Source organism: Triticum urartu, chromosome 3A (genome assembly GCF_056163025.1).
Source record: "Triticum urartu cultivar PI428250 chromosome 3A, HENAU_Tu73, whole genome shotgun sequence".
Lineage (NCBI taxonomy): Eukaryota > Viridiplantae > Streptophyta > Magnoliopsida > Poales > Poaceae > Triticum > Triticum urartu.
This window is the reverse complement of record NC_141875.1, coordinates 28,310,303-28,364,957: the sequence shown is the minus strand read 5'-3', so window position 1 is coordinate 28,364,957 and position 54,655 is coordinate 28,310,303. Positions and strand designations below refer to the sequence as shown.

The window sequence follows — 54,655 nt, the reverse complement described above, 5'->3', positions numbered from 1 at the left end:
CACAGTTATCAACGTCCTGGAGCGCATCTTCTCTAAAGTCTGCACAATTAGACTCGCACTGGTAGTCCACCCACTTCAGACAGCCTTCTTGAAAGGGAGACGAATTCATGACGAGGTTCTGTCCCTGCATGAGATTGTGCACGAGGTACGATCGCGTCGACAAAAGGGTGTCTTCCTCAAGCTGGACTTCCAGAAAGCCTATGATCGGCTAGACTGGGATTTCCTGCGGCTCGTTATGCAGCGCAGAGGCTTTGAGGACAAATGGTGCAACTGGATTATGTAGTTGGTACGGTCTGCCAAGACTGCGATTAACATTAACGGCGATGTGGGGCCGTTCTTCTCATCCTCTGCGGGAGTGAAGCAAGGGGATCCAATACCCCCCTGCTCTTCAATCTCGCCGTGGACGCTCTGGCAGGCATCCTGGACAAAGCTAGGAGGGCCGGCCACCTCTCGGGAGTTGCTAGTGTTGGGAATCGAATCACCAAGATCAATCTATGGAGTCATCTAGCAACGAGGGAGAGAGGAGTGCATCTACATACCCTTGTAGATCACGAGCGGAAGCGTTCAAGAGAACGGGGTTGATGGAGTCGTACTCGTCGTGATCCAAATCACCGAAGATCCTAGCGCCGAACGGACGGCACCTCCGCGTTCAACACACGTACAGAGCGAGGACGTCTCCCGCGCCTTGATCCACCAAGGAGGAGGGAGAGGTTGAGGAAGGGGGCTCCAACAGCAGCACGACGGCGTAGTGGTGGTGAAGCTGCAGTACTCCGGCAGGGCTTCGCCAAGCTCTTACGGAGGAGGAGAGGTGTTGGGGAGGGGAGGGGCTGCGCCTTGGATGTTCTATGCAGCCCTCCCCTTGCCCCTCTATTTATAGGGGAAGGAGGAAGGGGGCCAGCCCCCTCTAGATGAGATCTAGAGGGGGGGGCAAGGGGAGGGGGCTTGCCCCCCAAGCAAGGGGGCGCCCCCTTTAGGGTTTCCCCCCCAACCCTAGGCGCATGGGCCCAAGGGGGGGGGCTGTGGCCTGCCCATGTAGGGCTAGTCCCCTTTCCTCTACAGCCCATTAGGCCCTCCGAGAGAGGTGGCCCCTCCCGGTGGACCCCCGGAACCCCTCCGGTGGCCCCGGTACAATACCGATATGCCCCCGAACCTTTCCGGTGACCGTATGACAACTTCCTACATATAAATCTTCACCTCCGGACCATTCGGGAACTCCTCGTGACGTCCGGGATCTCATCCGGGACTCCGAACAACATTCGGTAATCACATATAAGTCTTCCTAACAACCCAAGCGTCACCGAACCTTCAGTGTGTAGACCCTACGGGTTCGGGAGACATGCAGACATGACCGAGACGACTCTCCGGTCAATAATCAACAACGGGATCTGGATACCCATGTTGGCTCCCACATGCTCCACGATGATCTCATCGGATGAACCACGATGTCGAGGATTCAATCAATCCGTATACAATTCCCTTTGTCTAGCGGTACGATACTTGCCCGAGATTCGATCGTCGGTATCCCGATACCTTGTTCAATCTCGTTACCGGCAAGTCTCTTTACTCGTTCCGTAACACATCATCCCGTGATCAACTCCTTGGTCACATTGTGCACATTATGATGATGTCCTACCGAGTGGGCCCACAGATACCTCTCCGTTTACACGGAGTGACAAATCTCAGTCTCGATTCGTGCCAACCCAACAGATACTTTCGGAGATACCTGTAGTGTACATTTATAGCCACCCAGTTACGTTGTGACGTTTGGCACACCCAAAGCACTCCTACGGTATCCGGGATTTGCACAATCTCATGGTCTAAGGAAATGATACTTGACATTAGAAAAGCTTTAGCAAACGAACTACACGATCTTGTGCTAGGCTTAGGATTGGGTCTTGTCCATCACATCATTCTCCTAATGATGTGATCCCGTTATCAATGACATACAATGTCCATGGTCAGGAAACCGTAACCATCTATTGATCAACGAGCTAGTCAACTAGAGGCTTACTAAGGACATGGTGTTGTCTATGTATCCACACATGTATCTGAGTTTGCTATCAATACAATTCTAGCATGGATAATAAACGATTATCATGAACAATGAAATATAATAATAATAACTAATTTATTATTGCCTCTAGGGCATATTTCCAACAGTCTCCCACTTGCACTAGAGTCAATAATCTAGTTCACATCGCCATGTGATTAACACTCACAGGTCACATCGCCATGTGACCAACATCCTAGAGTCTACTAGACTCAATGATCTAGTTCACATCACTATGTGATAAACCCTCAAAGAGTTATGGGTTTGATCATGTTATGCTTGTGAGAGAGGTTGTAGTCAAAGGGTCTTACCATATTCAGATCCCTATGTATTTCGCAAAACTTTATATCGTAGATGCTGCTACCACGTTCCATTTGGAGCTATTCCAAATTATTGCTCCATTATACGTATCCGGTATCTCTACTCAGAGCTATCCGGACAGGTGTTAAGCTTGCATTGACGTAACTCTTTATGTCGAACTCTTTATCACCTCCATAACCGAGAAACATTTCCTTATTCCTCTAAGGATAATTTTGACTGCTATCTGGCGATCCAGTCCTAGATCACCTTTGTACCCTCTTGCCAGACATGTGGCAAGGCGCACATTAGGTGCTGTACTCAGCATGGCATACCGTATAGGGCCTATGACAAGAGCATAGGGGACGACCTTCGTCCTTCCTCTTTCTTCTGTCGTGGTCAATCTTTGAGTCTTACTCAACTTCACACCTTACAACTCAGGTAAGAACACCTTCTTTGACTGATCTATTTTGAACTCCTTCAAAAAACATGTCAAGGTGTGCGTTCTTTGAAAGTATCATCAGGCTTTTTGATCTATCTCTATAGATCTTGATGCCCAATATGTAAGCAGCTTTATCCAGGTCTTCCTTTGAAAAACACTCTTCAAACAACCGTTTATGCTTTCCAGAAATTCTACATTATTTCGGATCAACAATATGTCATCCACATATACTTATCAGAAATGTTGTAGTGCTCCCACTCACTTTCTTGTAAATACAAGTTTCTAGCAAACATTGTATAAACCTAAAAGCTTTGATCACTCCATCAAAACATATATTCTGATTCCAAGATGCTTGCTCTAGTCCATCGAAGGATTGCTGGAGCCAGCATACCTTTTAGCATCCTTAGGATCGACAAAACCTTTTATTGTATCACATACAACTTTTCTTACGAAAACTGGTAAGAAAACTTGTTTTGACATCCATCTGTCAGATTTCATAATCGAAAAATACTGCTAATGCTAACATGATTCCGACAGACTTAAGCATCGCTACGGGTGAGAAAATCTCATCGTAGTCAACTCCTTGAACTTGTGAAAAACCCTTTTTGCCACAAGTCGAGCTTCATAGACGGTAACATTACCGCCCACGTCCGTCTTCTTCTTAAAGATCCATTTATCTCAATGTTGTGCTAGAGATGACAATGAATCGGGGTGCTTCAGGGGAGCTTCTCGCGTGGGGCTGCGTTGATGTGGCAGCCAATTTTGCGTTGACTGGATCCAACGTCTACGCTCAGAAGGATCCGACGAGTCATGGGGTGGGGTCGTGGGGTTGCTTGTTTGGCAAGTCACGGTAGGTTCTGTTCGATTTTGAGTCCAAACAAGCGCATAGTCGTCTCTTCTTCTTTGCATACTAGTAGGTGGGGCGCGCCCAGGGCGCGCCTCCTGTGCGTTCTTGTGCGCACTTGCCTTGGCTGTGCAGCTGTGCACATGCATATGCAGGCCAGGGTACAAATCACAAAAACTTAGAGAAAAGTGTTCATTCAAGAGACATAGCAAGGTAATAGGTGCATATTATAAGATAGTAGGTCACAATCTTACAAGGTGGATGATAGAGCACAACATTGAATTGAAATCAAAGACTAACATGCTCCAAAAGAAAAACGATCTTCAAAGAAAAGTAGAGTTCATATATATAGATAGCAGGTGCTGCTGATGGCGATGTTCTAGAGATTAGCTAAAGATGATAGATAGTTCATATATATAGATAGCAGGTGCTGCTGACGACGTCGTGTCTTGAGACAATGGACGGTGAGGGAGAGGCGGCGCCCTTCCTTGCATATCTTCTTTGAACATTAAGTTTGCAATGAACTTAATACATTCTTCAAGACCAGCAAAACTTGTGGATTCTTGGGGAAAAATCTGACCATAGTATTCAAACCTGTAGAAGTAGAAGGAACCAAATCAGCATCATATTTATTTGAACCGATTCAAGAACAAGCAGATCTATGCAGATAAGGGATGTACTGTGTTGCATGCATTAGGAACAAAATATTCAAGCAGCACCATCGAATTGCTAGTAAAAGGGGGTAGAGCAAAAGCATGTATTTAAAGAGAGCACCTCCTAATAAAAGTTTCAAGAGTATAGGATACCTCTTGAGTTCTGAAACTTGAACTAAGATTTTGAGACTTGTCGTTAGTTTAGTACAACTTTAGTCCGAAGGAGTAGTAGCTAACATCTTTGGAATCACAGAAAAACAATGGTATATTATGCCTAACGCTATACGGTCCATCATAATTTTATCTTCCTCGAGTGTGTCACTAAGATTGGTCAAGGTAATGATCCCCGATGTGAATTTGAACCACTAAAACATAAGGATCAAAGACTGGGGGATGGGAGATATAAGCAGATCAATGATTGAGCTCTACTAAGGATACAAGGCACAAATATAAGAGATACTACATAAGATGGTAATGAGTTGGACTGCTCTACAAAGAAAAGTGAGCAAACCAGTATGTAAAGCTCGTTAATTTTTGTCTGGAGGCATCAGGATGGAAGTAACAAACATAAATAATAGTTACCAAATAAAATTGTTAACAAAGACATATTTAGATACATCAAACATGCCGCTCCTCTGGTCGGACCTCCTCCACATCCAAAGACGCCCCGTCACTACCAGAATAAGCTACGTTGCCGACGGCCCAGGGCCGTCGGCATAGGCCTATGCCGACCGCCACCGTCGGCATAGCCCAGTCAGCAACTCGTACGTCGTCATATCCCAGGGCGGCCGTCAGCATAGCAAAGCCGTCGGTATAGGCCGCTATGCCGACGGCATCCAAACCACCGTCGGCACACATGCACCGTCGGCAAAATTTTCCGCCTAACGGCTCCGCCGTCAAAACCGAGCCAACCATGTGCTGACACATTGCACAGGTATCCCGACGGTAAAGCCGTCGGCATAGCTCTAGAACTTATGCCGACGGTCTAACCGTCGGCCTAGCAGTGCCACATGTCAGCTGCTGGGCAGGCCTGGCGCATAGCTACGCCGACGCTTAGACCGTCGGCATACTTGCTGACCATAACAAAAAAAAACAATTAAGGCTAGAAATTTACGAATGCAATTAGAGACATGATTCTAGAAATGAAATCCCAACAAACAAATATGTGTAAGAGAACTGCACTGACAACAAGTGAGCTGTGCAAACACAAGCAGAACAGCAAAGATGGCTTCGAAAACTGAATCAGTTAGTCTTCCAGCTCACACTGAATACAACTACTAGTGCTAGTAATCAAAATTAAATGGTACAGCCATCCACTCTGAAATTCAGTGCACAGATAAATGTCACAATCCACATTATTAACTTGGAAGAAAAAATACTTGTTGGTTGGGAGCGACCTTGTGTTCGTTGGATGCCGTCGCCGTCGAGATCCAAGTCAAAGTTTTAAGATATTTGCTTCTCAAGATGCAGAGCATTTTTGTCAACCTACACAACAGCACCACCACCAGCAATACTATGAGCGACAATCCAGACGGCCGCCACAATTAGCTAGTAAGACATTAACACCATAATATGAAGCAAACAGAGCAATCCCAATGTGCAAAGAAATTGTACTGATTCCATTGAAACAATACCGTGGCATAAGTAACAGGTGCCACAAAACAGAGCTAGCTGCTGAGTGTAGAGCAATACTAGTATAATTTCAAATTCAGAGGACAGTTACTAAGCCATAAACACTAGATAAGCATCTCAGGGGACAGCAAAACTATAAATTCCATTGCATCAATATCAATAGGATGGCATAATGATCCGGTGGCACAAAACAAAACAAAGCTGTGGGGTGAGTCTAGCATAGAAAAACAACGGTTTGGCCATCAGTCATAGCTCTCAAGATAAAACAAAAGAGGTCTCAGGTTTAAATTGAAAAGAAACAACTAGTTATGCGAGCTTTTTCAATAGTAACTTGGAGATGCATAAAGAACAACTAGGTACGACTCACCCTGGATGCATGCATGCATGCATGAGCATCCATACTTGCAGTGCAGGCAGTAAATAACAAACTACTATATTTCCCAAAGTATATAATAGCTTTGTAAAAAAGAGGATTGTATCAGCCAGACACTTCTCCCAGGATCAATGTATGCATGCAATTCATCCAGGCCCAGCATGATGCTAAATCCTACTCATGTTGCTAGCACATATACATATATACACAACAAGAACGAATTCACAGGCACAAAAATGAATATCCCCTGGATAGCATGGTAATGAACTACTCACATGCAATTTGATAGGACTAGTACTAGTGATAACAATCCAACAATGTCCTAACAGCTGCAGCAACACGCACACATCAACTGCCTGAATACTGGTGAATAGCAAAGTCTATCCATACTTGACAAAGGAGCAAATCAATGTCAAGTTCATCTCAGATGTGTGGTTCATGACAACGGTAGCAGTTAACAAGATTACTGAATTTTAATTTGTGGAAGCAAGGAAACAAGCAATAGAATGCCTATCTCGTTCAACACTAGAGTAACAGCAGTAGCAAATTCAGTCCAGCATGTGAGTAAGTAAAAAATATAGATCAACAGGGAATCAAGCTAGTTCAAAGAAATCTGTAACAAAATTTACAGTAACAATCATCTAGTATTAATCAATGGTTCTGTTTTGATCCAAACTAGATGAATTCAAGGCTAATCTATTAGTCTAGTAGCAATCATCTAGTATGTGACAGTAGAGGAGTAAGTGTTATTGTACAGTTAGAAAAATACACGTCATGTGCATGGCAGCAACCGGAGGGAACAGAGGATGGAGAGGGGCTCACCATGGTGGTGCTTTAGCCGATACAGTGCACCGCCGTCATGCCGTGGAGGGAGCCGCCGGAGGGAGCCACCGCCTCGCCGGAGTTTACCCGCTGCGCGCGTCCGCCCCGCAGCCACCGGGTGCAGGAGTACCATCAACGAGGCGGAGCCGCCCATGGGACTTGCGGTGGGCTTCGGAGAGGGCGGAGCAAAGTCGCCGTCGCCGCGCCGGAGTTGGAGGGGACGCCACCCTCGGAACCCTAGCCATCGGAAGGGGTCGTGGCTGAGCTCTCGGGGCCACAAGAGGCGGATCTGGCCGGAGGGAAGGGAAGAGCGGAGGCAGGGGGCTCGGATCTATGCTGCGCGTTGGCGAGGCTCGCCGGAACATGCCGGAATCGTGTGGCGTAGGCAGCGGCGACGGGGGTAGGGAGAGACGAGAGAGAGAGGAAGGAGAGAGGTGGCAGGGAGGGAGAGGTGGGGTTGGTGTCGTGGTGGGGTAGGCTGCCCTGCCACGTCACCGATCCGTGGGAGGTTGCTTCCAACCAATAGGAAGCCAGCACAGATTTTGTGTTTCTTTGCACAGTTTTTTGAACAGGAAATACTCATGTTAAAATTTAGTAAAAAAATAAAAAAAATCCAAATCTTGTAGGAATAATAAACCAATACCATGGAAAATTTCATATTTATTTACACCTTGTTTGCATTTTAAAAAATAAAAACATCCGCAAAATGACGAATGTTATGGCCTAATTCATGGCATAGTTATAGTGATATCATATTGTGTATAAACGTGCATCTTAGAATGGAAAACAATTTTGATGAAGGGAGTTTTCATTTTATTTTCAAGCAAAATTTAGTTTTCAATTTCTGATTGCCGAAAAAGATTATTTTTTGTGTGAAAGCCCTACTGAATACTTGTTGCTGGATCTAACCATTAAAATCCACGGAAAATCATACGGCGCTGGAAATCCTCGGGACCGGGCATGGTGTCACCATATAGCCCTTGTAGGGTGTGGTAAAAATCTGAGCGCGTTTCGCAAAAGGCTGACCGGAGGCCCTTTGTAAATTGCACCATCTTCGAGGTAGTATCTAGCTATCGGGAGGGAAAGTGTGTGGTTTGTGAAGGAAGGGTGTTGCCCGTTGCTCTGTTGAACTCGAAACTTCTCGTGCTCTTAAAGGGGGGGGGGTATTACATGACATGTGCCAGGACATGGCATTTTCGGGCCCGCTTGGAATATTTGAGACATTTATTGCATCCGTAGGGTTTCAATGCGGGAAATTATAGATATGCATGGCGGCCACCTAAAATGATGTCCAAAAGTGGTTTGTACAATCATATATGATGTCTTTTCGGAATGTGTATACCTAGTGCAACAAAAGGAGGGGAAGGACCCACCACCGGGGGGCGAATGTACCTCGGCGGCATGCCGGATCTAGCTATTAAAATCCACAGAAAACATACGATGTCGGAAATCGTCAGGACCTGGGACGATGTTCATCTGTTCCTTGTAGGGTCTAGTAAAAGTTTGAGTGTTTTTCGTAGAAGCCTGACCGAAAGCCACTTGTAGATTGCACCATCTCCTAGGTAGTATCTGGCTATCAAGAGGGAATGTGTCCGGTTTGTGAAGGAAGTGTGCTACCCGTTGCTCCATTGACCTCGAAACTTGTCTTTCTCTCAAAGGGGGGCATTACATGACATGTGCCAAGACATGGCATTTTTCGGGCCCGCCCGGAATATTTGAGACATTTATTGCATCCGGTTCTATACCCAACACGCACGATCCCCCCTCCAAGCGACGGTGGCATTGCCGTCCGTGGAGGGGGATAACACCCCGGACACCCAAGACGGGCGTCTACACATGCCACATCACTTTCAGACATGCATTGGGACACGGTACGGTGTTTCGATGGCATTGCTACACCTTGAAGCCCCACCGACAGGACTAACCCTATTCCCGTTGACCAGGAGATCTAGGCCTTTGACTTTCGTCGGACGGGCTTTGACCAGTGGACTCTTCCACCTGGTTACGATAGGTCAGCCCATAGGAACATCCACGAACACGGCCTAGACCCAACCAACCAGTAGATTCCCTCTGGTTCTACCTGATGCACACGTTCCCCCCCCCCTCCAAATGACGTCGGCACTGGCATCCGTGGAGGGGGCAACACCCCGGAGACCCAAGACGGGCGTCTATGCATGCCACGTCACTTTCACACATCCATCAAGACCGCGTGCGCTATTTCGGTGGCATTGCCACAACCGGAAGGCCACCACGAAGCCCCTTGGCCAGGAGATCTAGGCCTTTGACTTTCGCCGGATGGGCTTTGACCAGTGGACTCTTCCAACTGGTTGTGAATAGTCATCAGGGCCGTCGATGGAGGGGGCCGAGGTGGGCGACCACCCAGGGCCCCCAAATATTTGGGGCCCCTAATCACTAAGTATTAGTCTATTAGCTGTAGGTTTAAAATCAGGAAAAATAAAGCTCATGAGCCCATTCGCCCAAAACAGCATGTATAACAGGCCCATGAGGTCTAGAGAATCGATCAATCGATCGTTTTTCTGCCATAGTGCACTGATTGCAAACAGGCCCCAACAACGCCCGTTGGTTTTGCTTCCTCCGATCGCCCACCAGAGACTACGGTGCCAGATCTACCTGAATGCCTGCCTGCTTCGGCATCCGTCGATTGCCCACGGCCTGTCAATTACGAGCGCCATCACCTCTGGTCTTCCACTATCAGGTAATAAGTTCATTTGTTTTGATTAGGTTAGGTGGGAAGTGCCGAACGAGGCTAGATTTAGGACACAATTAAGTTTGAACTCAATAGTTCTTGATTTTTTTGGTTGTTGGAAAATCATCATATATGTATTGTGTGATTATTTAGTTCGACCCTGATGTAAATTTAGGGTCCTATTTTGATTTTTGCCCCGGGGCCCCAAATTTTTGGAGACGGCCCTGATAGTCATCCCATAGGAACATCCCCGAACACGGCCTGGACCCAACCAACCAATAGATTCCCTCCGGTTCTACCCGACACGCATGATTCCCCCTCCAAGTGACGGCGGGACAGCCGTCCATGGAGGGGGGCAACACCTCGAAGACCCAAGACGGGCCACTACTAGGAAAAGGGCTATAGATAGGATTGATACTAATGGCGCACCATGGAAGCAGTGCGCCACTACTATAAACTAATGGCGCACCAGTTGGTGATGCGCCATTAGTGTGGAAGACACTAATGGCGCAACAGAAATAGGGTGCACCACTAGTATTAAAATATTTTTTTTCCATTTTCCATACATACTAATGGCGCATCAGGTCGAAGTGCGCCATTACTAGTTCTAAGTAGTAATGGCGCACCAAGCAGACAGTGCGCCATTACTGTCAAATTTTTTTATTCTTTTTTTTGCAAAAGTACTAATGGCGCATCGTTTCACAATGCGCCATTACTAGTTTAAACTAGTAATGGCGCACTATTACCCGGTGCGCCATTAGTGTATATATATATATATTTTTTACTTTTTTGCAAAACTACTAATGGAGCACCACCTGCAGGTGCGCCATTAGTAACCAGGGTTACTAATGGCGCATTTGCTGGTGGTGCGCCATTAGTAACCTGGGACCCCAACAAGATATTTTGGACAGCCCCACACCTACCCACTCACTTTCCCCACTTCATTCCCTCCACCTCCTTCTCCAAGCTTTCGGCCATCTCCTCCTCCTCACCTCATTTCCACCATAGATTCATCAAAATTAAGTGGTGAAATTACGCTTTTTTTTGATAGGTAAGTAAGGGGAAAGCTATCTTCATGATGTAGATCTACTTTTTTCTCCCTAGCTCGCTCCAACAACGTGCACATGCACTTTTTGTGGCCTAGCTAGATCTATGTATGTTTGTGGTGTTGCATGTGTTTGTGGTGTTGCATATATGTTTGTGTTTGAAGGTACCGGTATTTGAAATGCGATAGTTGCCAATATTTTGCCGGAATGTTTTGATTCATTTCCGTTTCGGCGAGAATTTTGGCACTATGCATTCTTTTTGGTCCTACTTTTAGGGAAGGTCATGCCAAACATTTTCTTGGTTCTAAAATATCGTTTTGCTCTACCCCGCAGGCGACCATGGTCCGCACGATGACTGAAGGCATCGTGAATAGGTTTTTGAGCTCCGCGAAGGCCGAGATGCTTCAAAAGAACGAGACGGAGATAAGATGTCCGTGTCGAAGATGCAAGCTGAAGAGCCTTATTGCGGACCCGGATTCCGGGCAGGTGCGGGACCACCTGCTCTTGCGTGGTTTCATGGATGGCTATCGGTGGCAGGGTGATGAAGATGACTATGAAGTCATCCATGGGGGCCGGGCATGAATTGAGGAAGGGTAACAAGACAAGTACCACCGCGGCGAGGGCGGGCAAGAAGACGAAGAATCTCCAGGACATGATCACGACGGTGAAGTTGTACATAGTCATCATGTAGAAGATGTCGTACATGATGATGAGGAAGATCAAGACGAAGGGCATGATCATGAAGATGAAGATGCCGGAGCAGACGACGATGGAGGCTGGGTGCAGGACCCTCATATTCAAGAGCTGCTTCTCAAGCAGACGGATAACGCAAGAGCTGCCGCCCGAGAGAAAGCCAAGTTCGATCAACTGGAGATAGACGCGGTTACTCCATTGTATGAAGGATGCAGGCCCGAGGATACCCGCCTGAAAGTAATGCTCATGGCTCTGGAGATGAAGGTAAAACACAAAATGACCGACGCATGCTTCGACGAGAACATGTCATTCTGGCACGAACGTCTTCCCAAGGGGAACAAGTGCCCGACCAGTTTCAAGGAGGCGAAGAAAATCGTGTGTCCTCTGGATTTACCGCACGTGAAATACCATGTGTGCATGAACAATTGTATCATTTATCGGGACAAGCACGCGGAGTCTACCATATGTCCGGTGTGCGGCGTCACTCGATACAAGAAGAGGAAGAAAGCTCCTCGAAAATCGGTGTGGTACTTTCCGATCAGTCCTCGTCTGCAGCGGTATTTCGCGGACCCTAAGGTAGCAAAGCTCCTGCGTTGGCACGCGGATAGGGAGGAGAAGAAGTGGGAAGATGACGTAAATGATCCGGAGATAAATAAATAAAACAAGATGCTGAGTCACCCTAAGGATGCGAGCCAGTGGCACGCGTTGAACTTCGAATACCCAGAATTTGGGAAGGATCCAAGGAACATCGTGCTGGGCACGAGCACCGATGGAGTCAATCCGTTTGGCAGCCAGAGAAGCACACATAACACCTGGCCTGTGTTTGTGTGGATGTACAACCTTCCCCCCTGGTTTTGCATGAAGAGGAAGTACATTCACATGAGTATGCTAATTGAAGGGCCAAAACAACCAGGGAACGACATCAATCTGTATCTGGGGCTGCTGAAGGAGGAGCTAGACACGCTGTGGAAAACGCCAGCCAGTACATGGGATGCCGCAGAGAAAGAATATTTCCCTATGAGAGCCGCACTGCTCACGACGGTGCACGACTATCTCGGTTACGGATATCTCGCGGGGCAGGTAGTCCACGGACTTTCTGGATGCATAAGGTGCATGGATGACACAACGTATCGCCAGCTAGATAGAGATCTCGGGTCTTCGAAAACCGTGTTCATGGGACATCGAAGGTGGCTTCGCGACGATGACCCGTGGAGGAAATGCAAGGATCTGTTCGATGGTGAAACCGAACCCCGAAAACACCCGTGTACGAGGAGCGGCGAGGAAATAGACGAGCTGTTGAAAATTTGGAAAGACTGCCCACTGCCGGGAAAGAAGCAAAAGGCGCCAGAGCCGGGAAAGAAGCGAAAGGCGCCAGAGCCGCTGCTGAAGGTATGGAAAACGAGGTCTGTTTTCTGGGACTTGCCGTACTGGAAGATCCACCGTGTGCCTCACAGCCTTGATGTCATGCATATCACGAAGAATGTGTGCGAGAGTCTGCTTGGTACCCTGCTCAACATGCCAGAGAGGACCAAAGATGGGCCGAAAGCAAGGGCAGACTTGAAATCAATGGGCATCGGGCAGGAGCTTCACGCTAATGATGATGATGATGATGATGATGATGATGATGATGATGATGATGATGATGATGATGATGATGAGGCGAAGCAGGACACAGAAAGTCGTCGCAAAGGCAAAAAGGCCAAGAAGACCGGAAATGACTACCCTCCCGCGTGCTTCACTCTAAGTCAGGAGGAGATCGAGCAGTTTTTCACCTGCCTCCTAGGAGTAAAACTTCCTTACGGTTACGCGGGGAAGATAAGCAGATACCTAGACCTAGCGAAGCAGAAGTTCAGCGGGATGAAGTCTCACGACTGTCACGTGCTGATGACGCAGATACTTCCAGTTGCAATCCGTGGGATCATGGACGCGCACGTCCGTGAAATGCTATTTGGCCTATGCAACTTTTTCGACGTCATCTCTCGGAAGTTGATTGGCGTGAACAACTCAGAAGGCTACAGGAAGAGATCGTGGTGATACTATGTGAGCTTGAGATGTAATTCCCGCCCGCATTCTTTGATGTTATGGTGCATCTGCTGGTCCATATCGTGGAGGATATCATCCAACTCGGGCTGACGTTCCTGCACAGCATGATGCCGTTCGAAAGGATGAATGGTGTCATCAAAGGATACGTTCGCAACATATCACGTCCAGAGGGAAGTATAGCCTGGGGCTTTCTGACCGAAGAGTGCATCTCCTACTGCACGAATTATCTAGGCATCGAGAACTCCGTTGGTCTGCCCGTCAACAGGCACCTCGGCAGGCTCGCTGGATGGGGTCACCGTGAGGGTCGCCGCGAAATGCATGTCGACTTCGAGGGTCGACTCGCCGACTTTGAAAGAGCAAACCTAGTCGCGCTACAACACATAGACGTGGTCGATCCTTGGGTGGTAGAGCACAAAACCTTTATTGAGAAGACGTACAATGACCGAGGCCAACTGAGGACGGACGGAGATATACTCAAAGAGCACAACTCATGTTTCACGTGTTGGTTCAAGCAGAAGCTTCTGTCGTACCCTTTACATGAAGATTCTTCCGCAGAAGAACAACTCATATTTGCCTTGTTACAGGGCGCCGAGCACAACCTGATGACCTATGAGGCGTACGATATGAACGGCTACACATTTTACACCGAGGACAAGGACATGAAGAGCGATGGTTATCAGAACTCCGGGGTAACGATGGAATCCTACACCGGTAACGACAAGGACAGATACTACGGAAGGATCGAGGAGATCTGGGAGCTGATCTACGCTGGAGAGAAGGTCCCGATGTTCCGTGTCAGATGGGCCAAGAGCGTCCTAAAAGAAGACCGGTATTTCACCACCATGGTTATACCCGAAGCCAAATCCAAGACCGCGGGTGCAAACGTCACCGCGAAAAATGAGCCATGGGTACTGGCTTCCCAAGTGGACCAATGCTTCTTCATTACCGACCCGTCAAAGCCCAGTCGTGTTGTCGTGAGGAGAGGCAAAAGGAAGATCATCGGAATGGATGGAGTAGCCAATGAGCAAGACTTCGACAAGTACGGCGACCCGAAGATCGAACATGACAATGACGATGAAGTAGCAGCACACACCACAAGAAGAAGCAGGACCACCCTACCTAAAGGACGTCCGTTCCACAGAAGAACTCCATTTGCGAAAAAGAACGGCAAGAAGATTGTGAATAGATAGCTAGCTAAGATCGATTGTATTTAAATCGTAGTCTTCATTTCTCGATTGTATTTCATGGGAACTTTTTGATATCATGAATATTTTTAAATTTCATGGGCACTTTTTGAATTCATGAGGACACTTGATCTCGATCCGCCTCCATCTCGATCTCGATTCCCCCTCCATCTCGATCTCGATCCCCCTCCATCTCGATCCCACCCGCACCCTCCCCCGCTACCTCCACCGCCGCCGATGACCCACGCAACCCTCCCCCGCTCCACCGCCGCCGACGAGCACCCGGCCCCCTGCACCCTCCCCTGCTCCACCGCCACCAACGGGCACCCCCCGCACCCTGCCCCGCTCCACCGCCGCCGCTGATGATATTTTCAAGTAACAAATTTGAACATATTTTTTAAAAAATTATTACTGTTTTTTAAAGAAATATTACTGTTATGATTTAAACAAGTTTGAACATATTTAAACCCAAATAAATATCAAAAACAGCACTTAAAATGCATAAAAAAATATTGGGGAGCCTGGGAATCAAACCCAGGACCTCCTGGTGTGTGTGCTGCATGCTGACCAGTCGGGCTAGTGGATGGGTTCTGTTGTGGATAGGGTTAGGCTGTAGATATGGTTAGTGGGCTAGATTAAAACAAAATTCTAATGGCGCACCGAGGGGAGGTGCGCCATTAGAATAGTCATACTTATGGCGCACGGCTGGGTGGTGCGCCATTAGAACCCTCCCCCTAGCTATCCTCCCTCTCCCTCGCCAGATCCCCTTCGACCCTCTCTCCCTCGCCACCAGATCCACCCGCGCGCTGCCCCGACCCACGACGCCGCCGCCCCGACCCTCACCGGACTACCCCCCCGGCCGCCCCCGCGCCCCCACCCCCGCCGCCCCGACCCTCGCCGGACTCCTCCTCGCCGTCTGCGCCTTCTTCCACCTCCGGCCACCGCGGCCTCACCGTCTGTGGAGGTATCTGCTCGACGGACGCGCTCCTCGACGGCGGCGCGAGCCTCCCCGCGCGGCTGCTGCTCATCGACGACGGTTAGTCTCTGTCCCTCCCTCCCTCTCTCCCCCGCTCATCCCCATGCCCCCACGGGGTGGCGACCTAGGGTTAGGAGCAGGAGCTCGTCGCCGCCGCCTTGTCGTGCCGCTGCTGCTGCTTCTTGTGGCCGCCTTTCCCGCGTGCTCATCCGCGGACGCCGGGCCCCACGTGCTCGTGCGTTGCCGCCGCCGCCGTCACGCAGCTGCTGCTTCTTGTTGTCAGTTTGCTGCCATAACTTCAATTCCTGCCATGCTTATCTTCAATTAACCATAGGGTTCCTAAGGTTTCTCAGATAGAGATATAAGTAATAGCCATTTATAGATAGATGCATGCAAATCACATGTTGTTAAGATTTCCATACATGTAGCTACCATTTGGTCATACAAATTGGTGCTCCTGCATATTGTTTTTGGTCCTTATAAATTGTTCAGTAGTGTTCCTGGAGGATGACTAAGGAATTAGTGCTCTGTTATGATTTCTTGATAGAATTGTCGAACTACTGTCCTATGTATTAGTACTGATTATTTGGGTCCTTATCCTTGCTTCAAAGGATGCTGGTAGGTAAATCGGTGGCCTTATTAACCATGCTATGCCATTGTTAGCTGTATTAGTACTGATTATTTGGTTAGCTGTAGTAGGAGAGTGCCTGCTGATTAGTGTTTATTTGCTTTTTTTGGCGCTTAATTCGTTATTTGTCTGAAGTAGTGTTAGTTCTGATCATGATTGTTGTGCTTATGGCTTTAGAAAATGATAAACTGTTTGAATCTGATAGGCAGGTGTCCTTTTAGATTTTGTTGGTAAATCTGTTTTATTCAATGGTTATTGACAGTAGATTATCATTCCTATTTTAGGAAGGTCTATTCCTGCAATATCATTGTTACCTTTTATTTGGACTACTACTTCTAGGACTTGCTCCAGATTTTAGGATTTCTTTTCTTTTAGGATTTATTTTCTTCTAGGACTAGGTTTTTATTATTTTTCTGTTGTGATTGTTTTTTGAGCTCTTTCTTTTTCATTTCCTACTATCCTTATCCTAATTATCTTAAATTGTTATGATGTGTGTAACAGGATTAGATCTTGGATTTGCTAGTGGACTTTGGGAGTTTCTTAGCCAGCTTGGTGACTCCATATTTTTCACTATTTCAGCAAGACTTTTGTAAGCATTAAACTTTCAGCACTACATTTCTATCTTATGTGTACATCTGTTTGCTTCCAATTGCTATATATGTATTGTTATTACTAAAAATGATGAAGCTCCTGTCAATTGCTATACATATATATGTGTATGATGATCCTCCTTTCCTGCAGAAGTATAACTAGGATATAAAGCACATTGAACTAACAATCTTGTATGGTGCCTAAACTACAATGATTCAGGAACATTAGATGACTCGAGGGTTGCAGTACATGGAATGCATTTGCAAATGCAGCCAAAACCTGATATATATATATATATACCAAAAAAGATTGTTATATTCCTCCCTGGTACCATAGATAATAAACTAAAATAGTTCCTGGTACAACAAGAATAAACTATACATAGTTAATTTCTTCTCTTAAGCATCTTTCTGAATGACCCTAATTGTCACTGACAATATCTGGACAGATTGAAAACAATTTAACTTCAGTACTTCAAGTAATTTGCATGAAAGATTTTTGAAGTCCAACTTCTGAATCCAGAATTTGATTAGTTCCATAAATTTGTATGACCACAGATTTAGAAAATTTTCAGAGATTTGTATGACCAAAGATACAGTTAAGATTTGATTAGTTCCATAAATTTGTATGACCAAATATATATTTCAGATTTGTATAGTTTCAGAGATTTGTATGACCAAAGATACAATTCAGATTTGAATTGTTTCAGAAATTGGTATGACCAAAGATGCTATTGTATATAAATGGGCTACTGTAGAACTATTCTTCATCTTTACAGTGCTGTTGTATAGAAATATGCTGAATTTTGTGCTCTGATTGTTGCTCAAAGAAATTTAGCAAAAAAATGGGGTCCTGGGAGACGCCGCTGTTGCTTGAGGCCCTTGAGAGGCCCTTCGTGTCGTGATGATTTTGCAGGTGCCCCGAGAGGCCCTTGAGTTTGCCGGAATGTCGATTAACTTCCGTTCCGGCAAATTCGAGTACTCCATATGTCCTATTTTCAGCAAAGGTCATGCTGAAATTTTCTGTGAATTTTAGCATGACTTTGCTAAAAATCGGACATATGAGGTACTTTCTACTAATGCATGGGCCGGGGTATCTTAGTACTTAATTAAGTAGGATCAACTGCCCCTTTATTCTTGCTGTATTAAACCATAGGTGGCAATAGAGCCAAGTGATTAGTGCCAAGTGATTAGGCCTAACCTAGGGTGCCTCGGCATCGATAAACCCTAAATGATGAAAACTTAACTTGGCTGCCCCGGATGCCTCGGTGTCGATGCTATTTATTAGTAGGACCATGAATCGTGCTATTAATGTCTTGCTTTTCTCTTCCGATCCTTTTCTTGCATACTTACATATTGCTTATGTATTGTCTGTTGTTTGGCTTGTGCATAGAGATGCCGTCGTATGTCGTGTACAAGGGTAATGTTCCCGGAGTCTACGACGACTGGGAGGAGTGTCGGAGACAGGTTCACCGTTTCAGCGGTAACAGTTACAAAGGGTACACCACTAGGGCGGAGGCCGAATGTAGATACGCCCACTATCTAGAGGGAGAGAGGAGGGAGCGTTGGAGGAACCGGATGAAGACCAGTTTGATCGCGATGATGCTCATCGTGATGACCATAGCTCTCTTCTATGTGATGGTAGTTTAGATGATCGATATCGACTTGTAATGTGAAGGCAAACTCGATACTTGCGGTCTTGAGACTTGTAATGTTTTATCTTTGTTCGGTCTTTTGAATTCGGAGACTAATATGATGAATTGTATTCGGAGACTAATCTTCTATTGTATTCGATGAATCTGATGTTGCTGTGTGCTGCTGTCTATATTCTGTCCAATAATATATTTTGTAACCTGTGCAAAAATCAGAAAAGCAAAAATAAATAAAACCTAATATTCATACTAATGGCGCACCACAAAAGACACTAATGGCGCACCACACAAGACACTAATGGCGCACTGTGATCATCACACTAATGGCGCATTAACTGCTGGTGCGCCATTAGAATGCCAAAGCACATGGGTACACATGGCCCCCTGGGAGGCATTCTAATGGCGCACTGCAGGCTATACTAATGGCGCACTACGTGGTGCGCCATTAGAACACCAGATACTAATGGCGCACCGGTGGTGCGCCATTAGAATTTAATTCTAATGGTGTGATGCCAGTGGCGCACCGGTAGTGCGCCATTAGAAGGCAAATTCGGTGCGCCACTAGCATGCCTTTTCCTAGTAGTGGGCGTCTATGCATGCCACATCACTTCCACACACGCATCGGGACCCGGTACGGTGTTTCAGAGGCATAGCTACACCTCGAAGCCCCACTGACCGGACTAACCCTAGCCTCGTTGACCAGGAGATCTAGGCCTTTGACTTTCTCCTGGCGGGCTTTGACCAGTGGACTCTTCCACTGGTTGCGATAGGTCAACCCATCGAAACATCCCCGAACATGGCCTGGACCCAACCCACCACTAGATTCCCTTTGGTTCTACCCGACGTGCACGATTCCCCCTCAAAGTGATGGCGGCACTGCCGTCCGTGAAGGGGGGGGCACACCTCGAAGCCCAAGAAGGGCGTCTACGCATGTCACAACACATTCACACACGCATCATGTCCTGGTGCGAGATTATGATAAGAAAATCATTTAAAAGTTATCCAAATCTAGTGAAGTATCAATTACTTGTGATTTTTACTAAGTATAAGGACCTATATGCAAAATTACATGAAGTTACATTTTAAAATAATCAAAAGTAAAAACAAACAGGATATTCATAATCTATGGAAGATTCTGCCCCAATTTCATATATAATTTGTGTATGTTTAAGTCTATATAAATTAGATTTAAATTAATCAAATCTAAAGTTTAATAAAAAAATGCAAAATGAGAAATAAAAAACATATAATATATATGTCGACGGTATCCCGGTCGGCATAGAAAGCCCACGTGATTTTTTGCCGAATAAAAAAATGTACAAGCTATGTCGACGGCCTCCGTCAAGGCCGTCGGCATAGAGGTGACGGCGTCGACCCTCCGTTTGGACCTGGGTCGGCGGACCCACCTGTGTGCCAACGGCGGCTCTATGCCGACAGCCCCCATCGGCATAGTGGAATATACGCCGATGGCCTTCCTACGCCGACGGCCCCCGTCGCATAGATGGAGGTTTGCCGACGGCTTTAGTACGCCTACGGTCTTTCCGCGACCGTCGGCATACCACCATCTATGCCGATGGGAGCCGTCGGCGTAGAGAAGGCCGTCGGCAGCGGCCGTTATTCTGGTAGTGCGTCGTCCAGCTCGGGGTGGCCTCCTCTGCGACCTTCCGGAGGTAGCAGCGTCGGTGGGCACCATCTGCAAATTGAACAGCAAGGTCATGCCTCCATATGAGGCCTCAAAAATCACCTTGCCGTCCAGAACGCCCGCTGCAGAATACGTTGGATTTCACAATTTTAAAGTTCTTTGTGTTCCGGTTATGCTAAACCCTAATCAATAAAGCTTGGCCGGTGATAATTTTTGTAAAACGTGTTCATTGGTGAAATGCTTGTCACAGCGTGGAGTTGTGTTGCAGAATCAAACGTTGTCTAAGAAAAGATTGTGAAGGCTAATACTAAACAATAGTGCAGCTCCATTTTTGAAATTGTTCATTGATTTGTAGCTGCAATAGACGAATTCAAATCATCTCCTCTTATATCTGAACACTAATCATTTATCTCAGAAATGAAGTGGATCAGTGTATTTATTTTTATTACTGCACAGGCTATGTTTCTTTTCACCAAATAACATTTTTTTCTACTATATAAGAGCGCCACAACTGCCAAGCTGCCTTTGTACGACGTACATTCAGTTTTCAGGTTGTAAGATATGAGTCCTTCACATGCATGGAAGAAACAGGAAAACTGGAAGATCATAAACACAATCCATGTCACACCATTAGAACTAACTGTGAATCTAATCTTGTTAAATCAATACATGTATAAACCTTATGACTGAAAGAAGGGACATATAGCAGAACGAACAGTGTTTGGGCAATGAGAAAAAAAGACATGAGACATGATCCAACGCGCATTATGCTTTCCAACTCTAGTATTACTATTTCTTTAAACACTGTTATTGTAATAGAGAACATGAAATATTGATTATATGTAACTTTAGGCCATCGGTTGGTCCTCTGACTTTTTTTAGAACACTTACACTGTTGACTACTGAAATTTATTCGGAATGGGCCTAGAAGTTTGATATTTATCAAGCACCAAACATTTAGAACATTCCGAGAACAATTATAGTACAATGTCGTAGGTCCACTGTACGATCCATTGGATTCACAGGCAGGACAATTCACTAATAGTTGATAAATACAAAGTTTGCCCCCCCCCCCCCCCAATACACACACACAAAAAAAAGGTCCAATTGGGCATTAATGATGCTACTCCATTACAAAACATTGGCCGTTCCACGTCTGACCATAAAAAATGTGCATCGATTTATTATTCTTTTTGCATCCAAACAACCACATTATCAAATCATACCTACACCACATGCGGATACATGATTTATAATTTGCAGAAGCATGTAAATATATATATTGATTGCAAAAACATACCTACACCACATGCTTCTTCAAACTTTCCAATATCCAAGGATTCAGGGCCGACAGTGCAGCATGTAGCTGTGCAGGGTTCTTAGTTAGCAAGAAACACTTCAGATTCACAGCATAAGGAAACATAACAAATTCTTTGCTTCAACTCCCACAAAAAAACAGATAATGCAAACTGTCTATTGAAAGTGAATTGAAAAATGAACAGGCGGCAGATATACTTTCATTGAAACGACTACCTAATAAGAGCAAGACGATCGACAAGTGCATTGGTTGGGTATTTCATGGCAACCTCTATCCTCCGCTCTCACATGCCACGTCGGATAGAAAGAGTAATGAGACCTAGCACTACTAGGAAAAGGGCTATAGATAGGATTGATACTAATGGCGCACCATGGAAGCAGTGCGCCACTACTATATACTAATGGCGCACCGGTTGGTGATGCGCCAGTAGTGTGGAAGACACTAATGGCGCACCAGAAACAGGGTGCGCCACTAGTATTAAATTATTATTTTTTCCATTTTTCCATACATAGTAATGGCGCATCAGGTCGAAGTGCGCCATTACTAGTTCTAAGTAGTAATGGCGTACCAAGCAGACAGTGCGCCATTACTGTAAAAAAAAAATTATTCTTTTTTTTTGCAAAACTACTAATGGCGCATCGTTTCACAGTGCGCCATTACTAGTTTAAACTAGTAATGGCGCACTATTACCCAGTGCGCCATTAGTATATATATTTATTTATTTTTTCTTTTTTGCAAAACTACTAATGGCACACCATCTGCAGGTGCGTCATTAGTAACCAGTGTTACTAATGGCGCATTTGCTGGTGGTGTGCCATTAGTAACCTGGGACCCCAACAAGATATTTTGGACAGCCCAGACCTACCCACTCACTTTCCCCACTTCATTCCCTCCACCTCCTTCTCCAAGCTTTCGACCATCTCCTCCTCCTCACCTCATTTCCACCATAGATTCATCAAAATTAAGTGGTGAAATTACCTTTTTTTGATAGGTAAGTAAGGGGAAAGCTATCTTCATGATGTAGATCTACTTTTTTCTCCCTAACTCGCTCCAACAACGTGCACATGCACCTTTTGTGGCCTAGCTAGATCTATGTATGTTTGTGGTGTTGCATGTGTTTGTGGTGTTGCATATATGTTTATGTTTGAAGGTACCGGTATTTGAAATGCGATAGTTGCCAATATTTTGCCGGAATGTTTTGATTCATTTCCGTTTCGGCGAGAATTTTGGCACTATGCATTCTTTTTGGTCCTATTTTTAGGGAAGGTCATGCCAAATTTTTTCTTGGTTCTAAAATATCGTTTTGCTCTACCCCGCAGGCGACCATGGTCCGCACGATGACTGAAGGCATCGTGAATAGGTTTTTGAGCTCCGCGAAGGCCGAGATGCTTCAAAAGAACGAGACGGAGATAAGATGTCCGTGTCGAAGATGCAAGCTGAAGAGCCTTATTGCGGACCCGGATTCCGGGCAGGTGCGGGACCACCTGCTCTTGCGTGGTTTCATGGATGGCTATCGGTGGCAAGGTGATGAAGATGACTATGAAGTCGTCCATGGGGGCCGGGCAAGAAATGAGGAAGGGTAACAAGACAAGTACCACCGCGGCGAGGGCGGGCGAGAAGACGAAGAATCTCCAGGACATGATCACGACGGTGATGCTGTACACAGTCATCATGTAGAAGATGTCGTACATGATGATGTGGAAGATCAAGACGAAGGGCATGATCATGAAGATGAAGATGCCGGAGCAGACGACGATGGAGGCTGGGTGCAGGACCCTTATATTCAAGAGCTGCTTCTCAAGCAGACGGATAACGCAAGAGCTGCCGCCCGAGAGAAAGCCAAGCTGGATCAACTGGAGATAGACGCGGTTACTCCATTGTATGAAGGATGCAGGCCCGAGGGTACCCGCCTGAAAGTAACGCTCATGGCTCTGGAGATGAAGGTAAAACACAAAATGACCGACGCATGCTTCGACGAGAACATGTCATTCTGGCACGAACGTCTTCCCAAGGGGAACAAGTGCCCGACCAGTTTCGAGGAGGTGAAGAAAATCGTGTGTCCTCTGGATTTACGGCACGTGAAATACCATGTGTGCATGAACAATTGTATCATTTGTCGGGACGAGCACGCGGAGTCTACCATATGTCCGGTGTGCGGCGTCACTCGATACAAGAAGTGGAAGAAAGCTCCTCGAAAATCCGTGTGGTACTTTCCGATCACTCCTCGTCAGCAGCGGTATTTCATGGACCCTAAGGTAGCAAAGCTCCTGCGTTGGCACGCGGATATGGAGGAGAAGAAGCGGGAAGATGACGGAAATGATCCGGAGATAAATAAAAAAGACAAGATGTTGAGTCACCCTAACGATGCGAGCCAGTTGCAAGCGTTGAACTTTGAATACCCAGAATTTGGGAAGGATCCAAGGAACATCGTGCTGGGTGCGAGCACCGATGGAGTCAATCCGTTTGGCAGCCAGAGAAGCACACATAGCACCTGGCCTGTGTTTGTGTGGATGTACAACCTTCCCCCCTGGTTGTGCATGAAGAGGAAGTACATTCACATGAATATGCTAATTGAAGGGCCGAAACAACCTGGGAACGACATCAATATGTATCTGGGGCTGCTGAAGGAGGAGCTAGACACGCTATGGAAAACGCCAGCCAATACGTGGGACGCCGCAGAGAAAGAATATTTCCCTATGAGAGCCGCACTGCTCACGACGGTGCACGACTATCTCGGTTACGGATATCTCGTGGGGCAGGTAGTCCACGGATTTTCTGGATGCGTAAGGTGCATGGATGACACAACGTATCGCCAGCTAGATAGAGATCCCGGGTCTTCGAAAACCGTGTTCATGGGACATCGAAGGTGGCTTCGCGACGATGACCCATGGAGGAAACACAAGGATCTGTTCGATGGTGAAACCGAACCCCGAAAACGCCCGTGTATGAGGAGCAGCGAGGAAATAGACGAGCTGTTGAAAAATTGGAAAGACTGCCCACTGCCGGGAAAGAAGCAAAAGGCGCCAGAGCCGGGAAAGAAGCGAAAGGCGCCAGAGCCGCTGCTGAAGGTATGGAAAACGAGGTCTATTTTCTGGGACTTGCCGTACTGGAAGATCCACCGTGTGCCTCACAGCCTTGATGTCCCGCATATCACGAAGAACGTGTGCGAGAGTCTGCTTGGTACCCTACTCAACATACTAGAGAGGACCAAAGATGGGCCGAAAGCGAGGGCAGACTTGAAATCAATGGGCATCAGGCAGGAGCTTCACGCTAATGATGATGATGATGATGATGATGATGATGATGATGATGATGATGAGGCGAAGCAGGACACAGAAAGTCGTGGCAAAGGCAAAAAGGCCAAGAAGACCGGAAATGACTACCCTCCCGCGTGCTTCACTCTTAGTCAGGAGGAGATCGAGCAGTTTTTCACCTGCCTCCTAGGAGTAAAACTTCCTTACGGTTACGCGGGGAAGATAAGCAGATACCTAGACCCAGCGAAGCAGAAGTTCAGCGGGATGAAGTCTCACGACTGTCACGTGCTGATGACGCAGATAGTTCCAATTGCAATCCGTGGGATCATGGATGCGCACGTCCGTGAAACGCTATTTGGCCTATGCAACATTTTCGACGTCATCTCTCGGAAGTCGATTGGCATGAGGCAACTCAGAAGGCTACAGGAAGAGATCGTGGTGATACTATGCGAGCTTGAGATGTACTTCCCGCCCGCATTCTTCGACGTTATGGTGCATCTGCTGGTCCATATCGTGGAGCATATCATCCAACTCGGGCCGACGTTCCTGCACAGCATGATGCCGTTCGAAAGGATGAATGGTGTCATCAAAGGATACATTCGCAACATGTCACGTCCAGAGGGAAGTATAGCCAGGGGCTTTCTGACCGAAGAGTGCATCTCCTACTGCACGAATTATCTAGGAATCGAGAACCCCATTGGTCTGCCCGTCAACAGGCACCTCGGCAGGCTCGCTGGATGGGGTCACCGTGAGGGTCGCCGCAAAATGCATGTCGACTTCGAGGGTCGACTCGCCTACTTTGAAAGAGAAAACCTAGTCGCGCTACAACACATAGACGTGGTTGATCCTTGGGTGGTAGAGCACAAAACCTTTATTGAGAAGACGTACAATGACCGAGGCCAACAGAGGACGGACGGAGATATACTCAAAGAGCACAACTCATGTTTCACGCGTTGGTTCAAGCAGAAGCTTCTGTCGTACCCTTTACATGAAGATTCTTCCACGGAAGAACAACTCATATTCGCCTTGTCACTGGGCGCCGAGCACAACTTGATGACCTATGAGGCGTACGATATGAACGGCTACACATTCTACACCGAGGACAAGGACATGAAGAGCGATGGTTATCAGAACTCCGGGGTAACGATGGAATCCTACACCGGTAACGACAAGGACAGATACTACGGAAGGATCGAGGAGATCTGGGAGCTGAGCTACGCTGGAGAGAAGGTCCCGATGTTCCGTGTCAGATGGGCCAAGAGCGTCCTAAAAGAATACCGGTATTTCACCACCATGGTTATACCCGAAGCCAAATCCAAGACCGCGGGCGCAAACGTCACCGCGAAAAATGAGCCATGGGTACTGGCTTCCCAAGTGAACCAATGCTTCTTCATTACCGACCCGTCAAAGCCCAGTCGTGTTGTCGTGAGGAGAGGCAAAAGGAAGATCATCGGAATGGATGGAGTAGCCAATGAGCAAGACTTCGACAAGTACGGTGACCCGAAGATCGAACATGACGACGACGACGAAGTAGCAGCACACACCACAAGAAGAAGCAGGACCACCCTACCTAAAGGACGTCCGTTCCACAGAAGAACTCCATTTGCGAAAAAGAAGGGCAAGAAGATTGTGAACAGATAGCTAGCTAAGATCGATTATATTTAAATCGTAGTCTTCATTTCTTGATTGTATTTCATGGGCACTTTTTGATACCATGAATATTTTTAAATTTCATGGGCACTTTTTGAATTCATGAGAACACTTGATCTCGATCCCCCTCCATCTCGATCTCGATTCCCCCTCCATCTCGATCCCACCCGCACCCTCCCCCGCTAGCACCACCGCCGCTGATGACCCACCGCAACCCTCCCCCGCTCCACCGCCGCCGATGAGCACCCGGCCCCCCGCACCCTCCCCCGCTCCACCGCCGCCAACGGGCACCCCCCGCACCCTCCCCCGCTCCACCGCCGCCGCCAATGATATTTTCAAGTAACAAATTTGAACATATTTTTTAAAAAATTATTACTGTTTTTATAAAAAAATATTACTTTTATGATTTAAACAAGTTTCAACATATTTAAACACAAATAAATATCAAAAACAGCATTTAAAATGCATAAAAAAATATTGGGGAGCCTGGGAATCAAAACCCAGGACCTCCTGGTGTGTGCTGCGTGCTGACCAGTCGGGCTAGTGGATGGGTTCTGTTGTAGATAGGGTTAGGCTGTAGATATGGTTAGTGGGCTAGATTAAAACAAAATTCTAATGGCGCACCGAGGGGAGGTGCGCCATTAGAATAGCCATACTTATGGCGCACGGCTGGGTGGTGTGCCATTAGAACCCTCCCCCTAGCTATCCTCCCTCTCCCTCGCCAGATCCCCTTCGACCCTCTCTCCCTCGCCACCAGATCCAACCGCGCGCTACCCCGACCCACGACGCCGCCGCCCTGACCCTCACCGGACTCCACCCCCGTCGCCCCCGTGCCCCCGCGCCCCCACCCCCTGCCCCGACCCTCGCCGGACTCCTCCTCACCGTTTGCGCCTTCTTCCACCTCCGGCCACCGCGGCCTCACCGTCTGTGGAGGTATCTGCTCGACGGATGCGCTCCTCGACGGCGGCGCGAGCCTCCCCGCGCGGCTGCTGCTCATCGACGACGGTTAGTCTCTGTCCCTCCCTCCCTCTCTCCCCCGCTCATCCCCATGCCCCCACGGGGCGGCGACCTAGGGTTAGGAGCAGGAGCTCGCCGCCGCCGCCCCGTCGTGCCGCTGCTGCTGCTTCTTGCGGCCGCCTTTCTCGCGTGCTCGTCCGCGGACGCCGGGCCCCACGTGCTCGTGCGTTGCCGCCGCCGCCGTCACGCGGCTGCTGCTTCTTGTTGTCAGTTTGCTGCCATAACTTCAATTCCTGCCATGCTTATCTTCAATTAACCATAGGGTTCCTAAGGTTTCTCAGATAGAGATATAAGTAATGGCCATTTATAGATAGATGCATGCAAATCACATGTTGTTAAGATTTCCATACATGTAGCTACCATTTGGTCATACAAATTTGTGCTCCTGCATATTGTTTTTGGTCCTTATAAATTGTTCAGTAGTGTTCCTGGAGGATGACTAAGGAATTAGTGCTCTGTTATGATTTCTTGATAGAATTGTCGAACTACTATCCTATGTATTAGTACTGATTATTTGGGTCCTTATCCTTGCTTCAAAGGATGCTGGTAGGTAAATCGGTGGCCTTATTAACCATGCTATGCCATTGTTAGCTGTATTAGTACTGATTATTTGGTTAGCTGTAGTAGGAGAGTGCCTGCTGATTAGTGTTTATTTGCTTTTTTTGGCGCTTAATTGGTTATTTGTCTGAAGTAGTGTTAGTTCTGATCATGATTGTTGTGCTTATGGCTTTAGAAAATGATAAACTGTTTGAATCTGATAGGCAGGTGTCCTTTTAGATTTTGTTGGTAAATCTGTTTTATTCAATGGTTATTGATAGTAGATTATCATTCCTATTTTAGGAAGGTCTATTCCTGCAATACCATTGTTACCTTTTATTTGGACTACTACTTCTAGGACTTGCTCCAGATTTTAGGATTTCTTTTCTTTTAGGATTTATTTTCTTCTAGGACTAGGTTTTTATTATTTTTCTGTTGTGATTGTTTTTTGAGCTCTTTCTTTTTCATTTCCTACTATCCTTATCCTAATTATCTTAAATTGTTATGATGTGTGTAACAGGATTAGATCTTGGATTTGCTAGTGGACTTTGGGAGTTTCTTAGCCAGCTTGGTGACTCCATATTTTTCACTATTTCAGCAAGACTTTTGTAAGCATTAAACTTTCAGCACTACATTTCTATCTTATGTGTACATCTGTTTGCTTCCAATTGCTATATATGTATTGTTATTACTAAAAATGATGAAGCTCCTGTCAATTGCTATACATATATATGTGTATGATGATCCTCCTTTCCTGCAGTAGTATAACTAGGATATAAAGCACATTGAACTAACAATCTTGTATGGTGCCTAAACTACAATGATTCAGGAACATCAGATGACTCAAGGGTTGCAGTACATGAAATGCATTTGCAAATGCAGCCAAAACCTGACATATACCAAAAAAGATTGTTATATTCCTCCCTGGTACAATAAATAATAAACTAAAATAATTCCTGGTACAAAAATAATAAACTATACATAGTTAATTTCTTCTCTTCAGCAACTTTCTGAATGACCCTAATAGTCACTGACAATATTTGGACAGATTGAAAACAATTTAACTTCAGTACTTCAAGTAATTTGCATGAAAGATTTTTGAAGTCCAACTTCTGAATCCAGAATTTGATTAGTTCCATAAATTTGTATGACCACAGATTTAGAAAATTTTCAGAGATTTGTATGACCAAAGATACAGTTCAGATTTGATTAGTTCCATAAATTTGTATGACCAAATATATATTTCAGATTTGTATAGTTTCAGAGATTTGTATGACCAAAGATACAGTTCAGATTTGAATTGTTTCAGAAATTGGCATGACCAAAGATGCTATTGTATATAAATGGGCTGCTGTAGAACTGTTCTTCATCTTTATAGTGCTGTTGTATAGAAATATGCTGAATTTTCTGCTCTGATTGTTGCTCAAAGAAATTAAGCAAAAAATGGGGTCCTGGGAGACGCCGCTGCTGCTTGAGGCCCTTGAGAGGCCCTTCGTGTCGTGATGATTTTGCAGGTACCCTGAGAGGCCCTTGAGTTTGCCGGAATGTCGATTAACTTCCGTTTCGGCAAATTCGGGTACTCCATATGTCCTATTTTCGGCAAAGGTCATGCTGAAATTTTCCGTGAATTTTAGCATGACTTTGCTAAAAATCGGACATACGAGGTACTTGCTACTAATGCATGGGCCGGGGTATCTTAGTACTTAATTAAGTAGGATCAAGTGCCCATTTATTCTTGCTGTATTAAACCATAGGTGGCAATAGAGCCAAGTGATTAGTGCCAAGTGATTAGGCCCAACCTAGGGTGCCTCGGCATCGATAAACCCTAAATGATGAAAACTTAACTTGGCTGCCCCGGATGAGAACCTAAATGATGTACGCTTAGGCTTTTAGGGTGCCTCGGCATCGACAAACCCTAAATGATGAAAGCTTAGGCTTTTAGGGTGCCTCGGTGTCGACAAACCCTAAATGATGAGACCATGATCTTGTTCCTTGACAATAACCAACTTTTTGACCAAATTTTTTCCTATTTAGAGCGAAACATGGCCCACAACGATGAGGCCGGTGGTTTGGGCGGCAAGCAATTCTGGGAGCTGTCCCAGGAGATGGAGGAACAACCTCACCGCTATGAGGACGCCGCGGAAGACACCGATCCTAATTACACAACCCCTAGTGCCGCCGAGGATGCCACCACGGATGATGGCGGCGCACACACAGATGGCAGCCAACCGAAGAAGCAAAGGAAGGACCGGCGCCCGAATGCGCTCCGCACCGTCAAGGAGGAATTCACTCAAGTGGACTCCGACGGGAATCCAACGGAGCCCAAACATATAGTCAAGGGGTACTCGGTTCAGCTCGGGTGCATTCTCCGAAGCACCGTATCGATCAACACCGAGAACCTTAGGCATAAGGACCGAGGGAATTTGCGCAACCTCCTCTTCACGAAGCTGCACGAACGATACAAGTTCCCCGCCGAATTTGAAAACACACGCCTCTCAGGGAATAAAGTGAACAGTGCCTCCCTCACAAAGATGAGCACGGCCCTGTCTACTTGGAAAAGCGCGGTGAAGAGAATGATTGATAAAGGTGATAGTTATGAGAAGATCAAGGCAAAATATCCTTTGATGAGCGAAGATGAGTACAAGGAGTTCAAGATCAAGTGCGAGAGCAGTGCAACCTCCGAATCAAGTCAGTGGGGGAAAGAAATGCGGGAGTTGAACTTAGGGGAACACAAACTCGGTCCCGGCGGTTACAGAGTGGCGGAGCCTTTATGGGACAAGGAGGACGCGGAGCGTGCCGAGCAAGGCCTACCGCCCCGCTTCGAGAAATACAGCGGTGACAAGCAAACCAGGAACTATGTCAGGGCCCGGTACAAGGAGGACTCGATAACAAAGGAGCTTACCACGGATCCGAAGACCAGGGCGCTTGAGCTTCTTCTGGTAAGGAATACACCCCCGCGTAATTAGCTCCATATCGTTGCACTCTAATTAATCCCCAATATTTCTAAATGGTTCACGTTCCTTTCGCAGGACACTGAAAGCAGTAGCGCGGGGTCGTCTAAGAGCTCCCCTTTCGACACCCCTTTAAATAGGGCGCTGAACGTAATGAAAAACAAGGATAAGCTCACTAAGCCGACGTCAGCTGGTCGTGTGGCCAGCAATGGCTTGTCCACAAAATGGGGGTCATACTATACCGCTGGTGTGCGGAAGGAGAAAAAGACCAGCTCGGAAAGCTAGACGCGCGAGGTTGAATAACTCAAGGCACAAGTGGCGCGGATTCCGGAGCTTGTCCAAGAGCAAGTGCAACAACAACTTGGAACGACGCTCAACGCCATGGTGCCTACGTTGATTCATGGGCTGACGGCGTGGATTGCGGGCGGCCAACAGGGGCCTCCCCCGGTTCCCAGCTTCACGGCCAGCAACTCGCACAGCGCGCAGGCGGCTCCATTGGTGTCTCCGGCGGCGCCATTGGTGTCTCCGGCGGCGGCGCCATTGGTGTCTCCGGCGGAGGCGGTATTCGTGTCTCCGGCGCCGGCACGGGCATTGGAGCTTAATGCACCCGGGTATACGCCGGCCGGCACCTCGCCAGCAAGTGCCCCCTCCGTCAGTTGCACGCCCGCCGTTGGCGGTGCCTCGACATTAGCCGAGCTCGACGGCATCACGGTAACTAAGCGTCTCGGCCGATGACTTCATCTCCTTGCCTTTGACTGGGCATCCCTGATGCCCTGTACATGTTTTCGCAGGGCACCACCAACGTTCCTTGCACTCTTCTGCACTTCGTGGGCACCAAGTTGGTCGATGTCGCCAAGGGAAGAATCGTTCAACCGGGCAACCCCACGTTCCACGGTAATCCGATGCAACCCACAATCTATAGGGTTGAAGTGGTTTGGGTGCTGCCAGGCTGCGACGAGCTGTTACCTCCGATTCGACCCGCTGGGGCCGACGAAGAAGATGAGATGACCCTCAGCACCTGCGTAAACTGGCCCCTACTTTGGCCGAAGAGCCAGATTCGTTTGGGGGGGGGGGGACACCAACCCACAGACAAGACCGCCGGTCGTGCCGGCGCCAAGCCATGGCAAGAACGCCGCAAACGCTACCGGACCTGCCGGACATCCCTATGGCACAGGATCCGGACAGCCCTATGGCACAGGATCCGGACGGCGACGACAACGACGACGGTACATTTACCAAAGTTGATAAGTACTTTGCCGAACATGGGTACGCTGGCGAGTTCTGCGGGCCTCTTTCTCAAGAACTCAACCAAGACGACCGCGATCTAGCTAGTACGGCGGAGAAATCCAATTGCAACAGGCGTCGTCTGGCGTTCAGTTCTCAGGACACGCCTCCAGCTCCCGCCTTCACCGAGCCTCAGATAGCTGAGGTGCGAAATATTATCAGCCCCAACATGCTCAAGAAGGCAGTCTGTTAGCAGAACTCGGTCCCATTACAGGAGATCAAGAAGAAGGGACGGAAACGGAAGACTAACAAGGGCGCCGGTGCGAGCCAGCCGGCACCGAGTTTGATCCGTGCTCAGGACGGGCCACCTTCACCTAAGGATATCTCGAGGAGGGTGCATGTGGCGGGTAGGGCGATGCTACCACCAAATATGCTGAATGCTGCAACCGGTGCTATGCGGAGTCTGCACGACAGTGTTCTTTCTTTGGAGAAGCAGCGTCTCAGAGAGAAGGATGTGGCATACCCGGTTTTCGTGGACAAGGTGCCAGAGGGCAAGGGCTTTGTGGATGGCGACATCGGGGGTCCTGTGGTTTGATGACATCTTTGCTATGTTTAACCTTCATCCGCTGCACTACACCTTCGTTCGGCTATTTTCGCTGAGTATGGAGATGCGGATCATTAGAGACAAGACCCCGGACATCGTGATAGTCGACCCCTTCTACATGCGTGCCAAGCACTTGAGCAGTGCTGGGGACCGCCAAGTTGCGAGTTCACACCTCGAAGGCGTCATTCTGGCAAACCCAGATAAGGATAACTTCCTTGTAGCTTACTTTCCCAAGTAAGTCATCCCTTAACCGCCCCGTAACATATGATTTCTTAGATTTCGATCGTTCTTTTTTTTCTAACATTCCGTGTTCTGTGCAGTGACACACATTGCACACTCATTCTCTTAAGCCCGAAATATTCCATGGCCACGTATTTAGACCCGAACCGTAACTCCAAGATAGACTACACAAATGTCAAGAAAGTTCTTGATGATGTTCTCCCCGCCTACGCCAAATCTGGAGGCACCTTCACCAGGGAAGTTCGTAAGTACGGCAAGCACATGTTCTCACACAATACGAAGTTCTGCTGCGTCAAGCAGCCGCCTGGCGGTCAGAAGGATGCCTACTACGCCCTCCATCACATGCGGGCGATCGTAAGGGACCATCATCAACTTCTGCTACCAGATAATCTCAAAGATTGGGCCGCGAGCTTGTCGGCAGTCCAGAATGCGGACCTCAGACAAGAATTCTTTCGCATCCAGTCGGAGTTTGCGGACATCATCCATCAAGATGTCCTTCATACCTCGGGGCAGTTCTTCCTCAGATATCAACCGTCCAACAGTGAGATAGATGAAATGCTACAAATGCAGGGTGACAACGACCGCGATTTCATGACCATCACGACAGACGGCAGCTTCATCCACGTTCCTGTCCGATGAGTCGAGTCGAAAGTAGTGATGTGTAGTTCTGAAACATTGATTGGCTCATGTTGTAATTATACTTTAATGAATTCGTATGTCTCTTTGGTTTGGACAGTCGTTCAACTTAGATGTAATCAATGCTATTTATTAGTAGGACCATGAATCGTGCTATTAATGTCTTCCTTTTCTCTTCCGATCCTTTTGTTACATATTGCTTATGTATTGTCTGTTGTTTGGCTTGTGCATAGAGATGCCGTCGTATGTCGTGTACAAGGGTAAGGTTCCCGGAGTCTACGACGACTGGGAGGAGTGTCGGAGACAGGTTCACCATTTCAGCGGTAACAGTTACAAAGGGTACACCACTAGGGCGGAGGCCGAATGTAGATACGCCCGCTATCTAGAGGGAGAGAGGAGGGAGCGTTGGAGGAACCGGATGAAGACCAGTTTGATCGCGATGATGCTCATCGTGATGACCACAGCTCTCTTCTATGTGATGGTAGTTTAGATGATCGATATCGACTTGTAATGTGAAGGCAAACTCGATACTCGCGGTCTTGAGACTTGTAATGTTTTATCTTTGTTCGGTCTTTTGAATTCGGAGACTAAGATGATATATTGTATTCGGAGACTAATCTTCTATTGTATTTGATGAATCTGATGTTGCTGTGTGCTGCTGTCTATATTCTGTCCAATAATATATTTTGTAACATGTGCAAAAATCAGAAAAGCAAAAATAAATAAAACCTAATATTCATACTAATGGCGCACCACACAAGACACTAATGGCGCACTGTGATCGTCACACTAATGGCGCATTAACTGCTGGTGCGCCATTAGAATGCCAAAGCACATGGGTACATATGGCCCCCTGGAAGGCATTCTAATGGCGCACTGCAGGCTATACTAATGGCACTACGTGGTGCGCCATTAGAACACCAGATACTAATGGCGCACCGGTGGTGCGCCATTAGAATTTAATTCTAATGGCGTGATGCCAGTGGCGCACCGGTAGTGCGCCATTAGAAGGCAAATTCGGTGCGCCACTAGCATGCCTTTTCCTAGTAGTGTAGTGATTAGTGGGGCTTAATGGACAGAAAGAGAATAGTATGATTCCCAGTTTGATCAGAAAAGAAGTAGAAGATCAATATGTTAGTTGAGGTACAGTATGACGTACACCGCCGTGAGCGCCGCCATGAGCTCCAGCGCCTCACCGGAGCTGCAGCAGGTGTACTGTCGCGGGCGAGCATGCCGATGAGACGACGAAGTCCACTGCAGCAGTTGTACTGTCTACCTCAAATCAACAAAATCAAAAGGAATTTTGAAATGATTTGATTCTACATAATCAACTTCCATGGATCAAATGCATATAGTATAATCTAATGTTATTTGCGAAACCTTTTGAACTACCAACTACTAAGTTGCATCCAAGCACGAAATATAATTTCAGGCAGAAGCTCACCTCGACAGTAGATTGGAACTTCCTTGATAGTTTCGGTTCCATGTAGTTGGGCCAAACTTCAATCAAAAGTTTGTTCAACCCCTCCCAAGGCTTTATTGGAGTTGTAAGGTACTATAGAGGTAAAATGAGCATGACTATCTCCATAAACAAACAATAACGTAAATAGAGCAAGGAAACAGCACATACTGTACTGTTGTGTTCAGTATATGGTGCTTCCATCTTTTGTTCAAATCTTCTACAGCCCCATACTGCATCACGGATACAAAAGGGTGAGAACTAAGAAGACAAACAGAACCATTAGGGGCCTAGATAAAATGTTGTTTGCTGCTAACTCACTTTCAAAATCATTATTAGCACTTAACAAAACAAAACATATCAGAATTTCCTAACAAATAAAAAGCTATAGTTCACACTCTGTTTCTCTTTCAGAAATTACAAAGTATCATGTGAATGCCCAAGATAAGACATTATACATGCTATACTAAAAGTAAGATGGCATCAAACGAACTATGAATCCATGTATGATCTGACCAACACAGGGGAAAGAAACAACAGCTACCTGAATGATCGCCCAGACGGCGGCCGCGAGGGGCACCCAGTTAGACAATGGCACGACCCAGCACTCAACGAACCACGCGAAGAGGCCGAGCAGGATTAATTTTCTTGGAAGATACTGACTTCTCAAAAGTCAGATGCCATGACCAGATCTTGCCATCTTCAGATACCGATGCTAGATATGTCATGGTCCCTTAATACATGTTCTGGTTCGACTCTATATCAAGAAATTATTGAGTGTGAAGATTGCACATGTGCGAAATCCTGAGATTGTTTGCCAATGTTAAGAATAGGGAAAAAATAAAGAACAGAAATAATTCACCCGCCCTCCACAAGATCAGGTCGACGCCGTTATGCTGCATGAGCGACAGTAGCGCGTCCCGCACCGCCTGGAGCAGATCCCGCCGTCCCGCTCCCACACTTTCTTTATATGGGTAGGGATGGTTCAGAACATTTTTCTCGAATACGCATGAGCATGCGTATCATATATTAAAGAAGAAGCGGCAAAGAAGCCGGATAGAATGCCTTTCGTCCATTACAATGCCAATCACAGGAATTAGCATCCACATCCACCAAACACACCCACCACGCGTACTACAATACTTGCTTCACCTAGGCCAACCTCATGCCGATGGCGATTGGGCAAGCCACAGAGCAACCGAGCCGCGTCACAACCGCTGCCGAAGACCTCTACAACAAGACCAAAACTCGCAACCAACACAGACCAACGTACTCAACCCATTGCGCCAAGAAGTCAGCAAGTGGACGGCAGGGCCTGGACGGACCTAGAGACGGCATCAAGGGATGGTTTAGAACATTCAGAGGGGCCATTCCCACAGACGATTTTGATTTCCTCAGAGCGATGATTAACCTAGCCAGCTAGTCATTTTCAGGCTTGGGAATAAAGCTTCAGAAAATCTCAAGGTTCCGTGATTCGAAGGTTATGTTCTCAAGACAGATTTGCATCGGTTTTTAGGAGATTCACATCTGATTTCAAACTAATAATCTCATAGGTCATCCCCACGCTGAGCAGAGCACTACTCATTCACATCAGAATTCAAACTAAGAATCTCATAGGTCATCCCCACGCTGAGCAGAGCACTACTCACCAGTGACGAGATCGAACGCAGATGGAGGCGCAGGAGAGGGAGCACGGAGATCCCAACCAGGAGCACGACCCTCCTTCCGAGTCCCCTCCTGGAGGATGAGCAGCGAGACAGAGACACACGGGCAGAGGTCCGTGCTGCTGCTGCAGACGAGGCCGAGGTCGGAGGCGGTGACGTCGTCTGTCAGGGGTGGAGAACCTCTCTCCCGTCGCGGCCCCCCTTCCGCTGCCGTACTCGAGGAAGAAAGGGAGAGGCGGAGGGCTAGAAATAGGCTAGGGCAGGGGAAAGGGGAGGAGCAGACGAGAGAAATGGCTGAGACGGCGGCGGCGGCGGCTTTGGAGGTTGCGTGCGAGAGCTGATGTGACGATGTGGGGCGAAAGAAAAGTAGAAGTTACCTTCCAAGGGAAGGAAGGGATCCATCGCTAGTTTTTTTATACTTCGCCACATTAAAACGGGGATGAGAGATGCCGATGGGAGCCTGATGGAATTTTTTTTATACTTCGCCACAGTAAAGACGGGGATGAGCGATGCCAATGGGAGCCTGATGGATGCATTTTTTTGTCGTACATGCGAACGCGCGAGGAGGCGCCTTTGATGCGCACGTTAATGTTTTGGATATAAATAAACCGACGAAGAACACGAAATCGGTGCTAGGTCAACAAAGTCTCCGCTTTGTTTTTCCCCAACTACGGTACGGGAGAGAGTTTTGCACCACGCCCATGGCGGACGACGGCATGGATCCCACCCAGTACTACCACAACAGGCTCGGCGCGCTCGCCGCGCAGAAGGCCGCCGGCGTCAACCCCTACCCGCACGCCTTCCAGCCCACCGTCTCCGTCGCCGACTACGTCCACAGGTACAGGGGCCTGGCCGACGGGGAGAAGCTGGTCGACGTCACCGAGTCCCTGGCCGGGAGGATAATGAGCAAGAGGACGTCGTCCTCCAGCCTCCTCTTCTACGACCTCCACCGCGGCGGCGCCAAGGTCCAGGTCATGGCAGACTCCGGGACCTCGGAGCTGGAGACTCCCGAGGAATTCTCCGCTTTCCACTCTGGCGTGAAGCTTGGCGACGTGGTCGACGTGCGTGGGTTCCCTGGTAAAAGCAACCGAGGCGAGCTCAGCATATTCCCTGCACAGTTCATCGTGCTCTCGCCCTGCCTGCACATGCTGCCGCGGCAGGCTAATAGGCACCGGCGCACGCCGCCGCTGCCGTGGGCGCCCGTCATGCCCAGGAACATGGAGAGCTACGCCCTCAAGGACCAGGAGACACGGTACCGCCGACGGTACCTCGATCTCATGGTGAACCCTGAGGTGAGGCCCGTCTTCACGGTGCGAGCCAGAGTCATCTCCTTCATCCGGAGCTTCCTTGACAAGCGTGGGTTTTTGGAGGTGGACACCCCGATGATGAACGTGGTTGCCGGTGGCGCCGCCGCCAGGCCGTTCTTCACGCACCACAACGACCTGAACATGAAGTTGTACATGCGCATCGCGCCAGAGCTCTACCTGAAGCAGCTCGTCGGCGGCGGACTGGACCGCGTGTACGAGATCGGGAGGCAGTTCAGGAACGAAGGCATCGACACGACGCACAACCCCGAGTTCACGACGTGCGAGTTCTACATGGCCTATGCGGACTACAACGACCTGATGGAGCACACGGAGGAGATGCTGGGCGGCATGGTGAAGGAGCTCACGGGCGGCTACAAGGTACAGTACCACGCCAACGGCGCCGACAAGCCGCCTATCGAGATCGATTTTACTCCTCCATTCGCGCGGATCAACATGATCAAGGGACTGGAGGACATGGCCGATCTCAACATACCGGAGGAGGATCTGTCGACCGATGATGCCAACGAGTACTTGATGGAGGCTTGTGCCAGGTACGACATTACGTGCCCGCTTCCACACACGACGGCACGGCTGCTGGACACGCTTGTCGGGCACTTCCTGGAGGAGACATGCGTGAACCCGACGTTCATCATCAACCATCCGGTGATCATGAGCCCACTCGCAAAGTCACACAGGGACGAAGCCCGGCCTGGACTGACTGAAAGGTTTGAGCTGTTCATCAACAAGCATGAGGTGTGCAACGCCTACATGGAGCTGAATGACCCCGTCGTGCAGAGGGAGCGGTTTGAGGAGCAGCTCAGGGATCGTCAGGACGGTGACGATGAAGCGATGGCCATGGACGAAACCTTCTGCACTGCCCTTGAGTATGGCCTGCCGCCGACCGGAGGCTGGGGTCTGGGGATTGATCGCCTTCCTGTTCCTGGCCATGAAGCCTCAAGACAGCTAGCTGTTTGAAAAGATGAAATTCTTGTCCTATGAAAGAAACAAAATGGAATTTAAGTTATGGACAGTAATTGCCCATTGTCAATAAGGTTTCCTAGTTCTGTGCTTTACAAATAGTTAATTTCTGTACTTCGAGAAATAACAAGCAATGTTAACTAGTTCTATGTTATTTTAATGGACAGTAACTGCCATTGTCAATATGGTTTTCTATTTCCTTGAGTTGCTATAAGCCTATAACTAACCTCATGTTCATGTAATATGTTTTGGTGTTTTTTTGCTTCTGAAAAAGAGGACAACTCCGGTCCCAGAATCCCACATACGACAAGATGTTTCTGCTCCAAACGGTAGAGCAGAAACATCTGCACTCGCCGGCTGAAGCTGATGCGAGCAAACATAAAAAACTCCGCTCCCCAGGTAGGTAAGTTGCCGTGATTTGCTACAGAATCTTTTGTTCAAAAGAAATCTCATTGCATCCAACAAAGCTTTGCGATGTGTTGGTCCAAGTAAAAAAGTAGACGCAATGCCATCATTACTCAACCTTAAGCAAGAGACAGCACAGGTTGCAACCATGGAACACTTTAAAATTTGTAAGATGGCACCCTTTTTAAACACTTGATGATGTTGTACTGGAACAACCGCAGGGAGTCATATGGAAACATCAGAAACTTACACCTGATTGCTGTTATGTGTCGCTTGTTCTTCCAAGAATTGCATGGAATTTGTTCTGCGCCAGGTTTGCAGCGTATAGAAGTTCCAATCTGGCAAACATCTACAAGTCACATAGTAGTCCTCACATAATACATCAATTGATTTGCAATGGACATATCTACTTACAGATTGTGTATAAACATGCTCAACTTATTCTCATGTCTTCAGGTCGGAAGGGAGCGGTTTATACTTTGAGCAATATGTCACAAGGGCTTTGATCCAGCAGCACATCATTCCTTTTTTCTGACTAAATGACACGGTTTTGATGGACAGTTAGACAAAATAGCATAAATTGGGTTTTTGCTTGGTCTAGGATAATTTTCACCCTGGGCCCTTACACCTGGCTCGATCGACCCTTATCGACCAGAAGTAGTCGTTAATCCAAAGAAATAACAACGCCGCCGCAGCTTCTTTCTTTCACTCGGACCCATATTACGAAAGCAAGAAAGGCAGCTACCGGCCAGCAGACGAGGGGCATGCAGACCCCATGGCACCGGAATTTTTCACTAGTACGACAGATGGTCAAAGCGTCCGCACTAGCATTCCCAGAATTCCGAGCATTGCCACCATGTCTTGCTAGTTTTCTGATGCCTCCTAATCCTATATGCTTCCAGCAACATTGACTACGATTTTTCTATTGAAGCTTTAGAGCTGATCCCCACTGCATTCTGATATACGTTTAGGTTTCACCATAGTGTGTCAGCAAGTGCTTGCAAGAGGGTCGGGGAGGTTAGTGAAGAATGGAAAAGCAGCAAGTGAAAGGGTGAGCTTTTAAAAGTAGAGGATGTAGAAGTATTGTCACGCCTGCGGTCTTAATGTTAGCCACGTCACCCATCATGTGGTACACAGACCCAGTGATGTTGTAATAAGTTGTAGCAGAAAGGAGAAAAGTCACTTGCATATGTTGATCGATCCTTCAATGTCGCTTAATAGTGATATAACTCACCATGTTATAAAGTGACTACCATCATATGTAGACCAGGCCGGAGTATGTCACTGTTTATGTTGCCAGTTATTTTCAGTAGATTTACACTTTGGACAAACCAAAAATATGTATGTGCAATCACCACCAGGTGTCCATTAAGTGAGGAAATGAGCTAGACCCAAAGCAATAGTTTGACAGGTTTAGTTTGGGTATATTACTAAAATCACCTAGAGATACATCCAAGTATAAACTAGTATAAGAAACTAGTGTTACATCTTGGTACTACCATCATTCTGGATGTATTTTTTTTCTAACGTCCAATTGAAGCAAGTTAAACAAAAAATATGGGGCTAAAATATATTTGTCATCTAATGCAATTTAGTAAACTTCTTTGCATTGTCTCTCTTACATAGTATTGGCTACGTGAGAGTATCTTGTGCCAGGAAAGAGAGGCTGTTTTCTTAGCACTACGTATCCTAGTAGTGGGCTGCAAAGGGGGAGACATTTCAGTTGTGGCATATTGTTGCTTGGATCTCCCTAACTTCCTGATGCCTCCTGCTCCTACATGTAGAGAGGCAAGACATAAATGCCATCCAAGTATTATTTTCTGACAACTTAATCATCATTTTTAATTTGTCAGTCAGAATGACTAGAAACAATCGAGATTTCAAATGTGCAGGCGTACAAGTTGTGTTTGTGAGTATTGCATGTGGCAAGAGGAAAATGAAATGGGCAAGGAATGGGACTCCTCCCTTTTAAAGATGGATCCAGGAGGTAGAATCAATTTGTGTGGGGCCTTGATTATTAGCCGTCTCCCTGATCTCGGCAGCCACCTTCCATTGGCCGCAAGTCACGCAACTTCGTACTGTTCTTTTAAGTGCTGTGTTTGATATTGTTATTCCAGTGACCCGGTAGTGCCGTAGTGGCCGTCATGGTTAAAATTTTCAATGAAATTTCACATATTTCGATGAGTTCCAAAATTGTTTTCTTTTCCAAACTAAAAACCTTGGTGGTGGTAATCACAAATAGTTAATTTCTCTTCCTTTTCACAAATAGTTTATTTCTGTACTTTGAGAAATAACAAGGCAATGTTTCGGAGTTCTGTCGTATTTTAATGGACAGTAATTCCCCATTGTCAATATGGTTTTCCTTTTCATTGAGTTGCGTATAATTAACCTCATCTCTGACCATGCTGCATGTAATATTTTTTGATGTTTTTTTTTCTGAAAAAGAGGATAACTCAATCCCGACAGGGGTCCACCTCCTGTCAGGCCACCACACCCTAGATACAACAAGAATTTTCTGCTCCGAACAGCAGAAGCAGATTGGAGCGAAATTACCACCTCGGCTCCCCAGTAGGTAACTTGTTGTAATTTGCCACAGAATTTTACTTCCTGTCCAACAGAAATCTCAATCCATCCAATATAGTTTAGCGATGTGTTGGTTCATGTAAAAAAAATTAGAGGGATGACCATTACTGATCCTCAGAATGTACACAAAAAGTTTTACACATTGCCATTGTACAGTGCAAAAGTTGCAACCATGAAACACTTCAACTTTGAATCATAAGATGTCACACATTTTGGACACTTAATGATGTTGTGCTCCAACAATTTTAGGGAGTCAAATTCTGCACCATATTGAGAGATCATAAACTATACCTGATTGGTGTTATGCGCAGCTTGTTCTCTCGGAATTTTACGAATTATGTTTTGCAGCAGGTTTGCAGCATATAGAAGTTACAGTCTAGACTCGTACATGTTACTTTGTCTTGCGACATTCTATTTGGCAGTGAAAATATTTTCCCTTGAATGGACGCCAAAAGGAATGGCAATCAAAATTCAGTGTAACACAAAGGAGGGCAAATCGAAAGGAGAGGGGGGCAAACACAGAAGCAGGTGCAGCCGAGCTGTGATAGACCCGTGCGTTATTGTCTTCAAGGTACTACAGGTTTCCAGATACTAGTAACCCAAAAGCACATATCAGCCTGTGAGCGCAGACCCTCCTTGTAATAAGGATACAAAGGTCCAAAAAGGTGCACATTAAACAAAACAGATGCACTATCAGAACAAGCACGGAGCAACAGCATGTATGAACTGATCTCGCTATCCCGTTCTCGCCGGAGGAGGTGGGGAGGTCGATCGCCTCAATGAAGGCGGGGTCGGCGCCGGGGCCGGATGGCCTGCCGGTTGCCTTCTTCCAGAAATTCTGGAACGTCCTAAAACCTGTGATCATGCCAATGTTCCATGAATTCTATATCGGAACATTTGACATGGCGCGTATAAATTTTGGTGTTATCACCCTGATCCCATAAGTAGTTGGGGCGACGGACATTCGCCAATTCAGACCTATCACAATTATCAACGTCCTGGAGCGCATCTTCTCTAAAGTCTGCACGATTAGATTCGCACTGGTAGTCCACCCACTTCAGACAGCCTTCTTGAAAGGGAGACGAATTCATGACGAGGTTCTGTCCCTGCATGAGATTGTGCACGAGGTACGATCGCGTGGACAAAAGGGTGTCTTCCTCAAGCTGGACTTCCAGAAAGCCTATGATCGCCTAGACTGGGATTTCCTGCGGCTCGTTATGCAGCGCAGAGGCTTTGAGGACAAAAGGTGCAACTGAATTATGCAGTTGGTACGGTCTGCCAAGACTGCGATTAACATTAACGGTGATGTGGGGCCGTTCTTCTCATCCTCTGCGGGAGTGAAGCAAGGGGATCCGATACCCCCTGCTCTTCAATCTCGCCGTGGACGCTCTGGCAGGCATCCTGGACAAAGCTAGGAGGGCCGGCCACCTCTCGGGAGTTGCTAGTGTTGGGAATCGAAGCAGAATTTTAAAATTTTCTACGCATCACCAAGATCAATCTATGGAGTCATCTAGCAACGAGGGAGAGAGGAGTGCATCTACATACCCTTGTAGATCACGAGCGGAAGCGTTCAAGAGAACGGGGTTGATGGATTCGTACTCGTCGTGATCCAAATCACCGAAGATCCTAGCGCCGAACGGACGGCACCTCCGCGTTCAACACACGTACGGAGCGAGGACGTCTCCCGTGCCTTGATCCAGCAAGGAGGAGGGAGAGGTTGAGGAAGAGGGCTCCAACAGCAGCACGACGGCGTAGTGGTGGTGAAGCTGCAGTACTCCGGCAGGGCTTCGCCAAGCTCTTACGGAGGAGGAGAGGTGTTGGGGAGGGGAGGGGCTGCGCCTTGGATGTTCTATGCAGCCCTCCCCTTGCCCCTCTATTTATAGGGGAAGGAGGAAGGGGGCCGGCCCCCTCTAGATGAGATCTAGAGGGGGGGCCAAGGGGAGGGGGCTTGCCCTCCAAGCAAGGGGGGCGCCCCCTTTAGGGTTTCCCCCCCAACCCTAGGCGCATGGGCCCAAGGGGGGGGGCTGTGGCCTGCCCATGTAGGGCTGGTCCCCTTTCCTCTACAGCCCATTAGGCCCTCCGAGAGAGGTGGCCCCTCCCGGTGGACCCCCGAAACCCCTCCGGTGGCCCCGGTACAATACCGATATGGCCCAGAACCTTTCCGGTGACCGTACGACAACTTCCTACATATAAATCTTCACCTCCGGACCATTCGGGAACTCCTCGTGACGTCCGGGATCTCATCCAGGACTCCGAACAACATTCGGTAATCACATATAAGTCTTCCTAACAACCCTAGCGTCACAGAACCTTCAGTGTGTAGACCCTACGGGTTCGGGAGACATGCAGACATGACCGAGACGACTCTCCGGTCAATAACCAACAGCGGGATCTGGATACCCATGTTGGCTCCCACATGCTCCACGATGATCTCATCGGATGAACCACGATGTCGAGGATTCAATCAATCCGTATACAATTCCCTTTGTCTAGCGGTACGATACTTTCCCGAGATTCGATCGTCGGTATCCCAATACCTTGTTCAATCTCGTTACCGGCAAGTCTCTTTACTCGTTCCATAACACATCATCCCGTGATCAACTCCTTGGTCACATTGTGCACATTATGATGATGTCCTACCGAGTGGGCCCAGAGATACCTCTCCGTTTACACGGAGTGACAAATCCCAGTCTCGATTCGTGCCAACCCAACAGATACTTTCGGAGATACCTGTAGTGTACATTTATAGCCACCCAGTTACATTGTGATGTTTGGCACACCCAAAGCACTCCTACGGTATCCGGGATTTGCACAATCTCATGGTCTAAGGAAATGATACTTGACATTAGAAAAGTTTTAGCAAACGAACTGCACGATCTTGTGCTAGGCTTAGGATTGGGTCTTGTCCATCACATCATTCTCCTAATGATGTGATCCCGTTATCAACAACATACAATGTCCATGGTCAGGAAACCGTAACCATCTATTGATCAACGAGCTAGTCAACTAGAGGCTTACTAAAGACATGGTGTTGTCTATGTATCCACACATGTATCTGAGTTTGCTATCAATACAATTCTAGCATGGATAATAAACGATTATCATGAACAATGAAATATAATAATAATAACTAATTTATTATTGCCTCTAGGGCATATTTCCAACAGTCTCCCACTTGCACTAGAGTCAATAATCTAGTTCACATCGCCATGTGATTAACACTCACAGGTCACATTGCCATGTGACCAACATCCTAGAGTCTACTAGACTCAATGATCTAGTTCACATCACTATGTGATAAACCCTCAAAGATTTCTGGGTTTGATCATGTTATGCTTGTGAGAGAGGTTGTAGTCATCAGGTCTTGCGATATTCAGATCCCTATGTATTTCGCAAAACTTTATATCGTAGATGCTGCTACCACGTTCCATTTGGAGCTATTCCAAATTATTGCTCCATTATACGTATCCGGTATCTCTACTCAGAGCTATCCGGACAGGTGTTAAGCTTGCATCGATGTAACTCTTTATGTCGAACTCTTTATCACCTCCATAACCGAGAAACATTTCCTTATTCCTCTAGGGATAATTTTCACTGCTATCTGGCGATCCAGTCCTAGATCACCTTTGTACCCTCTTGCCAGACATTTGGCAAGGCGCACATCAGGTGCTGTACTCAGCATGGCATACCATATAGGGCCTATGACAAGAGCATAAGGGACGACCTTCGTCCTTCCTCTTTCTTCTGCCGTGGTCAATCTTTGAGTCTTACTCAACTTCACACCTTACAACTCAGGTAAGAACCCCTTCTTTGACTGATCTATTTTGAACTCCTTCAAAAAACATGTCAAGGTGTGCGTTCTTTGAAAGTATCATCAGGCGTTTTGATCTATCTCTATAGATCTTGATGCCCAATATGTAAGCAGCTTTATCCAGGTCTTCCTTTGAAAAACACTCTTCAAACAACCGTTTATGCTTTCCAGAAATTCTACATTATTTTGGATCAACAATATGTCATCCACATATACTTATCAGAAATGTTGTAGTGCTCCCACTCACTTTCTTGTAAATACAAGTTTCTAGCAAACATTGTATAAACCTAAAAGCTTTGATCACTCCATCAAAACATATATTCCGATTCCAAGATGCTTGCTCTAGTCCATAGAAGGATTGCTGGAGCCAGCATACCTTTTAGCATCCTTAGGATTGACAAAACCTTTTATTGTATCACATACAACTTTTCTTACGAAAACTGGTAAGAAAACTTGTTTTGACATCCATCTGTCAGATTTCATAATCGAAAAATACAGCTAATGCTAACATGATTCCGACGGACTTAAGCATCGCTACGGGTGAGAAAATCTCATCGTAGTCAACTCCTTGAACTTGTGAAAAACCTTTTTGCCACAAGTCGAGCTTCATAGACAGTAACATTATCGCCCACGTCCGTCTTCTTCTTAAAGATCCATTTATCTCAATGGCTTGCCGATCATAGGGCAAGTTCACCAAAGTCCATACTTTGTTCTGATACATGTATCCTATCTCGGATTTCATGGCTTCTAACCATTTGTCGGAATACAGGCCCACCATCGCTTCTCCATAGCTCGTAGGTTCATTGTTGTCTAACAACATGATATTTAAGACAGGATTACCGTACCACTCAGGAGTAGTACATATCCTTGTCGACCTATGAGGTTCGATAGCAACTTGATCCGAAGTTTCATGATCACTATCATTAACTTCCTCTTCAACAGACGTAGGCGCCACAGAAAACATCTTTCTGTGTCGCATCACTCTCTGGTTGAAGTAAAGGTTTGACAACCTCATCAAGTTCTATCTTCCTCCCACTCAATTCTTTCGAGAGAAACTCCTTCTCGAGAAAGGACCCGTTCTTAGCGATAAACAATTTGCCCTCGGATCTGAGATAGAAGGTATACCCAACTGTCACCCTTGGGTATCCTATGAAGATGTGTTTGTCCGCTTTGGGTTCGAGCTTTTCCGGCTGATGCCCTAAGCATCGCATCCCCAAACATTAAGAAACGACAACTTTGGTTTCTTGCCAAACCAATGTTCATATGACGTTGTCTCAACGGACTTAGATGGTGTCCTATCTAAAGTGAATGCAGCTGTCTCTAACGCATAACCTCAAAATGAAAACGGTAGATTGGTAAGAGACATCATAGATTGCACCATACCTCATAGGGTTCGACTATGACGTCCGGACACACCATTACCTTGTGGTGTTCCAGGTGGCTTCAACTATGAAACAATTCCACAATGTCTTAAGTGATTGCCAAACTCATAACTCAGAAAATCCCCTTTTGATCAGATCGTAGGAACATGATCGTATTGTTATGATTCTTAACTTCACTCTGAAGTCACTTGAACTTTTCAAATGTTTCAGACTTGTGCTTCATTAAGTAGATATACCTATATCTACCCAAATCGTCAGTGAAGATGAGAAAATAGCGACATCCACCGCACGCTTCAATTCTCATTGGATCACACGCATCAGCATGCATGATTTCCAACAAGTCACTTGCCCGTTTCATTGTACCTGAAAACGGGGTCTTAGTCATCCTGCCTATCAGGCATGGCTCGCATGTGTCAAGCGATTCAAAATCAAGTGACTCCAAACATCCATTGATATGGAGTTTCTTCATGCATCTTACGCCAATATGACCTAAGCGGCAGTGCCACAAGAAAGTGGTACTATCATTCTTAACTCTACATCTTTTGGCGTGAACATGTGTATTACCATGACCGAGATTCAATGAACTATTCACATAGGGTGCATGACCATGAAAGGTATTATTCATGTAAACAGAATAACCATTATTCTCTAACTTAAATGAATAACCGTATTGCAATGAACATGATCTAATCATATTCATGCTCAACGTAGACACCTGATAACATTTATCTAGGTTCAATACTAATCCCGAAGGTAGATGGAGCGTGCGATGGTGATCTCATCAACTTTGGAAACACTTCCAACACACATCGTCACCTCGCCCTTAGCCAGTCTCCGTTTAGTCCGTAGCTTTTGCTTCAAGTCACCAATAATAGCAATTGAACCGGTATCCAATACCCAGGTGCTACCAGGAGTACTAGTGAGGTACACATTAATAACACGTATATACTTTGTTGAAGTTGCCAGCCTTCTTATCTACCATGCATTTGGGGTAATTCCGCTACCAGTGACCGTTCCCCTTACAATAGAAGCACTTAGTCTCGGGTTTGGGTTCAACCTTGGGTTCCTTCACTGGAGCGACAACTGGTTTGCCATCCATGAAGTTTCCCTTCTAGCCCTTGTCCTTCTTGAAACCAGTGGTCTTGTTAAACCATCAACACTTGATGCTCCTTCTTGATTTCTACCTTTTGCGGTCTTAAGCACCGTGAACAGCTCTGGAATCAACTCCATCCCTTGCATGTCATAGTTCATCACGAAGATCTAGTAGCTTAGTGATAGTGTCTAGAGAACTCTATCAATCACTATCTTATCTGGAAGTTTAACTCCCACTTGATTTAAGTGATTGTAGCACCCAGAAAATCTGAGCACATGCTCACTAGCTGAGCTATTCTCCTCCATCTTGTTGGCAAAAGAACTTGTCTGAGGTCTCATACCTCTCAACACGGGCATGAGCCTGAAATCCCAATTTCATCTCTTGGAACATCTCATATGTCTTATGGCGTTCAAAAACGTCATTGGAATCCCGATTCTAAGCCGTAAAGTATGGTGCACTAAACTATCAAGTAGTCATCAGGATGTGTCTGTCAGGTGTTCACAACATCCGCAGACGACGTTGTAGGGGTTTGCACATCGAGCGGTGCATCAAAGACGTAAGCCTTCTGTGTATCAGTGAGGACACTCCTTGGACTATGGACCTAGTCCGCATCATTGCTTACAATATCTTTCAACTTAATCTTTCTCTAGGAACGTATTGAAACATGGAGCTACAACATGAGCTATTTATCTACAACATATTTGCAAAGACAATTTAGACTATGTTCATGACAATTAAGTTCATCTAATCAAATTATTTAATGAACTCCCACTCAGATAGAGATCCCTCTAGTCATCTAAGTGAAACATGATCCGAGTCAACTAGGCCGTGTCCGATCATCACGTGAGACGGAGTAGTCAACATCGGTGAACATCTACATGTTGATTGTATCTTCTATACGACTCATGCTCGACCTTTCGGTCTTCCGTGTTCCAAGGCCATGTCTGTACATGCTAGGCTCGTCAAGTCAACCTAAGTGTATTGCGTGTGTAAATCTGGCTTACACCCGTTGTATTCGAACGTTAGAATCTATCACACCCGATCATCACGTGGTGCTTCGAAACAATGAACCTTCGCAACGGTGCACAGTTAGGGGGAACACTTTTCTTGAAATTTTAGTGAGGGATCATCTTATTTAAGCTACCGTCGTTCTAAGCAAATAAGATGTAAAACATGATAAACATCACATGCAATCAAATAGTGACATGATATGGCCAATATCATTTCGCTCCTTTTGATCTCCATCTTCGGGGCTCCATGATCATCGTTGTCACCGGCATGACACCATGATCTCCATCATCGTGTCTTCTTGAAGTTGTCTCGTCATCTATTACTTCTACTACTATGCCTAACGCTTTAGCAATAAAGTAAAGTAATTACATGACGTTTATGTTGACACGCAGGTCATAAATAAATTAAGACAACTCCTATGGCTCCTGCCGGTTGTCATACTCATCGACATGCAAGTCGTGATTCCTATTACAAGAACATGATCAATCTCATACATCACATATATCATTCATCACATCCTTTTGGCCATATCACATCACAAGGCATATGCTACAAAAAAAAGTTAGACGTCCTCTACTTGTTGTTGCAAGTTTTTACATGGCTGCTATAGGTTTCTAGAAAGAACGTTTCTTACCTACGCCAAAACCACAACGTGATATGCCAATTTCTATTTACCCTTCATAAGGACCCTTTTCATCGAATCCGATCCGACTAAAGTGGGAGAGACAGACACCCGCTAGCCACCTTATGCAACTAGTGCATGTCAATCGGTGGAACCAGTCTCACGTAAGAGTACGTGTAAGGTCGGTCCGGGCCGCTTCATCCCACGATGCCGCCGAATCAAGATAAGACTAGTAACGACAAGTAAATTGACAATATCGATGCCCACAACTGCTTTGTGTTCTACTCGTGCATAGAAACTACGCATAGACCTAGCTCCGATACCACTGTTGGGAATCGAAGCAGAATTTTAAAATTTTCTACGCATCACCAAGATCAATCTATGGAGTCATCTAGCAATGAGGGAGAGAGGAGTGCATCTACATACCCTTGTAGATCACGAGCGGAAGCGTTCAAGAGAACGGGGTTGATGGAGTCGTACTCGTCGTGATCCAAATCATCGAAGATCCTAGCGCCGAACGGACGGCACCTCCGTGTTCAACACACATACGGAGCGAGGACGTCTCCCGCGCCTTGATCCAGCAAGGAGGAGGGAGAGGTTGAGGAAGAGGGCTCCAACAGCAGCACGACGGCGTGGTGGTGGTGAAGCTGCAGTACTCCGGCAGGGCTTCGCCAAGCTCTTACGGAGGAGGAGAGGTGTTGGGGAGGGGAGGGGCTGCGCCTTGGATGTTCTATGCAGCCCTCCCCTTGCCCCTCTATTTATAGGGGAAGGAGGAAGGGGGCCGGCCCCCTCTAGATGAGATCTAGAGGGGGGCGGCCAAGGGGAGGGGGCTTGCCCCCCAAGCAAGGGGGGCGCCCACTTTAGGGTTCCCCCCCCCCCAACCCTAGGCACATGGGCCCAAGGGGGGGATGCGGCCAGCCCATGTAGGGTTGTTCCCCTTTCCTCTACAGCCCATTAGGCCCTCCAAGAGAGGTGGCCCCTCCCGGTGGACCCCCGGAACCCCTCCGGTGGCCCCGGTACAATACCGATATGCCCCCGAACCTTTCCGGTGACCGTATGACAACTTCCTACATATAAATCTTCACCTCCGGACCATTCGGGAACTCCTCGTGACGACCGGGATCTCATCCGGGACTCCGAACAACATTCGGAAATCACATATAAGTCTTCCTAACAACCCTAGCGTCACCGAACCTTAAGTGTGTAGACCCTACGGGTTCGGGAGACATGCAGACATGACCGAGACGACTCTCCGGTCAATAACCAACAATGGGATCTGGATACCCATGTTGGCTCCCACATGCTCCACGATGATCTCATCGGATGAACCACGATGTCGAGGATTCAATCAATCCGTATACAATTCCCTTTGTCTAGCGGTACGATACTTTCCCGAGATTCGATCATCGGTATCCCGATACCATGTTCAATCTCATAACCGGCAAGTCTCTTTACTCGTTCCGTAACACATCATCCCGTGATCAACTCCTTGGTCACATTGTGCACATTATGATGATGTCCTACCGAGTGGGCCCAGAGATACCTCTCCGTTTACACGGAGTGACAAATCCCAGTCTCGATTCGTGCCAACCCAACAGATACTTTCGGAGATACCTGTAGTGTACATTTATAGCCACCCAGTTACATTGTGATGTTTGGCACACCCAAAGCACTCCTACGGTATCCGGGATTTGCACAATCTCATGGTCTAAGGAAATGATACTTGACATTAGAAAAGCTTTAGCAAACGAACTGCACGATCTTGTGCTAGGCTTAGGATTGGGTCTTGTCCATCACATCATTCTCCTAATGATGTGATCCCGTTATCAACGACATCCAATGTCCATGGTCAAGAAACCATAACCATCTATTGATCAACGAGCTAGTCAACTAGAGGCTTTCTAGGGACATGGTGTTGTCTATGTATCCACACATGTATCTGAGTTTGCTATCAATACAATTCTAGCATGGATAATAAACGATTATCATGAACAATGAAATATAATAATAATAATAATAATAATAATAACTAATTTATTATTGCCTCTAGGGCATATTTCCAACAGTTAGTCACCTCATTCCGGGAGGAGGGGTCACCCATCTCCAATACGCCGATGACACCATGCTTATGGTGGAGGGATCTTCCCTCGACATAGTTAATCTTAAGTTCCTACTTCTCTGCTTTGAGGCTATGTCGGGACTCAAGATTAACTTTGACAAGAGCGAGGTCATCGTTTTGGGTTACCCGGCGGAGGAGCAATAGAGGATCACGGATAACCTAAATTGTAGGCTAAATTCATTCCCCATGACCTACTTGGGGATGCCGTTGGCAGACTCCAAGATCCTATTTTAACACCCTCGATGCGACTATAGCTCCCACGTGTCGAGGCACGACTTAGAGACATAATCGCATTGAAGGCATATGTCGCAAGTTAGGCAATCTTCACAACATCCCATGTAATATAGATAATAAAAGGGGAGATAACATAGTTGGCTTACACTCGCCACGTCAATCAAGTACATAAATAGCATTACAACATTCAAACACTCATGGTCCGACTACGACGCCAAAATAAAATACAACCCAACATGCGACACAGTCCCGATCACCCCAACTGGGCACCACTACTGATCATCAGGAAAAGAAACATAGTATCGTTGAGAGTCCTCGTCGAACTCCCACTTGAGCTCAAGCGTGTCACCTGGAGCGGAATCATTAGGCCCTGCATCTGGTTTAATAGTAATCTGTGAGCCACGGGGACTCAGCAATCTCGGACCCTCACGATCAAGACTATTTAAGCTTAATAGGTAAGGCAAGGTAAATATAAGTGGAGCTGCAGCAAGCGACTAGCATATATGGTGGCTAACCTGTTCGCAAAAGAGAGCGAGAAGAGGAGGCAAAGCGCGAGTGAGAATCTAGAGAACAACCTGCGCAAGCATTACTCCAACACCGTGTTCACTTCCCGGACTCCGCCGAGAAGAGACCATCACGGTAACTCACACTGTTGATTCATTTTAATTAAGTTAAGGTTCAAGTTATCTACAACCGGACATTAACAAATTCCCATCTTCCCATAAACGCGGGCACGGCTTTCAAAAGTTCAAATCCCTGCAGGGGAGTCCCAACTTAGCCCATGAGAAGCTCTCACGGTCAACGAAGGAATAGACCTCCTCCCGAGACGTTCCGATCAGACTCGGTACCTCGGTTCTTCAAGACACTTCGACAGGTTAAAACAAGACCAGCAACACCGCCCGAATATGCCGACAAATCCCGATAGGAGCTGCACATATCTCTTTCTCAAGGCACACTCAGATTGTCTTAGGTACGGGTAGGCCAGCCCAGAGTTGCCCCTAGTGGCCACCGGCAGCTGACAGGTGGACCAACACTCAGAGGAGCACTGGCCCGGGGGGGTTTAAATAAGATGACCTCGGGCTCCGGAAACCCAAGGGAAAAAGAGGCTAGGTGGCAAATGGTAAAACCAAGGTTGGGCATTGCTGGAAAAGCTTTAATCAAGGCGAACTATCAAGGGGTTCCCATTATAACCCAACCGCGTAAGGAACGCAAAATCCGGGAACATAACACCGATATGACGGAAACTAGGGCGGCAAGAGTGGAACAAAACACTAGGCGAGAGGCCGAGCCTTCCACCCTTTACCAAGTATATAGATGCATTAAGATAACATGGCAATATAATGATATCCCAACAAGTAAATAATGTTCCAACAAGGAACGGTCTCCAATCTTCACCTGCAACTAGCAACGCTATAAGAGGGGCTGAGCAAAGTGGTAACATAGCCAATCAATGGTTTGCTAGGACATGGTGGGTTAGAGGTTTGACATGGCAATATGGGAGGCTTGAAAGCAAGTGGTAGGCATCGTAGCATTGGCATAGCAAAAGAGCGAGCATCTAGCAAAGCAAAGATAGTAGTGATTTCGAGGGTATGATCATCTTGCCTGCAAAGTTGTCAGAGTTGACTGGATCCTCAAAAGCAAACTCAATGGGCTCCTCGTTAGCAAACTCGTATCCCGGCTCTACCCAAACAAGACAAACAAGCAACAAGGACACAATCAACCACGTGCAAAGCTCAAACAATATGATGCAAGGATGGTATGCTATGTGGGATGCGATGCGGGATGCATATGCAAGATTTGACAAGGAATGCATGAACCTGGCCGCAACTTGTAAATCCAAGTGTGCCACTGGAAAGATGAGATGAAATCGCTTGAAAACGATATAAAGAACGCCGGAATCGGAGTTACGGTTTGGAAATGGCAAGCAATTCAAATATGACCACGATCTGCGATTTACAGCAAGTAGCCATCTAAATGGAATGAGATGAACATGCTACAGCACCCAAACATGGCATCAAAATACATGGCAGGGATCCACTAAATATGCTTAACAAAAGTCTAGCACTGAGCTACGGCCAATTCATCCATTAACAGGTCCAAACAAGCATGGCAAAAATGCATATGGTAAACAGATTTCAGACTTGGTGAAATTAACACTTGTGTGGAATCTCAGATCAGATAGCAGTCTTTGGAGCAACAAAACTACATGCTACAGGACCTGAACATGGCAAAGTAAAACATGGCATGGAGCTACTCAAAAATCTTAACAAAAGTCCCTTAGT

At 46.8% G+C, this 54,655-nt stretch overlaps 1 protein-coding gene, 1 long non-coding RNA gene and 1 pseudogene across 2 annotated transcripts; 2 read left to right on the top strand and 1 right to left on the bottom strand.

Moving 5' to 3' along the window:
* Positions 1 to 5,510: 5,510 nt before the first annotated feature.
* Positions 5,511 to 7,477, bottom strand: LOC125547753 (uncharacterized). Its single transcript, XR_015599544.1, has 3 exons — positions 7,114 to 7,477; positions 5,684 to 5,771; positions 5,511 to 5,604 (listed from the first exon to the last, which is right to left on the bottom strand). It is a non-coding gene; the product is annotated as an uncharacterized LOC125547753 (long non-coding RNA).
* Positions 7,478 to 23,517: 16,040 nt separating this feature from the next.
* LOC147978154 (uncharacterized) lies at positions 23,518 to 28,662 on the top strand. Its single transcript, XM_087514656.1, has 2 exons — positions 23,518 to 25,054; positions 28,571 to 28,662. The coding sequence occupies exons 1-2, from the start codon at positions 23,518 to 23,520 to the stop codon at positions 28,660 to 28,662; spliced, it is 1,629 nt and encodes a 542-aa protein (XP_087370782.1).
* Positions 28,663 to 37,529: 8,867 nt separating this feature from the next.
* On the top strand, positions 37,530 to 42,481 carry LOC147978153 (lysine--tRNA ligase pseudogene; annotated as a pseudogene).
* The last annotated feature ends 12,174 nt before the right edge of the window (positions 42,482 to 54,655 follow it).

Bases quoted from the DNA above. Each gene is read 5' to 3' on its own strand.
- LOC147978154 (XM_087514656.1), top strand. From the start codon at position 23,518: ATGGCTCTGGAGATGAAGGTAAAACACAAAATGACCGACGCATGCTTC. The intron at 25,055-28,570 runs GTTACGCGGGGA...TGTGTGTAACAG, and splicing joins AGGAGTAAAACTTCCTTACG to GATTAGATCTTGGATTTGCT.